The sequence below is a fragment of the Cervus canadensis genome, chromosome X (assembly GCF_019320065.1).
Source record: "Cervus canadensis isolate Bull #8, Minnesota chromosome X, ASM1932006v1, whole genome shotgun sequence".
Lineage (NCBI taxonomy): Eukaryota > Metazoa > Chordata > Mammalia > Artiodactyla > Cervidae > Cervus > Cervus canadensis.
This window is the reverse complement of record NC_057419.1, coordinates 86963182-87035270: the sequence shown is the minus strand read 5'-3', so window position 1 is coordinate 87035270 and position 72089 is coordinate 86963182. Positions and strand designations below refer to the sequence as shown.

Here is a 72089-nt window from a genome sequence, read left to right as displayed (position 1 = left end):
GACTGTTTTCTATAATTTTTATCAAATAGGCTGTAGTTTTGCTGAAGAGAGAGTCTAACTCCATCACTCCAGAAGTTATATTTAAATTCCTGAGCTATATTCTTGCTAAGGTGATAATTATGTTACTGCTGCACATGCAAAATGTTCTCTTAAAAAAACAAGTTTTGGAAGTTCTCAAACCAAAAAAAAAAGTGACTTAATGTCAAAGATAAAACAAAATGAAATTGTTTGAGCTTGTTAAAATTAAATACAAAATGAAGACCAGACTTTGAAATTTCCTGAGCAGATAAAACCATTTACACCACATGAGCAAAACTAAAGGTAGCCTGTTTCATGAATATAAGTGAAGCTTAGGCAGGGAACTTAAGTCATCTTTCTAAGATATTGATTTTTTCCATGGCCAGAATACTGGAGTGGGCACCTTTTCCCTTCCCCAGGGGATCTTTCCAACCCAAGGATTGAACCCAGGTCTCCTGCATTGCAGGTAGATTCTTTACCAGCTGAACCACAAGGGAAGCCCAAGAATACTGGAGTGGGTAACCTATCCCTTCTCAAGTGGATCTTCCCCACCCAGGAATTGAACCAGGGTCTCCTGCACTGCAGGTGGATTCTTTACCAACTTAGCTATGAAGGAAGCCTGATTTTTCAAAAATCATTCATTTATTTGGCTGCACTGGGTCTTAATTGCAGCAAACAGGATCTTTGATCTCTGTTGCAGCATGCAGGATTTTTACTTGGGGTATGCAAACTCTTCCCTGGTGAGTCAAACATAAAGAATCTGCAAGCAATGTGGGATACCTGAATTCAATACCTGGGTTGAGAAGTTCCCCTGGAGAAGGAAATGGCAAGCCACACAGGTATTCTTGCCTGGGAAGTCCCAAGGCAGAAGAGCCTGGTGGGCTACAGTCCATGGGGTTGCAAAGAGTCTGGCATGACTGAGTAGCTAATAACACACACACACACACACACACACACACACACACACACACACACACACACACACACACACACACACACACACACACACACACACAAACTCTTAGTTGTAGCATGTGAGATCTGGTTCCCCAATGAGGGATGGAATCCAAGCTCTCTGCATTGGGTGCAGGGAGTCTTAGCCACTGGACCATGAGGGAAGTTCCAAGATGATGATTTTTAACTAATTCCCTACTGTCTGGAATCCCTCACTGTAAGAACCAATCATAGTAAAGGTTAAACAACGTCCTTATTTTCACTTTATAAGCTATCTGTAATGTCATGGCCCTGAGCTTCATATCAGTTTTAAATTTGAAAGCTAATGGTTGGTGAACTCTTCTTATATGCACAGTAAACTCTTACTATTTATTGGTTTGGTGGTTTTAATTTTGTATTTCTGGATTTCTGACAGGCTAATATATACATTTATGCGTTGTTGCCCTGAGGCAGTAAGAGGGCAAAGGACAGTGGTATACCATGAGACTATTGCTGCATACGCGAATAGTACATGATCCAAAGTGTAGGTAACACTAATATGCACGCTGTACTTTAAAATAGATTCTCCTTATGTAGTCCAAAAGTGCTTTCAACAACTTCAAGAGTTATTTTTAGGATGACACACTTGAAGTTGTTTGCCAGTACACCAAAGGGAAGTGACACTCCTTCCCACAAATAAGAACACATTAGACCTTCTTCCAGAGCTACTGAGATTGAGTGTCATTTGGCAACTCCACTGTATTGTGATGTTTTTGATGAAATAGGGAGACTGTGTTTTTATCCATCCAGAATTTTCTGGATGAAGCACAGTTTCTTTATACATTTACTGATTGAAAGACATCATGATTATTTTCAGGTTTTGGAAATTACAAATAAAGCTTCTGTCAGCATCCATGTGAAGGTTTTTGTGTGGACATATCTTTACAGCTAATTTGGTAAATAGCAAGAAGTGAAATTGTTGGAACATATGGTAAGTGCCCAACTGACTTCTAAAGTAGCTATATCGTCCCATAAGAAATCAATGAGAGTTCCTATCGTTCCACATCCTCCCCAGCATTTGTGGTTTAAAGTGTTCTGGACTTTTTTGCCATTCTAATAGCCATATAGAGGAGAAGGAAATGGCAACCCACTCCAGTATTCTTGCCTGGAGAATCCCATGGACAGAGGAGCCTGGTGGGCTGATGTCCATGGGGTCTCACAGAGTCGGACATGACTGTAGTGACTTAGCATGCATGTATGCATGCATGCATTGGAGAAGGAAATGGCAACCCACTCCAGTATTCTTGCCTGGAGAATCCCATGGACAGAGGAGCCTGGTGGGTTGCGGTTCATGGAGTCACACAGAGTCAGACACGACTGTAGTGACGTAGCAGCAGCAGCAGCAGCTATATAGTCGCATCTCATTGTTGTTTTAACTTTCAATTCCTTAATGACATCTGATGTGGATCTTCTTTATGTAAAGTTATTTGCTCCCTGTATATCTTCTCTTGTCTTTCCTTCATTTTTTTCCCTCCAAATTTTGTCACTTAGTTTATCCCACTCATATTAAAAACATCTCTATTTTACATGTACATATGATAATCTTCTGATGATTGTTAACTTCTGATTCTTAATTGTGTAATTAGGCCTTTACTGTCTGTAAAACTCCTCATTATATACTTGGGAACACTGGTTTCCTAGCAGTACTGGCTCTATTCCTCTAAAAAGTAGAGAAGTCCCCTATTCATGATATTTTCTTAGCTTTCTCAAATTATCGAATTGTATGTTATTGGAGGCCAACATGGATGACTCTTCAGCGTTTTTAACTATTAATTCTATTTGATGATGAAATTTAAGATATACAGGTCTTAAATTTTGTTTTCAAAGAGGATAATAAATTAAATATGAACTATTGAAGTTGTGGAATATTGAAGTTGAATGGTCACAGGACTATTGAAGTTGATATTTTAATCACCCAGCATAGGCTCTTTTTCTTTCCCTCTTCAACAATGGACTCCTAAGCTTCAATCCTCAACATTTTCATGCATATAAGTTTCCCTTCTCCATTTCTGAGCAGTCTCATGTTTCTTGGGAAGAATAAATGGAGATGCCAGGATTATGGTGCCAAAATTGTTCTAAGTAATCATGGATAGTGTTTCAGTAAATGTTTGTTGATGTAATCCTTTTCAGGTATCTAGAAATAAAATATGGTAAAAAATGCAGTCATCAGCAGGTTTGGATGATGAGTGAGAAATCACTATAGATGAGCTCTATATATTCATCAGCAATTTCCAGCAGTTCCTGCAATGAACAGCACTAAAATAAGTATCCTTATATCAACTGCTAACTAGATATCTCTCTTGATAGTTTTATGTGATTTCAGCAGCTATGCAGTGCTGGCGCAGCAAGTGGCAGCTGTGCGGTGCTTGAGTGGTGAGTGGTGGAGAGGAGATACCCCACATCCAAGGTCAGGAGCAGTGGCTGCACTTTGCTGGACCAGCTGTGTGAAGATACACCATGTCCAAGGTCAGAGAAACCCCGGTAAGACAGTAGGCACTGGAGCTGCTGTGAGGAGATACCCCACGTCCAAGGACAAAAGGGAAGCCCCAGAAAGACGGTAGGAGGGGCAAATTCACATTTAGAATCAAACCCCATTACGGCCAGAGACACTCAGAGAGCTCAAACAAACTTTGCGCACACCAGGACCCAGGGATTCCACGGAGACTGAGACAGAACTGTGTTTGAGCATCTCCTGTGGAGGTATTGGTCTACAGTGGTCTGCTGCAGGGACAGGGGCTCTGGGCTTGGATATGGCATAAGTCCTCATGGAGGAGGTCACCGTTAACCCCACCATAGAGCTGCCAGAGCGTGCATAGGACTGGGAAATAGACTGTTCGAGGGAACAACAGAACCTTGTGCACCAGGACCCAAGAGAAAGGAACAGTGACCCCACAGGAGACTTACCTTCAGTGTCTGGGAATCTCCAGCAAACCCGTGGGTTGGTGGTGGCCTTCTGCAGGGTTGGAGGCATGGACTGTAGCAGTAAATGCTTGGGATCTTTTGAAGGAGGTCACTATTATCTTCATTACCTCCACCATAGTTTGGCCTCAGGTAAATAGCAGGGAGGGAACACAGCTCCACCCATTCAAAGAAAATTGGATTAAAGATTTACTGAGCATGGCCCTACCCATCAGAACAAGACCCAGTTTCCCCCTCAGTCTGTCTCTCCCATCAGGAAGCTTTCATAAGTCTCTTATCCTTCTCCATCAGAGGGCAGACAGACTGAAAATCACAATCACAGAAAACTAACCAATCTAATCACATGGACCACAGCCCTGTCTAACTCAATGAAACTAAGAGCCATGCCATGTAGGGCCACCCAAGAAGGATGGGTCATGGTGGAGAGTTCTGACAAAACGTGGTCCACTGGAAAAGGGAATAGCAAACAACGTCAGTATTCCTCCATTGAGAACCCCATGAATAGTATAAAAAGGCAAAAAAGATAGGACACTGAAAGATGAACTAACCAGGTCAGTAGGTGTCCAATACGCTACTGGAGATCAGTGGAGAAATAACTCCAGAAAGAATGAGTAGATGGAGCCAAAGCAAAAACAACACCCAGTTGTGGGTATGACTTGTGATAGAACCAAGGTCTGATACTGTAAAGAGCAATATTGCACAGGAAACTGGAATGTTAGGTGCATGAATCAAGGCAAATTGGAAGTGATCAAACAGGAAATGGCAAGAGTGAACGTCGACAGTTTAGGAATCAGCAAACTAAAATAGGCTGGAATGGGTGAATTTAACTCAGATGACCATTATATCTACTACTGTGGGCAAGAATGCCTTAGAAGAAATGGTGTAGCCATCTTAATCCACAAAAGAGTCCAAAATGTAGTACTTGGATGCAGTCTCAAAAGCGTCAGAATGATCCCAGTTCATTTCCAATGCAAGCCATTCAATATTACAGTATTCCAAGTCTATGTCCCGACCAGTAATGCTGAAGAAGATGAAGTTGAACGGTTCTATGAAGACCTAAAAGATTTTCTAGAATTAACACCCCCAAAAGATGAACCTTTCATTATAGGGGACTGGAATGCAAAAGTAGGAAGTAAAGAAACACCTGGAATAACAGGCAAGTTTGGCCTTGGAGTACAGAATGAAACAGGGCAAAGGCTAATAGAGTTCTGCCAAGAGAATGCACTGGTCATAACAAACACCCTTTTCCAACAACACAAGAGAAGACTCTACACATGGACATCACCAGATGGTCAACACTGAAATCAGATTGATTATATTCTTTGAAGCAAAAGATGGAGAAGCTCTATCAGTCAGCCAAAACAAGACCAGGGGCTGACTGTGGCTAAGATGATGAACTCCTTATTGCCAAATTCATACTTACATTGAAGAAAGCAGGGAAACCGTTAGACCATTCAGGTATGACCTAAATAAAATCCCTTTCAATTATACAGTGGAAGTGGCAAATAAATTAAGGGATTAGATCTGATAGACAGAGAGCCTGAAGAACTATGGAGGGAGGTTCCTGACATTGTACAGGAGACAGTGATCAAGATCATTCCAAGAAAAGGAAAAAGCAAAATGATTGTCTGAGGAGGACTTACAAATAGCTGTGAAAAGAAAAGAAGTGAAAGGCAAAGGAGAAAAGGAAAAATATACCCATTTGAATGCAGAGTTCCAAAGAATAGCAAGGCGAGATAAGAAAGACTTCCTCAGTGATCAATTCAAAGAAATAGAGGAAAACAATAGAATGGGAAAGACTACAGATCACTTCAAGAAAATTAGAGATACCAAGGGAACATTTGATGCAAAAATAAACTCAATAAAGGACAGAAATGGTATGGACCTAACACAGGAAGAAGATGTGGGAAGAATACACAGAAGAACTGTACAAAAAAGAGGTTCACGACCCAGAAAATCATGATGGTGTGATAACATACACTCACCTAGAGCCAGACATCCTGGAATGTGAGTTCAAGTGGGCCTTAGGAAGCATCACTATGAACAAAGCTAGTGGAGGTGATGGAATTCCAGTTGAGTTATTTCAAATCCTAAAAGATGATGCTGTGTAAGTGCTGCATTCAAAATGCCAACAAATTTGGAAAACTCAGCAGTGGCCACAGGACTGGAAATGGTCAGTTTTCATTCCAATCCCAAAGAAAAGCAGTGCCAAAGAATGCTCAAACTACCACACAATTGCACTCATCTCACATGATAGTAAAGTAATGCTCAAAATTCTCCAAGTCAGGCTTCAGCAATACGTGAACCATGAACTTCCAGATGTTCAAGCTGGACTTAGAAAAACGAGAGGAACCACAGATCAACTTGCCAACACCTGATGGATCATCAAAAAAGCAAGAGAGTTCCAGAAAAACATCTATTTCTGCTTTATTGACCATGCCAAAGTCTTTGACTGTGTGGATCACAATAAACTGTGGAAAATTCTGAAAGAGATTGGATTACCAGACCACCTGATCTGCTTCTTGAGAAACCTGTATGCAGGTCAGGAAGCAACAGTTAGAACTGGGCATGGAACAACAGACTGATTCCATATAGGAAAAGGAGTATGTCAAGGCTGTATATTGTCACCCTGCTTATTTAACTTAAATGCAGAGTACATCATGAGAAATGCCGGGCTGGAAGAAGCACAGGCTGGAATCAAATTGCCAGGAGAAATATCAATAACTTCAGATATGCTGATAACACCAGTCTTATGGCAGAAAATGAAGAAGAACTAAAAAGCTTCTTGAGGAAAGTGAAACAGGAGACTGAAAAATTTGGCTTAAAGCTCAACATTCAGAAAACTAAGATCATGGCATCCGGTCCCATCACCTCATGGCAAATAGATAGGGAAACAGTGGAAACAGTGGCTGAGTTTATTTTACTGTGCTTCAGAATCACTGAAGATGAAGAAATGTTTAACAAGGACCCAGAAGAAATTTAAAAAAGAGTCAATTAAAAATGAATAATGCAATAAATGAGATCAAAAACACTCTGGAGGGAACCAACAGTAGAATAATGGAGACAGAAGATAGGATAAGTGAGGTAGAAGAGAAAATGGTGGAAATAAATGAAGCAGAGAAGAAAAAAGAAAAAAAGAATTAAAAGAAATGAGGACAACCTCAGGGATCTCTGGTACAATGTGAAATGTCCCAACATTCGAATCATAGGAGTCCCAGAAGAAGAAGGCAAAAAGAAAGGCCATGAGAAAATCCTTGAGGAGATAATAGCTGAAAACTTCTCCAAAATGGGGAAGGAAATAGTCATACAAGTCCAAGAAACCCAGAGAGTCCAAAACAGGATAAACCCAATACAAAACACCCCAAGACACATATTAATCAAATTAACAAAGATCAAACACAAAGAGCAAATATTAAAAGCAGCAAAGGAGAAACAACAAATAACACACAAGGGGATACCCATATGGATAACAGCTGATCTTTCAATAGAAACTCTTTAGGCCAGAAGGGAATGGCAGGACATACTTAAAGTAATGAAAGAGAATAACCTACAACCCACATTACTGTACCCAGCAAGGATCTCATTCAGATATGAAGGATAATTCAAAAGCTTTACAGACAAGCAAAAGTTGAGAGAATTCAGCATCACCAAACCAGCTCTTCAACAAATGCTAAAGGATATTCTCTAGACAGGAAACACAGAAAGGTTGTATGAACGTGAACCCAAAACAACAAAGCAAATGGCAATGGGACCATACCTATCAATAATTACCTTAAATGTAACTGGGTTGAATGCCCCAACCAAAGACAAAGACTGGCTGAATGGATACAAAAGCAAAAACCCTATATATGCTGTCTTCAAGAGACCCACCTCAAAAAAAAAAAAAGAGACCCACCTCAAAACAAGGGACATATACAGACTGAAAGTGAAGGGCTGGAAAAAAATATTTCACGCAAACAGAGAGCAAAAGAAAGCAGGAGTCGCAATACTCATATCAGACACAATAGACTTTAAATAAAGGCTGCAAAAAGAGACAATGGACACTACATAATGATCAAAGGATCAATCCAAGAAGAAGATATAACAATTAAAAATATATATGCACCCAACATAGGAGCACTGCAATATGTAAGGCAAATGCTAACAAGAATGAAAGGGGAAATTAACAATAACACAATAATAGTGGGAAACTTTAATACCCCACTCACACCTATGGATAGAGCAACTAAACAGAAAATTAACAAGGAAACACAAACTTTAAATGACACAATGGTCCAGCTAGACCTGATTGATATCTATAGGACATTTCACCCCAAAACAATCAATTTCACTTTTTCTCAAGTGCACATGGAACCTTCTCCAGAATAGATCACATCCTGGGCCATAAATCTAGCCTTGGTAAATTCAAAAAAATTGAAACCATTCCAGTCATCTTTTCTGACCACAATGCAGTAAGATTAGATCTCAATTACAGGGGAAAAAAAAATATTAAAAATTCCAGCATATGGAGGATAAATAACACGCTTCTGAATTACCAACAAATCATAGAAGAAATCAAAAAAGAGATCAAAATATGCATAGAAACGAATGAACATGAAAACACAACAACCCAAAACTTATGGGACACTGTAAAAGCAGTGCTAAGGGGAAGGTTCATAGAAATACAGGCTTATCTCAATAAATAAAAAAAAAGTCAAATAAATAACCTAACTCTCCACCTAAAGCAACTAGATAAGGAAGAAATGAAGAACCTCAGGGTTAGTAGAAGGAAAGAAATCTTAAAAATTAGGGAAGAAATAAATGAAAAAGAAACAAAAGAGACCATAGCAAAAATCAACAAAGCTAAAAGCTGGTTTTTTGAAAAGGTAAATAAAATGGACAAACCGTCACCCAAACACATCAAGAAACAAAGGGAGAATAACCAAATCAACAGAATTAGAAACGAAAATGGAGAGATCACAACAGACAACACTGAAATACAAAGGATCATAAGAGACTACTACCAGCAGCTCTATGCCAATAAAATGGACAACTTGGAAGAAATGGACAAATTCTTAGAAAAGTATAACTTTCAAAAACTGAACCAGGAAGAAATAGAAGATCTTAACAGACCCATCACAAGGACAGAAATCGAAACTGTAATCAGAAATATTCCAGCAAACAAAAGGCTTCACAGATGGCTTCACAGCTGAATTCTACCAAAAATTTAGAGAAGAGATAACACCTATCTTACTCAAACTCTTCCAGAAAATTTCAGAAGAAGGCAAACTTCCAAACTCATTCTACTAGGCCACCATCACCCTAATACCAAAACCAGACAAAGAGGCCACAGAAAAAGAAAACTACAGGCCAATAACACTGATGAACATAGATGCAAAAATCCTTAACAAAATTCTAGCAAACAGAATCCAACAACATATAAAAAAGATTATACATCATGACCAAGTGGGCTTTATTCCAGGAATGCAAGGATTCTTCAATATCCGCAAATCAATCAATGTAATACACCACATTGACAACCTGAAAGATAAAAACCATATGATTATCTCAATAGATGCAGAGAAAGCCTTTGACAAAATTCAACACCCATTTATGATTTTAAAAAATCTCCAGAAAGCAGGCATAGAAGGAACACACCTCAACATAATAAAAGCTATATATGACAAACCCACAGCAAACATTATCCTCAATGGTGAAAAATTGAAAGTATTTCCCCTAAAGTCAGGAAGAAGACAAGGTTGCCCACCCTCACCACTACTATTCAACATAGTGTTGGAAGTTTTGGCCACAACAGTGAGAGCAAAAAAAGAAATAAAAGGAATCCAGGTAGGAAAAGAAGAAGTAAAATTCTCACTGTTTGCAGACGGCATGATCCTCTATATAGAAAACCCTAAAGACTCTACCAGAAAATTACTACAGCTAATCAATGAATAGAATAATGTTGCAGGATATAAAATTAACACACAAAAATCCCTTGCATTCCTATACACTAACAATGAGAAAACAGAAAGAGAAATTAAGGAAACAATATCATTACCCATTGAAACAAAAAGAATAAAATATTTAGGAGTATATCTACTTAAAGAAACGAAAGACCTATATATAGAAAACTGTAAAACACTGATGAAAGAAATCAATGAGGACACAAATGGAGAAATATACCGTGTTCATGGATTAGAAGAATCAATATTGTCAAAATGGCTATTCTACCCAAAGCAATCTATAGATTCAATGCAATCCCTATCAAGCTACCAACAGTATTCTTCACAGAACTAGAAAAAATAATTTCATATTTGTATGGAAATACAAATAACCTCGAATAGACAAAGTAATCTTGAGAAAGAAGAAGGGAACTGGAGGAATCAACCTGCCAGACTTCAGACTATACTACAAAGCCACAGTCATCAAGACAGTATGGTGCTGGCACAAAGAGAGAAATATAGATCAATGGAACAAATTAGAAAGCCCAGAGATAAATACACACAACTATGGACACCTTATCTTCAACAAAGGAGGCAAGGATATACAATAGAAAAAAGACAACGTCTTTAACAATTGGTGCTGGGAAAACTGGTCAACCACTTGTAAAAGAATGAAACTAGAACACTTTCTAATACCATACACAAAAATAAACTCAAAATGGATTAAATATCTAAATGTAAGACCAGAAGCTATAAAACTCCTAGAGGAGAACATAGGCAAAACACTCTCCGACATAAATCACAGCAGGATCCTCTATGACCCACCTCTCATAATACTGGAAATAAAAGCAAAAATAAACAGATGGGACCTAATGAAACTTAAAAACTTTTGCACAACAAAGGAAACTATCAGCAAGGTGAAAAGACAGCCTTCAGAATTGGAGAAATTAATAGCAAACAAAGCAACAGACAAAGGATTAATCTCAAAAATATACCTGCAACTCCTGTGGCTCAATTTCAGAAAAATACATGATCCAATCAAAAATTGGGCCAAAGAACTAAACAGACCTTTCTCCAAAGAAGACATACAGATGGCTAACAAACACATGAAAAGATGCTCAACGTCACTCATTATCAGAGAAATGCAAATCAAAACCACAATGAGGTACCATTACACGCCAGTCAGGATGGCTGCTATCCAAAAGTCTACAAGCAATAAATGCTGGAGAGGGTGTGGAGAAAAGGGAATCCTCTTGCACTGTTGGTGGGAATGCAAACTAATACAGCCACTCTGGAGAACAGTGTGGAGATTCCTTAAAAAACTGGAAATATAACTGCCATATGACCCAGCAATACCACTCCTGGGCATACACACTGAGGAAACCAGATGTGAAAGAGACACGTATACTTTAATGTTCATCACAGCACTGTTTACAATAGCCAGGACATGGAAGCAACCTAGATGCCCATCAGCAGACGAATGGATAAGAAAGTTATGGTACATATACACAATGGAATATTACTCAGCCATTAAAAAGAATTCATTTGAATCAGTTCTAATGAGATGGATGAAACTGGAGCCTATTATACAGAGTGAAGTAAGCCAGAAATATAAACATCAATAGAGTATACTAACACATATATATGGAATTTAAAAAGATGGTAACGATAACCTTATATGCAAAACAGAAAAAGAGACACAGATGTACAGAAAAGACTTTGGGACTCTGTGGGAGAAGGCGAGGGTGGGATGTTCTGAGAGAACAGCATTGAAACAAATATACTATCAAGGGTGAAACAGATTACCAGCCCAGGTTGGATGCATGAGACAAGTGCTCAGGGCTGGTGCACTGGCAAGACCCAGAGGGATGGGATGGGGAGGGAGGCAGGAGGAGGGATTGGGATGGGGAACACATGTAAATCCATGGCTGATTCATGTCAATGTATGGCAAAAACCACTACAATATTGTAAAGTAATTAGCCTCCAACTAATAAAAATAAATGGAAAAAAAAATCACTGCAGATGGTGATTGCACCCATGAAATTAAACAATGCTTACTTCTTGGAAGGAAACTTATGACCAACCTAGACAGCATACTAAAAACCAGAGACATTACTTTGCCAACAAAGGTCCATCTAGTCAAGGCTATGGCTTTTCCAATGGTCATGTATGGATGTGAGAGTTAGAGTATAAAGCAATCTGAGTGTCGAGGAATTGAACTGTGGTGAGGGCTTTTGAACTGAGCACTTTTGAACTCTGGTATTGGAGAAGACTCTTGAGAGTCCCTTGGACTGAAAAGAGATCCAACCTGTCCATCCTAAAGGAGGTCAGTCCTGGGTGTTCATTGGAAGGACTGATGTTGAAGCTGAAACTCCAGGACTTTGGCCAGCTGATGCAAAGAGCTGACTCATTTGAAAAGACCCTGATGTTTGGAAAGAGTTAAGGCAGGAGGCAAGGGGGATGACAGAGGATGAGATGGTTAGATGGCATCACTGACTCAATGGACATGGGTTTGTGTCAACTCTGAGAGTTGGTGATGAACAGGGAGGCCTGGTGTGCTGCAGTTCATGGGGTCACAAAGTGTTGTGCACGACTGAGCAACGACCTGTAACTGAACTGTATGACACATAAGCTGGAATCAAGATTTCTGGGAGAAATATCAATAACCTCAGATATGCAGATGACACCACCCTTGTGGCAGAAAGTGAGGAAGAACTAAAGAGCCTCCTGATGAACGTGAAAGAGGATAGTGAAAAAGTTGGCTTAAGGCTCAACATTCAGAAAACAAAGAGCTGTCCCATCATTTCATGGCAAATAGATGGGGAAACAGTGGAAATAATGTTAGACTAGTTTTTTTTTGTTTTTTTTTTTTTTTACTCCATGATCACTGCAGATGGTGATTGCAGCCATGAAATTAAAAGACTCTTGCTCCTTGGAATAAAAGTTATGACCAACCTAGATAGAATGTTAAAAATCAGAGATATTACTTTGCCAACAAAATTCCACCTAGTCAAGGCTATGATTTTTCCAGTGTCATGTATAGATGTGAGAGTTGGACTATAAAGAAATCTGAGCACAGAAGAATTGATGCTTTTGAACTGTGGTGTTGGAGAAGACTCTTGAGAGTCCCTTGGACTGCAAGGAGATCCAACCAGTCCATCCTAAAAGAGATCAGTCCCGAATGTTCATTTGAAGGACTGATGTTGAAGCTGAAACTTCAACATCATACTTTGGCCACCTGATGTGAAGAGTTGACTCATTTGAAAAGACGGTGATGCTGGGAAAGATTGAAGGCAGTAAGAAAAGGATACAGAAGAGGATAAGATCGTTGGATGGCATCACTGACTCATTGGACATGAGTTCGGGTAAACTCTGGGGTTTTGTGATGGACTGGGAAGCCTGACTTGCTGCATTCCATGGGGTCACAAAGAGTCGGACATGACTGAGCAACTGAACTGAACTGAGAGCATGATTTGGTCCTATATCTATCCTGTGATGGAAGAATATCTTCAAGAACTAGCTTTCAAACTTAGTTAACCTAAATTCTCAGTGAAAAATGTATCTTACATGTCAAGCCATATACATACACGTATGCAAAAAAAATTACCAAAAATTTTTTACTCTTGCTATGAACAAGGCACTCTGATATATTCTAGTCTATTCAATTTCCTTTGAAAAAAGTGTTGATCACAACAAACTCACTTCTTTTAATGACTCACCATCGGATTTCCAATAGTGATTTTGTATTTTAAGAGATTCTTAAGAATACATATATGGCAGAATATCAACATAAAAAATTATAATTCTTCTATGTGTGATACATCTTTTCTCTTTCATTTGTTAATACTATTTTTAAAAATTTGGCCTTTCTTATTAGTATTTCATTATATCTAATTGTGAATTTATTTGCATTTTCCTAGTGGGTGATGATATTTACCATCTTCTAATGTGTTTATTTGCAATCATTATATCCACCTAGAAGGAATGTCAGTTTTTTTAATGAGATCCAGTTTATATTTTTTTTTCTTTTTATACATTGTGTTTTGGTGTCCAGTCTAAGAATTCCTCATTACCCCTAGATCCTGAAGATGTTTTGCATACTTCTTTTCCTAAAATGTTTATAGGTTTATATTTTCTATTTGAGTTCATGATCTATTTTTTAAAATTTCATCTTTTATAAGATGTGAAGTTTAGGTAGATGTTCATTTTTTCCCTGGTGATGTCCAGTTTCTATGCACCATCTGTTGACAAGGCTACCCTTCTTCCATGGAACTGCTCTTGCAACATTTTTTTTTTTTTTTTAAGAACATTGGGTTGAGCATATTTGTGTGAATCTACTTCTGGTTATTCCATTATTTTCTATTGATCTATGAATCTGTCCCTTCATTATGCCACACTATTTCAATTATTGTAGCTATATAATAGAATTTAATGTCAAGTTCAATGCTTTTAGCCACTTTCTTCTTCCTTGTCAATATAATTTCAGCAATTTTCTGTACAAATATAATAATAAGGTTGTGTATAACTATAAAAAACTTCTTATTGTGATAGGAATCACATAAATGCAGAGATAGATATGTGTAGAATTGGCATCTTTGCAATGTTAAAGCTTCCAACACATGGCTCTCAATTTATTTAGGCCATCTTTGATTTGTTTCATCATTATCTATCATTTTCAGTATACAAATCCATATATATTTAAGAATTTCATTGTCTTTGGAATGATAATAAAAGTTAGTATGTGGTGACTTTTTGAATATCAGTTTATAGTTTTCCTTTTTATATTGTATTTGTTTAATTTTGCAATCAGGATAATTGTAGCCTCATAAAATATGTTGAATAGCATTCCCTTTTCTTTCATTTTTCTGGAAGAGATTGTGTGTACTATATGATACTTCTTTAAATGTTTGATAGAATTCCCCAGTGAAATCATCTCAACTTAGAAATTTATTTTTGAGAAAATTTAAATTATATTTTCAATTTTATTAATAGCTAAAAGCTATTTATGTTGATTATTTTATCTTTGTGAAATTTGTTATTTTGTGGTTTTTGAGGAATTCATTGTCAAATTTATGAAAATAATGTTGCCTGTGGCATTCTGTAATTATTTTTTCCATTAAACTATGTTACCTGTTTATTCAGAAAATAGGTAGAGTGATAATGAAAAGAAAATGAGTAAAGTGGTGCAGTACAGCTTTTAAAAATTGAACTATAGCAGATTTATAATATTGTGTTAGTTTCAGGTATAAAGCAAAGTGATTCAGTCATATTTTTTCAGATCATATTCCACTATGGATCATTACAAGATACTGAATATAATTCCCTGTGCTATACAGTAAACCCTACTTATTTGTCTGTTATATGTATAGTGCTAAGTTAATCCCATATTCTGAATCTGTCCCTCTTTTCCTCCCTCTCCCCATTGATAAGAATGTTTGTTTTCTAAGGCAGTCAGTGAGTCTGTTTCTGGTTCTTGTATATAGATTCATTTGCATTATTTGTTAAATACCACATAAAGTAATATCACATCTGTAGTGCTTTATCATGGACATATTTTTAATGATAAATTAGAGAAACATGTGGTGAAATTTTTATTGAGATATAATTGATATGTTGTTTTTCAGTCATTAAGTTGAGTCTGACTTTTTATGACCCTGTGAACTGCAGCACACCAGTCTCCTTTATCTTCCACTATCTCTCAGAGTTTATTCAAATTCATATCCATTTCTGATGCTATGTAACCATTAAATTCTCTATGAATCCTTTCTCCTTTTTCCTTCAATATGTCCCGGTATCCAGGTCTTTTCCAATGAGTTGACTCTTGGCATCAGGTGACCAAAACATTCGAGATTCAGCCTCAGCATCAATCCTTCCAATGAATATGCAGGGTTGATTTCCTTTAGGATTGACTGTTTTGATCTCCTTGCTGTCCAAGAGACTCTCAACGGCCTTCTCCCGCACCATAGTCCTAAAGCATCAATTCTTCAGTGCTCAGTGTCTTCTATGGTTCAAGTCTTATATCCATACATGACTATTGGAAAACCAATATCTTTAACCATACGGACCTTTGTCAGCAAAATGATGTCTCTGCTTTTTAAATACACTGTCTAGGTTTGTCATAGCTTTCATTCCAAGGAGCTAGTGTCTTTTCATTTACTGGCTGAAGTCATCATCAGAAGTGATTTTGGAGCCTGAGAAAATAAAATCTGTCACTGTTTCCACTTTTTCCCCTTCTATTTGCCATGAAGTGATGGGATGGGGTGCCTTGATCTTAGTTGGTTTAGTGTTGAGTTTATAATTGATATACAACACTATAATAGTTACAGATATACAACATAATGATTCAATATTTGTATATATTGCACCACAGTAAGTCGAGTTGACATCTGTTACTGTGCATAATTACAGAATTTTTTTCTTGTACTGACAATTTTAAGATTTATTCTTATAGCAACTTTCAAATAGGCAGTACAGTATCACTAACTATAGTTGCCATCCTGTGCATTACATCACCATGATTTATTTATTTTATAACTAGAAATTCATGCTTTTTACCCCCTTCAACCATTTCGGCCATCCACCTATCCTCTCACTTCTGACAACCACCAGTTTGTTTTCCTTAAATATGAGCTTATTGTTCTGTTTTGTTTTGATTCCACATATAGTTGAGATCATATGGTTCTTGTTTTGACTTTTCACTTAGCGTAACACTCTCAAGGTCCTTCTATGTTGTTGCAAATGGCAAGATTTCATCTTTTTAAAAGCTGAATAATATTCCTCTGTTTGTGTGTGTGTATCACATTTTCTTCATCCATTCATCTATCAATGGACACTTACCTTGGCTGTTGTAAATAATGTTGCATTGAATTTGGGAGTGCATGTTTCTGTTCAAGTCGGTATTCTTGTTATCTTCATATATATATAAACACCCAGAAATGGAATTGCCAGAGAATATAGTGTCTCTATTTTAATTTTTTGAGGCATCTCCATACTGTTTTCCACAATGACTGTACTAATTACCTTTGTACCAAGAGTGTACAAGGCTTTCCTTTTTACTACATTCTCATCAACACATTATTCCCTGTCCTTTTGATAATCACCATTCTGACAAGTATAAGGTTATATCTCATTGTGATTTTGATTTGTATTTCCTTGATGATTAGTGATGTTGAGTATCTTTTCAGGTACCACTTGTTGTTAGAGGTTTGTCGATTTTTTTAAGAGTCAATTTTTGTTGCATTAATTTCCTCTACTATTTTACTGTTTTTAATTTAACTGATATCTCCTTGTTGTCTCTATGGTTTCCTTAATTCTTCAAGAATTTTCCAACATATATTTAGGAAATACAGTGTATTTTCATGTATTGTTTAGGATTATGTTGTTTTGGGAAAATTTCCTTTTTTTTTTTTCCTGCTATTAATTTCTAACTTGATACCATTATGGAGAAAGAAATAATATATAAATGTGTATTCTGCTGTTGTTGAGGAGACTGTTCTCTAAACATTAATAAGATTCTATCATTTGATGTGTTTCTGAGTCATTTTATATTTTTGCTGATTTTTCTCTTTAGTAGTTCTATTAATTGCAGAGAATGGGGTGTTGAAGTCATCATCTATAACTGTGAATGTCTATTTCTGCTTTCAGTTCTATCAGTTTTTACTGATCTATTTTGAACCTTCATTGTTTGCTGCACAGACATTTAAGATCATTGTATCTCTTTGGTATATTGACCATTTTATCATTATGTAATGTTCTTCTTTGACTGTAATATTTGTTGTTGTTGTTCTAATGTCTACTTTAAGGGGGATTCCCTGGTGGCTCAGATGGTAAAGCGTCTGCCTACAATGCGGGAGACCGGGGTTCAATCCCTGGGTCGGGAAGATCCCCTGGAGAAGGAAATGGTAACCCACTCCAGTATTCTTGCCTGGAAAATCCCATGCACTGAGGAGCCTGGTAGGCTACAGTCCATGGGGTCGCAAAGAGTTGGACATGACTGATACTTTATCTGATACTAATATAGTGATTCCTGCTTTATTTTGATTAATGTTTACATGGTACAGGAATGCCTCATTTTACTCTACTTCTTTTTATTGAACTTCATAGATATCATGGTTTTTACAACTTGAAGACTTGTGGCAAGCCTGCATTAAACAATCCTATCAATACCATTTTTCTAACAAGATTTACTCACTTTGTGTCTCTGTGGTAATTTTTGCAACATATACATTTATATATATACATTATTTCACATATACATTTTTCAACATATACATTATTATATTTTAATGATATTCTATGATCAGTGATCTTTGATGTTACTATTTTAATTATATTAGGGTGTCAGAAAGTGTGCCCACATAAGATAGCTAACTTAATAAATATATGTGTTCTGACTACTCCACCAACTATCTTTTCTCCCATCTCTCTCATTTTCCTCGGCCTCCATATTCCCTGAGACACAGCAATATTGAAAATAGACCAATTAATAACCCAATGTTGTTGTTGTTCAGTCACTAAGTCCTGTCCAACTCTTTGCAATCCCATGGACTATAGCACTTCAGGTTTTGCTGTCCTTCACTAACTCCCTAAGTTGGCTCAGACTAATGTCCATTGAGTCAATGATGCCATCACATCCTCTGTTACCTTTGAACCCTCCTACCCTCAATCTTTCCCAGCATCAGGGTCTTTTTTAATGAGTCAGTTCTTTGCATCAGGTGGTCAAAGTATTGGTGTTTCAGCTTCAGCATCAGTCCTTCCAATGAATATTCAGGGTTGATTTCCTTTAGGATTGACTGGTTGGATCTCCTTGCAGTGCAAGGGACTCTCAAGAGTCTTCTCCAATACCACAGTTCAAAAGCATCAATTATTTGGTGTTCATCTTTGTTTATGATCCAACTCTCACATCCATACCTGACTACTGGAAAAACCATACCTTTGACTAGACAGAACTTTGTTGGCAGAGTGATGTCTCTGCTTTTTAATACACTATCTAGGTTTGTCATAGCCTTTCTTCCAAGGAGCAAGGGTCTTTTAATTTCATAGCTTCAGTCACCATCCACAGTTATTTTGGAGCCCAAGAAAATAAAATCAGCCATTGTTTTCACATTTTCCCCATCTATTTGCCGTGTAGTGATGGGCCCAAATGCTTTGATCTTAGTTTTTTGAATGCTGAATTTTAAACCAGCTTTTTCACTCCTGTCTTTCACCCTCATCAAGAGGCTCTTCAGTCCCTCTTCACTTTCTGCCATTACAGTGGTATCATCTGCATATTTGAGGTTGTTATTTCTCCCAGCTATCTTAATTCCAGCTTTAGATTCATCCATCTTGGCAGCATTTCTCATGATGTACTCTACATATGGGGGTTTCCCAGGTGGCTCAGTAGGTAAAGAATCCTCCTGCAATGCAGGAGTTCCAGGGGATGCTGGTTTGACCCTTGGGTCTGGAAGATGCCTTGGAGGAGGGCATGGCAACCCTCTCCAGTATTCTTGCCTGGAGAATCCCATGGATAGAGGAACCTGGCAGGCTACAGTCAATAGGGTTGCAAAGAGTCAGACACAACTGAAGTGACTGAGCACACATGCACTCTACATATAGGTTATATAAGCAGAGTTGCAATATACAAACTTGCTGTACTCATTTCCCAATTTTGAACCAGTCCATTGTTTCATGTCTGGTTCTAGCTGTTGCTTCTTGATCTGCATACAGGTTTCTCAATAGAAAGGTAAGGTGGTCTGGTATTCTCATCTCTAAGAATTTTTCACTGTTTGTTTTGATCCACAGTCAACAGCCTTCATGTAGTCAATGAAGCAGAAGTAGATTTTTTGGAATTTGCTTGTCTTTTCTATGATCCAATTGATGTTGGCAATTTGATCTCTGGTTCTTCTGCCTTTTCTAAACCCAGCTTGCACAACTGGAAGTTCTTGGTTCACATACTCTTGAAACCTAGCTTGAAGATTTTTGAGCATTACCTAGATAGAGTGTGAAATGACCACAATTGTCTGGTAGTTTGAACATTCTTTGACATTGCCTTTCTTTGAAACTGTAAGCAAAACATGACTTTTTCAGTCCTGTAACTATCACGGAGTTTTCCAAATTTGCTGGTATATTGAATGCAGCACTTTAACAACATCATCTTTTGGGATTTGAAATAGTTCAGTTGGAGTTCTATCACTGGCACTAGCTTTGTTGGTAGTAAAGCTTCCTAAAACCCACTTGATTTCACCCTCCAGGATGTCTGGCTCTAGGTGAGTGATCACACTATTGTGGTTATCTGGGTCATTAAGACCTTTTTTGTACAGTTCTTCTGTGTATTCTTGCCACTTCCTCTTAATCTCTTATCCTTCTGTGAGGTCTTTGTCATTTCTGTCTTTATTGTGCCCATTTCTGAATGTAACATTCCATTGGTATCTCCAATTTTCTTAAAGAGATCTCTAGTCTTTCCCATTCTATTGTTTCCATCTTTTTTTTTTTTTTTTTTTTTTTTTTTTGCATTGCTCACTTAAGAAGACTTTCTTAGCTCTCCTTGCTATTCTATAGAACTCTGCATTCAGTTTGGTATATATTTCACTTTCTCTTTTGCCTTTCACTTTTCTTTTCTCAGTTATTTGTAAGACTTCCTCAGACAACCATTTTGCCTTATCATATTTCTTTTTCTTTGAGATGGTTTTGGTCACCACTTCCTTTACAATGTTGCAAACCTCTATCCATAGTTCTTCAAGCACACTGTCTTTTAGATGTAGTCCGTTGACTGTATTTGTCACCTCTTCTGTATAATTCTAAGAGATTTAATTTAGGTGATACCTTAATGGTCTAGTGTTTACCCCTTCTTTCTTCAATTTAAGCCTGAATTTTGCAGTAAAGAGCTCATGATCTGAACCACAATCAGCTTGCGATCTTGTTTTTGCTGACTGTATAGAGCTTCTCAATGACCTCAAAATATTCATAATAAAAAGAAGAGTTGTACAGCTCTCACTTTAAATCAAGAACTAGAAATATGTTTGGTGAAAAAGGTATGTAAAAAGCCAGGGTAAAAAAAAAAAAAAAAAAAGCCAGGGTAGGTTGTTGGGGTCCTTTAATGGACCGGAACCTTGTGGTGCGGAGTCGACGATAAGAAAGTGAAAGAGAGAAAGAGAGAGAGAGAAAGAGAGAGAGAGAGAGACAAAAAAGACCCGGGGATCTAAGCTCTGATGGAGCAAAGGTGCTTTAATGATTTTTCTATGAGTATATATAGGCTGCAATACAAGAAACTTCTTTCGGGAATGATAGAGATCAGAAAACCAAATGTATAGCAACTGTTACCACAAGGTCAAGAGACAATCCATATCTCAAGAAAGGGGAAGGAGATTAAGCTGTTTGGTCCTAAGGAGAATGTTTACTAAAGGAGACTCATGCTTGCCTCACATAATGACCTCAGTTCCTGGGAGCAGCGTGCTGTTCTGCTTGAAGAGGGACAAAGGACTCATGAGAGACAGCATGTAGGAATCCTCCCGTCAAACATTCCCTGACAATTCCCCCTTATTTATTTATAATATTTGTAAGAAGAGTTCTGACCATCAGAGTTTATTTAGTTTTGACAATCTTTGCATGAAGGCAACGGTAGACAACAAATATAATTTTTAAGACAATCACCAAAATTATGGTTCCAGATCCAATGCTATGAGTAAGACTTTGAAACCATCCACGTGGGTCTAGCCCAGATAATTGATCAGCCAATTGTTTAGCTAAAGTTTCCATATCAATGGAAGAGGGCAGATTATTAGAAAAGGTTTCAAATTTTTCTTTTTGTAATAATTGTACATTCAGAGAGGCGTTATCATGTATGTTTTGTAAATGAAACTTGATTTGTTCCCAGTTGTAGGCACTATTATTAAAATGAACAGGAGTAACACAAAATTGAGTAGAATTCCAGTCACATTTTAGCATCACCTGTTTTTGTACATCTGTTAATTGATCTCCAACCCATTCGATGGCTGTTTTCAGTTCCTGTATTTCTTTTTGAATATCCTCATCTATTTGAGACTGAGTGGCCCACAAAGTATGAGCATTTTTAGTCCAAATTTGGATAAAATTATGTGTTTGAATTGAGGTTTGTAAAGTAACGCTGGTGATGACAGCAATGATGCAAATAGTTATTAATCTTATAATGCCAAAAATCAGCCATCCAATGAATCGTTTACATCACTAGAGCAATTTAGTAAGCAACCGGGAAGCAAGTCCAGCCATGGGACCTTCTTCCCAGGGCTGTTGGAGATTTATTGGTAACCATAGACTACGTCGAGATCGAAGAATTAAAAGAGAATCATATCTTAAGGAAATAGAGGAGTTAAGACAAGTATATAACCTGCAATTTATGCAAGTTACAAAACGTATAGTCTTATTGAGTTGTAAGTTTCCTATAGCTATAACAAAAGGAAATGGAACATAGGCTTGTATAAAATATGATCGATTATAGTGAAAGAAATAATTGCTATAGCTATAATTGGTCCCTGTGGAATGTCTGGTCCAAGTTCCAAGTTCTTCGGTGTTTGCAGCAAGTTTTCAGATGTCCCATTGTTTAGGCCCAATCTGTTTATCAAAGATGATTCGAGGATGAGGTGGGGGCCATTCCATCATCAAGCTAGCCAAGAAGTCCTCTGTCATGGTAATGTTCCATTGTAGTATTAGTAACCTTCCATGTTACTTGAGTAATATAATCATACATAGTATTGTTAATATCATCTGAGCAGTTCAATAACCACATACTATGGGTTCCCCAATTGACAATTGTATGATTAGCTATAAACATTAATTTTCCTGATTTGGCCTGACATTTGTCCCAATGATCAGGAATATATTTAAAGTTCTTATTAGTAAACCCTTGGCATGTTGTTCTTTGTTCTTTCCCTAATTCTTTCCCTAAAGTTTCAGTAGTATAAACATGGTTTACTGACAAAGAAAGGGCAGTAAATAATCCAAGTAGTGTCCGAAAATCCTTTTCTGGAGGCAGGATGAAAGCCCAAGTTTGTCGACTAACGTTTATACATAATTCTGGGCCCATACATAAAGGAAGGACTTCATAACCTAGAACGATATTAATTAGTTATTCTTTTTCTTCAGGATGAGAGGGCCCCTCCAATTCCAAGGAGGGGGCATATGTGTTGACTCATTAGTGGATGTGATTGGTTCTATATCTGTCCATTTTACAACCTACAATAAAAAAGGGGGGTTAGGTATATAAGCCCAGTAAGTGTGATCAATCAGCTCAGCCTGAGCGGGGGAAGCAAAAGCAAGCAAAGCAAGCATAGCGAAGAAAAATATTTTTAGGATTCCGAGGCATTCCCTGTTGAGAAATCAGGTTTTCAGTTTAGTTAGTAAGGGTTTTTATCTGTCCCCAAGTAGGGAGATCATAAGGTCGATGACGTCGAGTGCAGCTTTTTTTTGGAAATTTTTAATGTCGCCATGGCTTATATTGGAATTCTTTCTTCCTGGGTTTTTTTGCTGTTTCATCTCTAGTCTGAATACTGGGGGCCCCCTTAGGTTGAATCTTCTGAAGAGGAAGTCATGTGAGTTCGTTGGATCCATCTGGAGAAATAGAAGCATATCCTTTCCCTGTAAGATTAGTTTCTTAGATTTCTATTGATTAGTTAACCCGTCTTGATATCAAATGGGCAAAGGAAAGGAAGTGTCCTATAATGTTTCAAAACTTCTTTTTTTGTTTGTTTGTTTTTTGCTTTTGTCAAAACATCTCTTTGTGGTAAGTTTAAAACAAATAAGGCTATATTAACAATAGTTATAAAAAGAGAGGAAAGCGATAATGATGAAAACATTCTTAGGAAATATTTCAGTCTAAAAGAAAAAAAATCATTCAGAAATCTGTTTGGGACTGGTATTTGGCTGTGGTTTGTGTTATTTGGGGCAAAGGATTAGGAGTAACCATTCAAATATTTTTTCCTAAGTGAAATTATTGAAAATGTGATGCAGAACAACTTGACAAATGAAATGTTGCTCACATCCAAATATATTTGACCTTGTCCTTGAAAAAGAAATGCAGCTTAGCAACTGTTGAATCTCACTGTTCAGTGTGTTAAAGAGGATGACTACACTTCCAAGACAGACTTGAAAAGAAGGCAAACATTCCACATTTCTGATATTTTTAGGAACAAATAATCCATTTGGGAAATGGTGTCTTTTTTTTTTTTTAATGCCATTTTCGCCGTGCTTTAAGAATCCTACACATTGGGAACAGAAATAGTCATACCAACAATAGTTATAGGCTTAAAGACTACATTACACCAGAATCTAGCAAAGTTTGCTCTGGACAAGGAAGACAAAAGTGTTCCTGTGTATTTTCTCTTATTTAATTTTTTATTTGCAGCTACAGTGTGTAATGTGTTTGTCCAATCATGTCTTGTGTTTGTGGACTATAAGGAATGTCTGCAATCTGTTTAATAGAGAATGAATGTAAAAATTGTTTGAACTGCTTAGAAATATAGGCAGAGTCATTGTCTGTTTTTATAGAATTAGGTGTTCTCATTATTGTGAAGTAAGTTGATAGGTGGGTTATAACATGTTGTGTAGTCTTACCTTAGAGAGGTGTTGTCCCTAGAAAAGAAGAATTTGTATTGATCGAGACATGTAAGAAGGAAGAGGAAGAAAGTTCAGGACAATGAGTTACATCAATTTGCCATAAAATTTTCTTTCATTTGTCATAAGCCTTTTTAAAATTCTAGCACTAAATATCTTTAAAAGTTAAAAGGCCAAAACAAAGTATGATAGCATAATAAACAAATCCAATGTTTATTTTAAATAAACATACCATACTTTGTGGTTTTCATTGTGATCCACCCAAGCATGTCAACTGCATTTTCTAATATAGTTGCAGTCTGAATGTATCTGCTGACCAAAGTTAATTCTGTTAAATATTGTTTTTTTAGAATTTTTCTCTTGTTTCCAATTTGGTTTAATTTGGAGAAAGAACATTTGCTGTAGCTAGAACGACAATGAAAAACTAGTCTAGTAAAGTTTATGTAAATACCACTTTATTCTATAATAAATGTTTCAACAATTAAAAAAATATTTTTGTATTCATCATTTTATTTGCCATTTCTTATATCTTTCTATTAAAAGCATATATTTTACTTTTCTATAGCAACCATGAAATGTCTTGTATGTTAGCATTTTATAGACCGTTGAACATATTTCTCAAATCATATTATATTATATATATATCCATTCATATATAAATATATATTTATATTCATTAACAGCTCAAAATCTCTTTAGCTCTTCTGCAAGAAAAACCCCTTTTAAGAGTAAGCCAATGTTCAGCAATTAACGCTTCAAAATCCTACTTCATTTGGAAATGACCCAGCCATTCAACAAACTTCTACTACTTAGTTTAGCACAACTCTAGAAACCTAAGTCACTCCAATCCCAAGAGACGGCTCCAGATTATAGATATTAGATCATTCTATCAAAAATACAATTATTTCTAAGAGCTTATCCAAAAGTTTTTATCTCATCTATATATCTGTGTGTGTATATATATATATATATATATATATATATAAAGAGTTACCTTTTTGTTGACAAACTTAGTTTACCTTAAACCAAGGCATAATAAAAGTATTATATAATGTTGATGACTCAAGACATGTCCCAACTAGATTAACGAATAATTATATTTAAATCACATTCACATTTAAATAAACATTATACCCAACATTGAACACCCTTCAGTTCATGTAAAGCTGAATCCAAATAGAGCTCATTAATTCCACACTATCCAAAAACAAAGACATACATTGAGACATAGATAATTTTAGATACATAAGCATAGTTCTCTGTTTGAAATTTAAAATATCCTTTTGTTTTATTTATTTTGAGCTCCACCAATTTGTTAATGGCTGGAGTCCTAGATAGAGTGGGCCATGTATCCCAAGGACATGATAAGAGTTAACTTAAGGTTTTTTCTTAGGCCTATTTTTGTTTCCCAGGCAGAACTTTAGCTCAAAAAAAAAAAAAAAATATTTTAACAAGTTAACCTTTTCCTAACTGCACATGCAAGAAGAACCGGTTTTGCAATTTCAAAAAATATTTTATTTTCATCAGTTTCCTCCGGAGTCTAAAGAATATCATAGCCATTCAGTGTCAAAAATATCATTTTTCTTTTTTGTAGCTATAGTATATTATTAATGATATATGCATGAGGGAATTGTTGTCACATAGGAAGTAAAGCCTTGGCTACAAAATTTTGACAAATACTAGGACTGTTATGGAGACAGCAATGGCATCCTATTTCAGTATTCTTGTCTGGAGAATCCTAGGGACGGGGGAGCCTGGCGGGCTGACATCCATGGGGTCGCATGGAGTAGGACATGACCGAAGTGCCTTAGCAGCAGCAGTAGCAGGACTTTTAAGCATACCTTGAGGTAACATAGTCTATTGAAATCTTTTATGAGGCCCAATATGATTAGGATAAGGGAGAAAGAAAGTGAATCTCTGCTGGTCTAAAGGGTGTAAAGGTATATTTAAAAAGCAATCTTGTGAATCAGTAATAATAATGTGCCAATTTTGAGGAACAGTAATAGGTGATGGGATCTCTGGTTGCAAAAAAGAGCAAGATTCTTCAATATGTTTCAATTTTAATTGTGTGTTTATAAGTTCTTTAGTAGCTTGTAATTTTTCTTTCATAAGGGGCCATTGCTTTGTCCAAATAGGCTCATAATTTTTCTTAGTTATATTAATAATTGTTTTGTTTGTTAAATGAGCAGTGGCCCCTAGGAAAAATGTGGAATGCATATCTGAGTTTGCCATTGTATAAGTAAGTCCCTTCCTATTAGATTAAAGGGTACATTTATCACATAAGGTTTTAATGCTGCAGGTTGGCCTTCTGGTCCCTCACATGAGTATATTTGAACAATTTGATAAACTTCTTGTACTTTAGTTTGAGAAATTCTTGCAATTTGGCGAGAGACCTTTAGTACAGGCCAGGATTTGGGCCATAAATGTTTGGAAATAATAGTAATATCAGATCCAGTGTCGAGGAGACCAGAAAATCTTTTACCATTAATTTTGATATTTATATTTGGTCAGGCATACTCAGATACTAATGATGTCCACAAAGATTGTTTTTGATATGTACTTTCAAACCCATCTGTCCATGCATTATTAGAGGAATTAATAGAAATGTAAGGTAAAAGAAGTAATTGAGCAATTTTGTCCCCCTTTTTGAATTGCCATAGAATCTGAGATGACATCAGAATTCGAATCTCTCCTTTATAATCTGAATCAATTATTTCAGGGTGAACAGTAATTCCTTTAGAAGTCAGACTAGATCGGCCAAGCAAAAGACCAAAAGTTTGTGGGGGCAGGGGTCCAAAAAGTCTGGTAGGCACTCTAGTAGGGACTGCTTGAGGGTAAAGGAAAAAATCATTTAGGGCTGGTATATCGACGGTAGCTCTGCTGGATGTTGAGGGTTTGAGGGAAAAGATAGAACTTGCCCCTTTTTAAATGATTTTTATCTCCATAGTTAAAGCATCTTTCATTTTCCTTTCTAAAGGTAGTAGCCATTGCCTCAATCAGCATTTGTATCTTTTGAGTTTCTGATCCTAGATTGCAATAAGCTTTCAAATAATCAATAATAATCTTAGTCTCACAAATTGCAGCTATAGCTCTTTGACATTTTTTTATTTGCATTCTCATAAGCAAGTAATTTCTCTAGCTGTTTTTTGGTTTCTTCTCCGATTACAGTACGGGAAATAGCAGCTTCTAATCTAGTTTAAAAATTAGCATAACTTTTCATTAGGTTCCAACAAATGAGAGACTTTTGGAGTTGTGACTGTTGGCAGAGGAGAAGCATTTGGAGCAGCTGGGGCAGGGCTAGTAAGAAAATTTTGAGATATTTTGTATTGTTTTAATTGGGCCTTTTGTAAAGTTTAATCATTTAATTTATATTTATGTAATAAGTGTTCTGTCTGTTGCTGAATATTGGAAGGGCTAGAATGTACCTTGAAATGGCACAGAATTATAGCTTTAATAAGAGTCCATAGGGGCTAGAGATCAATTGGAATATTTTTTCCTTGTTTGGCTGCTCATTTAACATTTTCTTTGACCTGGAGCCAAATTTCTAAATCAAAACTACATTTATCAGGAAACTAAGGATTATGTTCTCTATTCATTGCCGTGAAGCCAGAAGTCCCTGAAATTTAAACAAATGGTGAAGTAAAGTAGAAAAATAATGGGGCTGGCCAGCCGTTTAGCCCATGCCTTAGTACTTACCGACCTCAATAGGTCCCTGAGTCACTCCGCCCGATATGCCGCGTGTACCAGGGTCCCTGTTCTTGGCGCCATTTGTTGGGGTCCTTTAATGGAGCGGAACCATGTGGTGTGGAGTCGACGATAAGAAAGTGAAAGAGAGAAAGAGAGAGAGAGAAAGAGAGAGAGAGAGAGACAAAAAAGACCCGGGGACCTAAGCTCTGATGGAGCAAAGGTGCTTTAATGATTTTTCTATGAGTATATATAGGCTGCAGTACAAGAAACTTCTTTCAGGAATGATAGAGATCAGAACACCAAATGTACAGCAACTGTTACCACAAGGTCAGGAGACAATCCATATCTCAAGAAAGGGGAAGGAGATTAAGCTGTTTGGTCCTAAGGAGAATGTTTACTAAAGGAGACTCATGCTTGCCTCACATAATGACCTCAGTCCCTGGGAGCAGCGTGCTGTTCCGCTTGAAGAGGGACAAAGGACTCATGAGAGACAGCATGTAGGAATCCTCCCGTCAAACATTCCCTGACAGTAGGTTGAAACCTAAACCTCTTGAACCAAACAGCTAGCCAGTTCAGCTAGTTGTGAATGCAAAGGGAAAGTTCTTGAAGCTAACTAAAAATGACATTCCAGTGAATACATGAAGGATAAGAAAGCAGAATATCCTTATTCTTGACATGGAGAAAGTTTTAGTAGTCCAGTTAGAAGAACAAATCAGTCACAACATTCCTTTGAGCCAAAGTCTAATCCCGAGCAAGCACCTAACTCTATTCCACAAAGAGGTTCAAAAGTCTACATTCAAAGGAGTTTGGAAATTGATTTTAACCCTCATGGATGACTTTGAGGGATTCAAGACCTCAGTGGAGGAAGTAATGGCAGATGTGGTGGAAATAGCAAGAAAACTAGTGTGAATAAGTGATAGTCACTCAGTCATGTCCGACTCTTTGTGATCCCATGGACTATAGCCCACCAGGCTCCTCTCTCCATGGAATTCTCCAGGCAAGAATCCTGGAGTGGTGCCAAAAAATATCCTCAGTCATAGAAATGAAGGAAGTCATCTTTTGTCTTCAGACAGTCTCTAGAATTGTCTGAATATGAGGAAGATAACATTTGCTACAGTCCTACACTTATACCACTTACATACACTCATGTCTCACTTAATGTACATTCTGTCTTATCACTGATCCTTTACAGTAGTTCCCAGTTGTAATTCATTGAGGAAAAAAAGGAATGCAACAGAAGGGTAAATGGGATAACCATTAGTACTTGATGCTATAATTTTCCTTTTGCTTTACCATAAATTCTAGATTTTCTTTCCATATCTTCAGAATACAATCCTGGTCTGAGTTGTCTGCCAAGTTGAGAGACCTAGACCTTCATCTCTAAAATATTTAAGCATTCTGGATACCTTGTTCTTATCAGTCTGTCATTGCTACAATTTTTCTCTTCCTATTAATATCTAGTATGGAAGCACAAAATGGAATATGAATGACTATCCCCATTATGGGGCAGTAATCATAGCTCTTTATGAAATTGCTTTCAATTACCACTACTGGTATGTAAGACTTTCTTTTGCTACTGTTCTACTTGTGGAAGAAACCCAAAGAGACCTATTTCAGCCATAGATTTTGGTTTTATAGGCCTCTTCTTGTGTTCACTAATGGAAGCTGCTTCTGTGGGAAGCGGGAACCGTGGAACCTAAAGTTGCTGGAAAAGAAATCATAAATTCCTCAATGCTGGTGAGTGTGCCATTTCTACTCCTACCACTTTGCTCCTAAATCATTGTGTTCTATCTTTAGGGGAATAGTGCAATAAAATTTACATTAGCTTAAGGGATAAATTATATCCTGAAGAAGAGTATAACATCTGAGATTATTTCCAAGCCAGTACCTTATTCCATAAGGCTGGCAGCTTCTGGGTGATATAATGTATGGTATAAGCAATGAATTCTGTGATCATGTGTTAGTTGCAGCAGCATTTTTGCTAAAAACAAATAAACAAACACGCAAACAACAACGAAACTGGCCCCTTATTCCAAGGTTGTATTATGTGGGGCTCAGGGTGGGTAAATTTGACACTCTGTGAGTCCCTGAGTAGTAATGCTAACAGAAACAGTGTGAACAGATGAAACACATCCATACTAAGAATTCATGCCACTCTTAATAAGGACCATCCTCTCCTATGGAAAGAGTTGTATGTAATCAACTTCCTACCATGGTGTCTGGTTGTTCTCTTTGAAGGGCTTACTATACTAAAAGCCCAGTCTCAGTCTTTGCTGTTTACAGATCAGATATTTAGCAGTGGAAATAGGTAGACTAGCCTTGATGAGATTAAATCCATGCTTTTGAGCCTATGCATAATTGTCACTTTAGTTACTATGTGTCATGGTTGTATAGCACTCCCTCCCCAAAATATATGCCCACATCAAATTCCTAGCACCTGTAAATGTTACATTATTTGGAAAAATTATCTTTGCATATGCAATTAAGATAAGGAACTTAAGATCAGTGTGAACTATCTGGGTGGGTTCTGAATTCATTGACAAGTGTGTTATAAGAGACACACAGTAGAGACATAGACAGGAGAGGAGGAGGCAATGTGAAGGAGGCAGAGATGGAAGTAATGCAGCAACACACCAATGAAGGCCAAAGATTGCCAGCAGTCACCAAAGGCCATGAGAGAGGTATAAAATCAATTCTTCTCCAAAGCTTTGGGAGAGAGTACAACCTGGTTGATATCTTGATTTTGGACTGCTGATCTCCTTAATTGTGAGAAAATAAGTTTCCATTGTTTTTAGCCACAAAATTTGCGGTGATTTTTTTAAGGCTGGCCAAAAAAACCTATACTATGATTACCATATTCATAATTTCATTCTCTAAGCAATGGGGTGGCAGAGAAGATAACCTAGAAGAAATCCATAAAAACAGTCATTCAATCCACTCAGTTGCTCAATGCCTCCTGTACAGTGGTCTCAGGTGAGCATTGACTTGAGACAATGATCTGCACACTTTGTTCCTACTCCTGTAGTCTCAGCCACATTTATTTCTCTCTGACTTCATGATCTTCAGTCTTCAAATCTTGCTCACTCCAGACTTCCAGTGATCAGCCAAATTATTCCTCCCTACTTTGGTGGAGAGAGTGCCCTCTGGAGCCTGCTGAGGAAGATGTTCAGATGATAAGTTTTATGGTCTCCCATAGTTAATCCCTTCTAGCACGTCCATCAGTTTTTGGCTTCTAACTCCTTCACTGATGCCTTGGCAAGGCAGTTTAGACATATATACCTCATTTTCAGTGGAGAATATTTTCTTTCTTCACATTGACCATAATCCACATAATTGAAAAATGTGGTATGACTGCTGCCCCCTGAATGGCTCTCATGGTTAGAAAACACCTCAAACAGAGAGTTACAGGAAGACCTTAATGTGTCTAGAAATTGTTTTCAAGGATTTGGGTCAGGGCACTAGCAGCACCTGCTACAAATGTCAAAGATTAAATTACAAGTAATAGACTCAAATACATCTTGATTAGAATCCTGGCTTTATTGTTTTTTGTTTTTGTTGTCATTGTTTGTTCATTCGTTTTTCAGCCATGCTGTGGCTGTGTGATCTTAATTCCTGACCAGGACAAGGATTGAACCTAGGCATTCAGCAGTGAAAGCACAGAGCCCTAACAACTGGACAGTCAGGGAATTCCTGTGGCTTTATTTGTTAACAGCTCTATGATCTTGGGCCATTCCTTTATCCATCTGAGCCTTTATTTCCACATTGAACATAAGTAATTCAAAATAATTTACTTTATACTTTGATAGGAAAATTAAAGTAGATGAATTGCTTAACATAATGCCCAGCACAAAGCTTAAAAAAAAAAAAAAAAAAAAAAAACATTGCAAATGAAACCAAAAAACCCTAACTTATTTGACTCCAAGGTCTATCCTTTGAAGAGGGTTAGCAGAAGTCATGTTACACAGCACCATGCTTCCATATTCTGTTATTTCAAGATAAGCTTGTAGGATTTTAGTTCCCTAAACAGGGATTGAACCCTGGCCTCAGCAATGAAAGCATAGAGTCCTAAATACTGGATGGCAAAGGAATTGCCAAGTTTAAAGTCAGTTTAAATGTAACACTGAAACTTGGTAGTAATTTCTGATGGATTAATACACAAATAGCATTCAGTTTCTGAAAAACTATATATTCTCTCAAGCATTTAGAAATGGGATTTCTATACATTTCTTACTGAAAACATCTTTCAAGTGTCCTAACAAATATTTAATTGATTACACTTAGACATCATCTGATTAATATGCTATGCTTTGCACTTTAAAATGCATTTGAAAAAGTGACTATTTACAATTCTTAATTCTGAATTCCACAATATCTTTCTAATTGACATATCTTATGTCCTCCATTAACTTAAATAGTTCAAAGGACTGTTTATGTTGCAAGAGATTTAGAAATGCTTTACGTTGGGCTTGGTTTTTCTGTCACTTTAAGGTAGGAAGCAATTAACAAATGGCATCTATTATGTTGTTTCCTTTCTCTTCCAGGCAGTTCACATTAGAGTTCACTACTGGGTTGCCGGTGACTGTTGTCACCTTGAGAAACTATTAAACCAATCAATTTCCTCCCCAAGGTTGGTATTAACTACTGACATTTTAAGAGCCCAACAGTATTAACAATCCTTGTAATGCTTAAAAATTTTGTCTAAAGCCATTCATGGCCTGCTTTTGTGTGTTTAGAATGGGATTAGATGAAGTTTGCTCATCAGTGGTGTTATTCTCTTCCACACCTTGCTGATTTGGGGCATACTTTTGTAAAATGCTGCTTTTTCTTATGTACCTCTCATGTCTTGGAAAAAAATAAGGGTAAGTATAGGTCTCCACAAGCTTGATTACTGCATTACCTGAAACAAGTTACTCAAGCTCTCTGAGCTGCAATTTCATTTTTTTTTTTTTAAGTAGAGATAATCATGAGCTTATGTGAAGACTAAATTAAATAGCACATGTGAAGAAAAAACATATTTTGCATTTAAACAAGAACCAAAGTGAAACATTGGCTATACTGTTCCAGGAGGTCTGTTGACCAGAAATAGCATAAGATTTAATGCTGATAGTCTCTGCAGTCTGATCCCTGATGGTAGCACATGAAGTAATTAGTCTGACTTTTTAAACTCCTTCTTTTAAGCAAATAGTTTAGTGTTAACTGTATCCCTTTCTGTTGGACAAGAAGACTTGAAAATATGAGGTAAAAATTGCTAGGAGACTCAATGTGCTTTTCTACTCACTTCTGTGACCTCTTCCTATGGAAACAAACATAGGTTTCCTGATATAACAAAAAAATTGAAATCATCACATGGACTGGGAAAATTTTTCCCTGTAAAGGCCAGGGCCTGAAATTCCTATTGTTCTTCAGTTGCCAAGTTGTGTCCAACTCTCCATGACCCCATGGACTGTAGCACACCAGGCTTCCCTGTCCGTCACCATCTCCCAGAGTATGCCCTTGTTCATGTCCATTGCATCAGTGATGCCATCCAACCATATCATACTCTGTTGCCTCTTTTCCTTCTGCCTTTAATCTTTCCCAGCATCAGGGTCTTTTCCAGTGAGTCAGCTGTTCCCGTCAGGTGGCCAAAGTATTGGAGCTTCAGCTTCAGTGTCAGTCCTTCCAATGAGTATTCAGGGTTGATTTCCTTTAGGATTAACTGGTTTAAAATTCCCATAGGGGCCATCTATTTGGGTTTTATTTAAATAAGACAGACAAATTATATTTGACACAAATAAAAATGTATATGTCTGTGTATAACTTTTCTTCCTGTAGAAGATTCTTTAGATGTTAGAGAGTGTGCAGTTCTTTGTACATATATTAATTCGCACATAAAATATTAAGATTCACAACCAACACATACATTAGTTAAGAGTGTTTTGCACTCTTTTTGTGCTCAGTGCCATGTCCGGGCTTTGGAGTGTGCAAAAGAAATACGACATGGTTTTCTACCAAAGAGAATGAAAACTCGTCGCAGAGATCAGACTAGCATACACAAAGAAATCAACACATAAAAATGTAAACTAGCTCATAATTATGGGCTCAACCATGCACAGAGCAGATTATAAATTCTTGACAAAAGGGATATGATTGAAAGTGTGGTTAGTTAGGAACTTATACATGGAAGATATGTGTCTTAAGGTCAAAACTTTGGGAGACATTTACTTTAGACTTTTGTTGCATCTTTAGAAATATAGGGGTGCAGTTCTCTTTAATGACTATTTAATATTAGTCTTTCCATAGGCAACCCTTATGGCCCATAACATCCGAAGAAATTTTAATCACATGGAACAAGTTATTTCTGGAAACTTCATGGATACCATAATGATTGTATGTACAAAAATAGTTTTTAAGAGACTACTGATTCATTTTTTCTGTTTGTTGAAGTCATACTCTGTATTTTTCAGCATGTATGAAAAATATTTATGTACTTAAAATAGTTTTGCACTATATCAGCATAAATTTGGGATTTAAGCTCATAAACCATTTATAAAAACTGTGTATATTTTGTTTTGTTTTTTGTTTGTTTTTTAAACTATGTGTATTTTGAAGTAGGTATTTTTTTTTTTAATTTTGAATTGGGTTCCTGAATAAGGTGATGAAATGATATCAGTCTAAAATTTTTTCATAGGGAGGAAAAATATCATAATGAAGGGCTACATCCCCAATCATGGGTTTTCATTCATTCAATCATTCATTCATTTACTTATTAAACAATCTCTTCCATGCCAGTGCCATGCTAAGTGCTAAATATACAGTAATGAATGAAACAGACCTTGCTCCTGCCCACATGGAGCTTAGTCTAGTGGGGCAGACAGACATTAAGCAAACAATTAAATGTAGAATTGTCAATTGCTATTTGTTATTTAACAAAAGGAGCTGAAAGAGACAATAACAATGGAGACAAGCTAGACTTCCCCAGAGAAGGCTTCTTATAGGAGATGATTTCTAAAAGAAAGTAACCATATTAAACCATATTAAAAGCATATGAGTGAACATTCTATCCAGAAGGACCAACATGTATATATTCCAGAAGCAGAAAAGCTGCTGTGGCTCAGGCATGTAAACATAAAAAAAGAAAGTGACATCAGATGAGGTTGAAAAGGCAGCAGTGGCTAAAAGCTTAGGGGGGTCCTGTAGGCCACTAGAATTTATTCTAAGTGCACTGAATGATGTGTTGAGTTTGAAGAGGATGAATGATATGATTTTATTTACATGGTATAAAGATTACTTTTGCTTATTTGCAGAGAAAAACTAGAGGTGTGTGAAGAAGAAAATTCATAAACCCAGTGCTTGTTTGCATATTAAATAAACTAAAAATGATGTGCCTTTATTTCACATGACATAAAACTTTCAGAATTATGTATGTTAATAATGGGACAGGACAGTGATAATTGGAATGTAAAGCTGATAAAAGCAGAGGCTTCATTTATCTTATCTTTCATAAGTAGTACTTAGTACTAAGAGTATAGTAATTGGTAAAAAATATTGTCAAATTAATTAATACATGGATGAATGAATAAAATAATTTTTATTTAATGTAAATTATATAACTTATTTCTGAAAAAATGACTATCACTTAGACAAGAACTGGGTCTTCCCAGTATAGCAGAATTTGCTAAAATTCTATGCCAGAGTCTGAGATCCAGAAGTAACCACACAATTACTCTTCTCTAAATGGAAAAAGATAGTATATAATAGCTCAATGAATAATATAATGTGCATGCTGCTTTTTATAAACAAAATAAATAGCAAAATGAGTATAATAGGCAAGGCATTATGAACAGTGTATTATTATGAAGTGGATTACGACTCTGAAATAAGAACTGCTTGTAATGAGGTCAGAAGATTACAGCAACGAAAAGATTAAAAGCTTAAGAGGTTCCTTGGAAACATATAATAAAAACATTTATTAAATATGCTACAGAATTTCTAAAACAGAAAGAAACCAAACAAAATTTAAGCATTAACTAAGTGACATGTCTATTCTAACATTCTTATCTAATGAGTATTTAGCTATAAAAAGGATAACACTTTTCTCCATGGATTGTTTTTCTTTAAAATATATGTTTACTAACTTTTCCACATGTATCATGACTTTGAAATCAGAGGTACCATAATTTAGAGATAACCAACCCCCAGGCCATGGACCAGGATCAGTCCATGGCCTGCTATGAACCGGGACGCACAGCAGGAGGTGAGTGGTTGTCTTTCATGAAACAGGTTTCTGGTGCCAAAAAGATTGAGGATTGCTATAATTACTGGCATGACTGACATTGTAAGTTTTGTAATACATATTTTAATTGATAAATAAGTACAAGAATTTAGTTCACATATTTATACAAGATACACTTTCTGGTACAATTACAGTTAGGTAACTAATAGTAAATACTAACGATGTTCAGTTCAGTTGCTCAGTCGTGTCCAACTTACCCCATGAACCAAAGCATGCCAGGCCTCCCTGTCCATCACCAACTCCCGGAGTCCACCCAAACCCATGTCCATTGAGTAGGTGGTGATGCCATTCAACCATCTCATCCTCTGTTGTCTCTTCTCCTCCTGCCCTCATTCTTTCCCAGCATCAGGGTCTTTTCAAATGAGTCAGCTCTTCACATCAGGTGGCCAAAGTATTGGAGTTTCAGCTTCAACATCAGTCTTTCCAATGAACACCCAGGACTAATCTCCTTTAGGATGGGCTGGTTGGATCTCCTTTCTGTCCAAGGGACTCTCAAGAATCTTCTCCAGGAACACAGTTCAAAAGCAACAATTCACTGGTGCTCAGCTTTCTTTATAGCCCAACTCTCACATCCACACATGACCACGAGAAAAACCATAGCCTTGACTAGATGGACCTTTGTTGACAAAGTAAAGTCTCTGATTTTTAATATGCTGTGTTGTTTGGTCATAACTTTCCTCCCAAGGAGTAAGTGTGTTTTCATTTCATGGCTGCAATCACCATTTGCAGTGATTTTGGAGCCCAGAAAAATAAACTCAGCCACTGTTTCCCCATCTATTTGCCATGAAGTGATGGGACCAGATGCCATGATCTTAGTTTTCTGAATGTTGAGCTTTCAGCCAACTTTTTCACTCTCCTCTTTCACTTTCATCAAGAGGCTCTTTAGTTCTTCACTTTCCGCTATAAGAGTGGTGTCACCTGCATATCTGAGGTTATTAATACTTTCCCCAGTAATCTTGATTCTAGCTTGTGCGTCCTCCAGCCCAGCATTTCTCATGATGTACTCTGCATATAAGTTGAATAAGCAGGGTGACAATATAGAGTCTTGATGTACTCCTTTCCCACTTTGGGAGCAGTCCATTGTTCCATGGCCGATTCTAACTGTTGCTTCTTGACCTGCATGCAGATTGCTCAGGCGGCAGGTAAGGCGGTCTGGTATTTCCATCTCATGAAGAATTCTCCGTTTCTTGTGATCCACACAGACAATGGCTTTGAAAGCAAAGTGAAAGTGAAAGTAGCTCAGTCATATCCGACTCTTTGCGACCCCATACAGTCCATGGAATTCTCCAGGGCAGAACACTGGAGTGGGTAGCCTTTCCCTTCTCCAGGGGATCTCCCCAACCCAGGATCAAACCCAGGTCTCCCACACTGCAGGTGGATTCTTTACTAGCTAAGCCAAAAGGGAAGCCCAAGAACACTGGAGTGGGCAGCCTGTCCGTCATCCAGCAGATCTTCCTGACCCAGGAATCTAACCAGGGTCTCCTGCAATACAGGCGGGTTCTTTAACAACTGAGCTATCTGGAGTAGTCAATAAAGCAGAAGGAGATGTTTTTCTGGAACTCTCTGGCTTTTTCGATGATCCAACAGATGTTGGCAATTTAATCTCTGGTTCCTCTGCCTTTTCTAAAGCCAGCTTGAACATTTGGAAATTTTTGGTTCATGTACTGTTGAAGACTTGCTTGGAGAATTTTGAGCATTACTTGGTTAGTGTGTGAGATGAATGTAGTGGTTTGAACATAGTTTGGCATGGCCTTTCTTTGGGATTGAAATGAAAACTGACCTTTTCCTGTCCTGTGGCCACTGCTGAGTTTTCCAAATTTGCTGGCATATTGAGTGCAACACTTTAATAGCATCATCTTTTTAGGACTCAAATAACTTAGCTGGAATTAGAAATGTAGTTAACTTAGAAGATCAAGTTAATGAGGATAATCTAAAAGGATACATAGCAGAGTTACATATAAAACTGAAAAATACTGAAGGTGAGGATTAAAGAATATCAGTATATATAAGGTGCATGTATGCATGCTTAGTCACTCAGTGGTGTCTGAGTCTTTGCAACCCCATGGACTGTAGCCCACCAGGCTCCTCTATCCATGGGATTATCCTGGCAAGAATACTGGAGTGGGTTGCCATTTCTTCCTCCAGTGTATCTTCCCAAACCCGGTGTCTCCTGCATTGCAGGTGGATTCTTTACCACTGAGCCACTTGGGAAGGCCATTGAATATAAGGTAACCTATCACAAATAAAAATTTAAAATTGGTTCTATTCTTCTGCATACAACAAAGATTGAGCTATGAAGAATAAAATTATTAGAAAGGAACAAATAATTTCCAAGATGATTTTGCAAATGCTTTTGTAAAAATTCACCACACTTTTGCTGGTAGGATACGTTTTAACCTCTCCAGCCATATAGCTCAGTGTTACCCAAAGGATGGAATATGGAAAGCATGTCAAATCTCTTGATTTAAAATTTCTTGATAAGGGTCCAGGGATATGCATTTCAACAATTCTCAGGATTCTGACACATACTAAAGTTTAAGAAACAACACTTACCTACATTTCCTTAATGTACTTAATTTAGATTTCAATAGTGATGACCATCAATCAACAAGGTTTGAGCAGAGGAATGACATAAAAAGTTTTGTGGTCTCCATGTTGAAAATAGTCTGTAGGGGCAAGTGTAGAAACAAAGAGACCAATGTGGAACCTACTGTAGTAATCAAAGTGAGAAATGATGGTGGATTGGACAAAAGAAGCAAAAGTAATGGTATTGTCCTTCTTGGTTTCAAGTCAAACTGGTCATCCAATTCAATTTGCTAAGAGAAACACACCCAATGGTACTAGTGTGTAATTACCCAATGTGTAATCTCTTGGTTACACATTGCAGATCTGTAAGAGCAACAAAAAGTAACTCATTGGCTCATGCAACTGAGAAGTCAAAGAATAAAATTTTCAGGTCTAAAACCATGCTGTCAAGTTTCTCAGTCTACCATTGCTCATTTTTTATTTCTATCTCATAGCTCTACATTTTTTGTTGACCCACTTCTTTTATTAAAACAAGGTTTCTCTGTGTGGTAATGGAAGTTGGGAGATAATATATCTGAACATAGATCCAGGACTATGTGTTTCTAGCCTGCAATCCCAGAGAAAGTAGAAAATATTCTTTTCCTGTATTTACATATAAAATTTGAGGAAAATATTTGATTGCCCTGGGTGCCTTTCTTTGGGAAAATCATTGAAGCCAAGGAAATAGGTTATTATAAATTATCAGGACTGAGTAAGTCAGATGGTCATCATTACAATCAGGATATTAAGTTCTATTTTGTCAACACAATTAAAACCACAGCATGGGTAAGGGATAGTTCCCCACAGAATGAGGTTTAGGTTACTAGAAAAAGTGGAAGAAATGCTGAACATGTTAAAAATTATGAGACGTTCACTATACCTTGTTTTAAGATTGAGAATTATGCTTGTGTATTAGCAAAAGTATCCTTCAGTTTCCTTTGTAGAAGACATTTTCCACTTTAGAAAATTGTTACACCTATAATAAAAATTTTATTATTATTATTATTATTTTAATAGAAGGAATAAGTCACAACTGCAATACTATATCCAAAAATGATACTGGTAATTTAAAAAATTATAAAAAAATACTGTGGTCTGGCAAATGATCATAGAAACAGCATTTGGGTGCTTGATTAACACTGATGTTACTTCTTTTATTACAATAATTAATTCATTAGTCATTCTACTGGAGCAGTTAAACTCATGACTTTAAATTTTCATGCCTACAAATGAATGAAATGCATTGTGGCTATTATTGAAATCATTTTTCCTTACAGTAATGCAAATAATATGCCACTTCATTTTCTTTGAAATGAGAAAGAAAAGAAAACATGATTATTAAAAATAACAAACTGATAATCTCTTTAGAAATCTATTTATAATAAAAGAGCAAGACTCTGAGAGAAAATGTTGATTACAATCCTTCTTCAGATTAAACATGCAAATTTTAAGTATAACATAAACTATAATTTAATTAAATGAATCAAATATTTGTAAAAATCCATTTACTGATTTCAAACAGGATAAGAGAAAATAGTGGATTCAGAGTAAAGAGATTTTGGTTCTAGTTTTAGCTCTAGATAGGCAGGGTTCTAAAATGGCCTAATTTTTCCTCTCCCTAATTCCTGAACCATTTCAATATTATGAGATCTCAACCTTGTAATTATTTTGCTATATGGCACAGTTGGGCTTTCCAGGTGGTGCTAGTGGTAAAGAAACTGCCTGCCAATGCAGGAGACATAAGAGATATGGGTTCATTCCCTGTATCAGGAAGATCCCCTGGAGGAGGGCACAGCCACCCACTCCAGTATTCTTGCTTGGAGAATCCCATGGACAGGGGAGCTTGGCGGGCTGTAGTCTATAGGGTTACAAAGAGTCGGACTTGACTGAAGCAACTTAACAGGCATGAACTCATGGCATAGTTGACCTGAAAATATGAGGAATATCTTTAATGTTTAGGTAGACCCAGTGTAACCACATGCATCCTTAAAAACAGTTTTCTCTAACAGAAGAAGAGGTTGAAGAAACAGAACTTGATGTTCTGCTTCTGCTTTGAAGATGGAGAAGATGTTAGAAAAAAGGTGTGTAGCCTGTTGAGTGGAGAGCCAGTCTCGGCAATCAGGAAGGAAACAAGGACCTCAGTTCTACAACCACAGAGAATGAATTCTACTATTGACCTGAATAAACTTGGAAGTGTATTTTTCCCCTGCTTTATATAGGAGACTGGACCTGCCTGCATATTGATTTCAGTCTTGTAAGACCCTAAGGAGAGACTCCAATTGAACCCACCTGGATTTCTGATATACAGAAACTGTGATATAATAAATGGGTGCTATTTTAAGTTTATACATTTGTTATAGTTACAGAAGAAAGCTAATATAGCTGCTGAGAGGTGAAGTGAGTTAAGGTCTGTGGATCTCCATTTCCATTTCCATTTTCACTCCTGTTAGGTGAAATACTTGGACTGTATTTTTATCAGCTAATAAGGCGTTTCATGAAATAATATTCTGGGAGATGTTAATGACTTAAATTTGAAAATATATATGTTTGTGCATGCTTGCTCAGTCACTTCAGTCATGTCCTTTGTGACTCTATGAACTGTGTCCGCCAGGCTACTCTGTCCATGAGATTCTCCAGGCAAGAATACTGGAAAGGGTTGCCATGCCTCCTCTAGGGGATCTGTCTGACCCAGGGATCAAACCAGCATCTCTTATATCTCCTGAATTGCAGGCATATTCTTTACCACTGAGTCACCAAGGAAGACCCATATGTGTCTAATGGTCAAATAAATTTAGCAAAACTCTATCATAACAAAAAATTCTGAACAGTCCTCCATTTTTTAAAACAACTTCATTTTTATCCATGAGTATTTTAATATCTTTAGCACACATATAAACCAATATGAATTCAATATGGAGAAATTCAGGACAAGAAAATTGCATTTTCTCTTTCTATAATTATTTCCCATTATAAAATTAATGAGTATTGTATAGGAATATGTATAGTAAATATGTTAAAACTTTTTCTGAAAATACTAAGTCCCAGTTTCAAATAATCTCTCTTGCTTCCACTAAATGTTATTTCATATATTATAATTTTTTAGTCAAAAAGGCATGTTGACCAATGATGACACTTTACAAATATTCATCAGTTGACTCATTATATTACACTCTGCTTGAAGAGAAAGAGCATATTATTAGTGTATATCAGGGTTTATATTTGCAGCCATATTGCACTATTTGTATTCATTTTCTATTTGAAGCCTATCAAGAAGACTCCTAAAACTATATCCTCTAACTTTGCTAATTATTTTTTCTTTATTTTTTGCCAATATATATCCTTCTTGTCATTAAAAACTCAATGCATATAGTACTCTTAAAGAAAAATTTCTGACCATCTAGAGTAACATACCCACACTCTTAATCAACCTGTTTTAATTCTATGTATACACAAAGAAAATAGATCTTAGCTATTTTGATAACTACTTCTGAGTAATCTAGTCACAAGAGCATCTTCTTTTGCAAATCTGATCTTTGACATGATATTTTCTTCTGCTTTACTAGGCAACAGCTAATCTTATTTAGAAACTATGAATGTCTAGATTTTAAAATCAAAATATATATTTTTTAAATTGCAGAGATAATATGAAGATAAATGAATTTAAAGGTGTGGATTCCTTTTAAAGTTTTTCAGAACTCAAGTTCTATACACCTTCTTCACCTGACCAACTCTGACAGGTTAATCAGAAAGCTGCCAGCACATTACAAAATGCTACTAAATTTTTTTCAAAAATGGTTTCTAACAAACAAGTTGTCATAAGAACATCCAGATGATATTTTGATACTGTCTAGGAGTTTCAGTGTTGAGCTCCACAAACCTTATTATGAGTTAAATGTTGACAATTCATTTATATAAAATAATTTTTTTTAATTTTAAAATTGATTTTTAACATTAACTGTGAAATATGGTTCATTAACCAAACTTGCTTTCCTCATGTTAAACAGTTGGTGGACAGCACTCACATGTGAATACTAAATCTAATTCTTGCCAAATAAACCATTGTGAGACTTTCACTAAATCAGTACACCTCTCTGGGTCTCAGTTTCTCATATAATAATGACCTCTGAGTGTCCTTCAAAGTCTAATTTTCTAGACATATGAATATTACTGTTTGAAATGACAGCATGCTTGAATTTCTATGATAAAAAAAATTTGTTGCTCTTATCTAGTATTTTACAATTGGGATCAAGCATTATTTTATACTTTTTCACACAGAGATATACACAAGTATTACAGATAATGTAAAACATTTATAACATATATGTAGCAACTACATATGAAAAAATAATTTGCAAGAGTGTTAATTTTATCTCCAGCTTGAAATATTTTATTCTTATTGTTTTATTAGGAATATTTATATTGCTTACAAGTAACATTATTAGTCCCTGCTGATTTCAGTCAGAGCTAGCTAATTTCAATCAGAACTGGTTTTTTCTTTCCACCATACTCCCATGGCATTTTGTATCCCTATTGTTGTATTCATTTTAACCTTTCATGACTTATAGACATTTCTGTATAAAGAGCCTCTTAATGAAGGTGAAAGAGGAGAGTGTAAAAGCTGGCTTAAAACTCAGCATTCAGAAAATGAAGATCCTGGTATCCGATTCCATCACTTCATGGCAAATAGACTGGGAAACAATGCAAACAGTGACTTTATTTTCTTGGGTTCCGAAATCACTGCAGATGGTGACTGCACCCATAAAATTAAAATATGCTTGCTCCTTGGAAGAAAAGCTATGACAAACCTAGACACCATATTAAAAATCAGAGGCATCACTTTGCTGACAAATGTCCGTCTAGTCAAAGCTCTGGTTTTTCCAATAGTCATGTATGGATGAGAGAGCTGGACCATAAAGAAGGCTAAACACCAAAGGATTGATTCTTTTGAACTGTGGTGTTGGAGAAGACTCTTGAGAGTCCCTTGGACTACAAGGAAATCAAACCAATCAATCCTAAAGGAAATCAGTTGTGAATATTCATTGGAAGGACGGATGGTGAAGCAGAAGCTCCAATACTTTGCCCACCTGATGCGAAGAGCTGACTCATTAGAAAAGACCCTGATGCTGGGAAATATTGACGTCAGGAGGAGAGGGGGACGGTGGAGGATGCAATGGCTGGATGATATCAATGACTCAAAGAACATGAGTCTGAGCAAGCTCTGGGAGATGGTGAAGGACAGGGAAGCCTAGTGTGCTGCTGTCTGCTAAGATTAGTTTCCACTTTTTCACAAAAGAAAAGTAAAGCACAGTGGTTATGTTGCTTACTCAAGATCACATAGCTAATTAATATGAGAAGTTTAATGAAGCAATGTGAGAATTTTAAAATACATATTCTTTTAAAGAGTTATTCATCCCTTTGTATAGATTTGATAATATAGGCAAACCAAATTAACTGTCACTAAGGATGATAGCAAGAAAGCATGAAGAATTGGAGAGCTAGTATCAGGAAGCATTTAACAGGAGGCTTCCTGTGTGCTGTTTTGGATCTGTCAGGAATCCTTTGTTCCTTATTAATCCCTGAATATTCAGGAATTAAGAGGAGGGGCAAGCCTTCCCAGGGGCTGAGGAATCCAGGCATCTCCTTCATTAGTTTTTCAATATGGTGATAAGTACCCTCTTCCTTCTTATGAACCATATGGTAAAAGTGATTATTTACGACTCTCTCTCTTTGATAAGGATTGCCTTATGTATTGTAAGTCTGGAATTTTAATCTTTATGTTTGCTGAGAATAACTATCTTGTAAGACAGTGTATATGCCCACACCATGTTGATTAAAACACCTTTGCTCCATCAGAGCTTGGGTCCCCATGTCTGTCTGTCTGTCTGTCTGTCTCTCTCTCTCTATTTCTGGCTGATTCCCTGGAGCGCAAAAGCTGGCTGGGTAACCCAGGGAATATTAGCCTCTTTCCTTCTTTCACTCTCTCATTGTCAACTCTGGACCACCAGATTCTGGTCCAATAAAGGACCAACAAGTGGCACCCAGAAACAGGGACTTGGTACATGTGATAGATTCGGAGAGAGTGACCCCAGAGGGCCTATTGAGGCCAGTAAGTACTAAGACATGGGTCAATCTGCTGGAAAGCCCCCTCACTTTTCTACTTTACTTTATCACTTATTTAAAGTTCAGGGATTTTTGGTTTTACGCCAGTGAATAGAGGCTTGCCTTCAGACAGTGGTTGAATATAACCCTTGTTTCCCTGATGAAGGTAGTTTTGATTTAGAAATTTGACATCAGGTCAAAGAGAATGTTGAACGAGCCATCAGACAGGGAAAAAATATTCTGATAGATTTCTGGCCCCTATGGGCTCTCACTGAAGCCATGATTCTGCCATTACAAGGTAATTCTAGCCCTCCTGATATTCGGCAACAGGCAGAACAATTATTACATTAATATGAATTAGATGATGGTAAGTTACAAAAGTCCCAATTAGAACAACATAAGATATTTCAGAATTTTCCTACTAACCCTGTCCCAGTTGCTCCAAGCACTCCTCCCCTGCTGGAAGGCACATATCCCAAAGTCTCTCCCTCAATAGAACCTAATCATTCTGACAATGACTCCCTTAAGACACCTTTTAACATTAAAACCAACAACACCTTTCTGAATAACAATAATCTACCCGCCCCCCCTCCTTCGCGACAGAGGCTCTCTGAATTGCTGGCTTTACAATCACAAGTCTCTGAAGCCGATGGTTTTTCCTCCTTTCCAGTTTTAAGAAATGCTGATGCTCAAGGGCAGATAATACCTCAATATGAAGGTATTAACTTTTTTTCACATGCAACAAATGAAAAAGGCTGTAACTATGTATGGCCCACATTTGCCTTTTACTAGAGAGATTCTAAATGCTATGGCATCTTCTATGGGTACCCTTATTCCCTATGATTGGTGAATTTTAATAAAAGCTCTCCTTAAACCAGGAGAGTACCTTCAATGGACAATGTGGTTTCAAGATATAGCTAGAGATCATGCTAATAAAAACGCTCTAGCTGACACTCCCCCAAACCAATTACTTTTGAAATGTTAACTGACAGTGGACAATTTGACACTATAGAAGCTCAAATACAATACACTCCTTTGTTGCATGAACAATTAAAAACAGTGGCCCTTAAAGCTTGAGATAAAATTACTCCTCAAGAAAAACCTACAGGTAGCTACACTAGAATATTGCAAAGACCTAATGAAAAATTATGCTATTTTTTTAGCTAGATTAGAAACTGCTATTCCCCATACTGTAATCAAAAAAAAGAAAAAACCTAAAAGACAACTTAAAAAACTACTTGTTTATGAAAATGCAAATCAGGAATGTCAAAAGGCTGTAGCCCTAATTCGGGGAATATTTTTGATTATTTGAAGCCTTGTCGCCATATAAGATCAGAAACTCAAAAGATGTAAATGGTAGCTGAAACAATGGTCGCTGCCTTAAGAAAAGAAAATGAAGGATATTTTACCTGTGGAGATAAAAAACATTTAAAAAGGGACTGTCCTAAGAAAGCTATTAAAAAACCTCCGAAAACCTGCCCTCGCTGCCTTAGAGAAATGCACTGGGCCAAAGATTGTAAATCTAAATTTGATTTATTATTTTCTCCTCTATACAAATTTAAAAGGAGGTTTCTCTTAAAATACTGTGGTGCCATAATGCCACCAGGTTTCACTTGAAGTTAACTATTCTCAAACCCTGAGTTAACCAATGCATTTTTTAAAAATGGAAATGGTTGTCTTAAGCTATGTTAATGAACTATGTATTTACCCTAGATTCTTTCTTCAAGTCGGTTCTGCCTAAGACTCAGAACCTACTTGATAAACCTGTATGTTTTACTCATGCAAATGTTCACTTAAGCTATGTTAATGAAACTGTATTTGCTTAGAAACCTGCCTTTCTTCAAGATTTATGTCAATCATTTTCTGGCCCAGGACAACTCCCCTGGTGCCAAGGTTATCTCAAAATGCATGCTGTGGGTGAGGGGTCTGGTGCTATTCTCTTCAGGTTTGAGACATTTCCTTTCTCTAATTAAAAGACTGCTAGTAGTTATATGACATCTGGCTAAAGACTGTCAGGGGGGAATTCTTTCTGCCCCCTTCTGAAGTCTGTCAGAAGCTTTCTCTATCTCCTTTATACTTTAATAAAGCTTTATTACAAATAAATGTCAATATGAAAACACATTAAAAACTTCTACTGATTTCCAAATAGCTTTTCTAAAATACTTTGGAAAATTTTCTTCTCATTATCCTTCTGGTAAGGTGTGAAATTTCTTCAAAAATACTGGATTTATTATTTCCCACATTATCACCTCACAGCCTATACCACAAGCCGAGGTTTTTTATATCAGTTCAGTTCAGTTCAGTTCAGTTGCTCAGTCGTGTCTGACTCTTTGAAACCCCATGAATCACAGCACACCAGGCCTCCCTATCCATCACCAACTCCCAGGGTTTACTCAAAGTCAAGTCCATCGAGTCGGTGATGCCATCCAGCCATCTCATCCTCTGTCGTCCCCTTCTCCTCCTGCCCCCAATCCCTCCCAGCATCAGGATCTTTTCCAATGAGTCAACTCTTCACATGAGGTGGCCAAATGATTGGAGTTTCAGCTTCAGTATCAGTCCTTCCAACGAACATCCAGGACTGATCTCCTTTAGGATGGATGGGTTGGATCTCCCTGCAGTCCAAGGGACTCTCAGAGACTTCTCCAACACCACAGTTCAAAAGCATCAATTTTTCGGCCCTCAGCTTTCTTCACAGTCCAACTCTCACATCCATACATGACCACTGGAAAAACCATAGCCTTGACTAGACGGACATTTGTTGGCAAAGTAATGTCTCTGCTTTTTACTATGCTATCTAGGTTGGTCATAATTTTCCTTCCAAGGAGTAAGCATCTTTTAATTTCATGGCTGCAATCACCATCTGCAGTGAGTTTGGAGCCCAAAAAAATAAAGTCTGACACTGCTTCCACTGTTTCCCCATCTATTCCCCATGAAGTGATGGGACCAGATGCCATGATCTTAGTTTTCTGAATGTTAAGCTTTAAGCCAACTTTTTCACTCTCCTCTTTCACTTTCATCAAGAGGCTTTTAGTTCCTCTTCACTTTCTGTCATAAGGGTGGTGTCATCTGCATATCTGAGGTTATTGATATTTCTCCCGGCAATCTTGATTCCAGCTTGTGCTTCTTCCAGCCCAGCGTTTCTCATGATGTACTCTGCATATAAGTTAAATAAGCAGGAAGAGAATATATAGACTTGACGTACTCCTTTTCCTATTTGGAACCAGTCTGTTGTTCCATGCCCAGTTCTAACTGTTGCTTCCTGACCTGTTTATAGGTTTCTCAAGAGGTGGGTCAGGTGGTCTGGTGATCCCATCTCTTTCAGAATTGTCCACAGTTTATTGAGATCCACACAGTCAAAGGTTTTGGCATAGTCAATAAAGCAGAAGTAGATGTTTTTCTGGAACTCTCTTGCTTTTTTGATGATCCAGCAGATGTTGGCAATATGATCTCTGGTTCCTCTGCCTTTTCTAAAACCAGCTTGAATATCTGGAAGTTCACGTTTCACGTATTGCTGAAGCCTGGCTTGCAGAATTCTGAGCATTTCTTTACTAGCGTGTGAGATGAGTGCAATTGTGCGGTAGTTTGAGCATTCTTTGGGATTGCCTTTCTTTGGGATTGGAATGAAAACTGACTTTTTCCAGTCCTGTGGCCACTGCTGAGTTTTCCAAATCTGCTGGCATATTGAGTGCAGCACTTTCACAGCATCATCTTTAAGGATTTGATATAGCTCTACTGGAATTCCATCACCTCCACTAGCTTTGTTCGTAGTGTTGTTTTCTAAGGCCCACCTGTCTTCACATTCCAGGACGTCTGGCTCTAGGTGAGTGATCACACCATCGTGATTATCTGGGTCGTGAAGATCTTTTTTGTACATTTCTGTGTTTTCTTGCCACCTCTTCTTAATATCTTCTGCTTCTGTTAGGTTCATACCATCTCTGTCCTTTATCGAACCCATCTTTGCATGAAATATTCCCTTGGTATCTCTAATTTTCTGGTCTTTTAAGGAATATAAAGTCTTTTATACTATATTTCTTTCTGCTCAACAAAATGAATATATGCTCTTATTCAAGTTATTTGCCTACATCCTTACCCCATTAATATAGTCTCTGGCTCTATATATTCAGTTTTTGTATTAAAAAATATAGAAACCTCCATCATAAACTCCTAGTTCTATTAAAACAGACAATGGCCCTGCCTATATTTCTAGACACTTTAAACAATTTTTACAATCTTTTCCTATTAAACATATTACAGGTATTCCTTATAATCCACAGACACAAGACATAGTCAAATAAACACATCACACACTAAAGTTACAAATAAAAAAAATATAGACGGGGGAATACACATGTACACTACTGTCTTCCTTATCTAAAGCAGACTTTACTAGACTCCAACGTAAGATATTTTCTAAACCTATAACTATTGTTAACATAGCTTTATTCATCTTATCTTTTTTTATTATTATTTTTTAAACTTACTACAGGGAGATAACAAGAACAGAAATATATTTCGAAGAATTGAAGGACACTTCTCTTCCTCTGCCCATTTGGTATCAAGATGGGTTCAATAAACAATGGAAATCTGGGAATTAATCTTACAGGGGAAGGGATATGCTTGTATTTCTCCAGATGGATCCAACAAACTTTTTCCTCGGAAAATTCAACACAAGTATGCCTCCAACATTCAATATGGAAACAAAACAACAAGAACCCCAGGAGGAAGAAATTCCAATACCGCCATGGCGGCTCTAAAGATCTCCAGAAAGCACCACCCTCGGCGACATCAACCTTATGATCTCCCCACTAGGGGACAAATAAAAACCCTTACTAATCAAGTTAAAAATCTGGTTTCTCAACAGGAAATGCCTCAGAGTCCTGAAAACCTTCATATTGCTATGCTGACCTGTGTGACCCCCCGCTTGAGCTGGATTAACAAATAAGACTTAACTGGGCTTACTTACCCAACCTCCGTTTATTACAGGTCATAAAATGAACAGAGAAAAGACCAATTGTATCAACCAATGAGTCCACCCATATGACCCCTCCCTGGAACCCTCACACCCTGGGGAAGAGGGTAAACTAATTAACATTTTTTTAGGCCTTCCACTGTGCCTGGGCCCAGGAAAATTATGCATAAACGTTGGCCAACAAACTTGGGCTTCCGTCCTGCCTCCAAAAGAAGACTTTCAGACATTGTTGTCCTTTCTCTGTCTGTGAACCATGTTTATACTACTGAAACTTCAGGGAAAGAGTTAGGGAAAGAACAAAAAACATTATATATTATGCTGCTTAAATGGCTTTAAAAGTTACTAACACTATGTTGAAACATTACCATGACAAAGGACTTCTTGGCTGGCTTGACGGTAGAATGGCACCCCTCCTCCTTGAATTGTCCTTGATAAACAGAGTAGGCCTAAACAATGGGACATCAGGAAACTTGCTGCCAGCACCGAAGAACTTGAAACTTGGACTAGACATTTCACAGAGACAACCCATGGTCATAGTAACTATTTCTTTTGCTATAATCAGTCATATTTTATACAGGCCTGTGTCCCACTTCCTTTTGTTATGGCCATAGGAAATTTACAATTTAATAAGACTTTACATTCTGTAACTTGTATTAATTGCTAATTTTGTGTTACTCCTGTTCAATTCAATCATAATGCCTACAACTGGGAAAAAATCAACTTTAATTTACATGATAATGCCTCTCTGAATGTACAATTACTGCAAAAGGAAATCTTTAAAAGTTTTTCTGAACGTCTGCCCTCTTCCACTAATTTGGAAACTTTAGCTGAATAAATTATCTGGGCTAGACCCACGAGGATGTTTTCAAAGTATTACCCACAGCATCGGGTCTGGAACTGTAACTTTGGTGACTGTCTTAGTGATTGTACTTGTTGTTTATCATCACCTTTCTATAACATTGGTTAATACTAACCAAACTCATTTGGTCAGGACCTTTTTTTAACAAATATAACAAATAGGGGAATTTGTCAGGAAGCATTTAACAGGAGGCTTCCTGTGTGATGTTTTGGATTTATCAGGGATCCTCTGTTCCTTATTAATTCCTGAATATTCAGGAATTAAGAGGAGGGGCAAGCCTTTCCTGGGGCTGAGGAATCCAAGCATCTCCTTTGTTAGTTTTTCAATATGGTGATAAGTACCCTCTTCCTTCTTATGAACCATACGGTAAAGGTAATTGTTTATGACTCTCTCTCTTTGATAAGGATTGCCTTATGTTTTGTAAGTCTGGAATTTTAATCTTTATGTTTGCTGAGAATAACTGCCTTGTAAGACATTATATATGCCCACACCATGTTGATTAAAACACCTTTGCTCCATCAGAGCTTGGGTCCCCATGTCTTTCTCTCTCTCTCTCTCTTTCTATTTCTGGCTGATTCCCTGGAGTGCAAAAGCCAGCTTCATAACCCAGGGAATATTAGCCTCTTTCCTTCTTTCACTCTCTCATCGTTGACTCCAGACCACCAGGTTCTGGTCCAATAAAGGACCAACAAGCTAGGTTTTGCACCAGTATGATATTAAAAGCCATCACCAAAGGGGGAAAATATATATATATATATATATGATTCAGCATTAAAACAGATACATTATTGACGCAGCAAGGCACAAAAATAGAGCAGTAGGGAGCAAATTGACATAGTGAAGTGTCTTTTTTTTTTCCCAGTAGGATAATACACTTTAACATTTTTCTTGCAAAGCACTATACAAAACCCTGTAGATAAAGTTTTGTGACATTTTGTATCCAAGATTCCTATTAAATGCCAAGCCAGGAACCAAGAGCAGAAGAAAATGTCAATACCTTGGAAAAAAATAAAAGGCATTCAAAGCCAAAGCTGGTATGCAAGACCACCATTCACCATTCACTATTCATTTTGAACATGCATGCAATCTGATCTAACTTTCTTTGAAAATAACTTAATAGACTAGATGAAATACACTTATAATAAAACCTAAAATTATCCATAAGCTGATAAGAAACCAGGACTATTCAAATTCTAGAAAATAATTAAAATCAGAGAAATAAGCCTGCTATCAGGATATTTGCCATACCAGAGTAACTTGTACTTCTGTTTTTACCAACTTATAAGGAAAAAAACAGTACAGGAATAAATCCTGGAACCACCAGAATTTGAAGTCTGACACAGCAATTCTTCCCACTCTAAATAAAATGGGATTCCCAAAAGTTCCAGCCTTAGTGTAAAATATATACTAGAAAACCTCTATCTGCCAGGGACTACAAAGGAAACTTGCAGGTCTTGAACCAGCATGCTAATTGAAATGAAAAATTATCCTTCTTCTAATGATTTATAACAGCAAGCACATCATCATGTGGCCTTGCAACCTAAATTTTGAGCTACCTGGATGGTTCAAAAAATATCAAGTTTGGAATTTAACTTTTTTTTTTTTTTCCTGACTGGGTAATGTTTTCATTCTGGTGCCCGTCAGAATCAAGTCCAAATCTTCGTTGGAAGAATGAGAGGCTAAAAGACAAAGATTAGTACAAAAATATCAGCGTTTTGGAAGGTGAGAAAAGGGAGGCTGTGACAAAGGAAATACTTAAAAGGAATATGACTGAAATAGTCACTAAACTGATGAAAGACAATCATCTACAGATTCAGAAAGCCTAATGAGTCCCAAAGATGATAATTAAAGGACATATACAATTCAGGCTATATGTGTGTGTGTGTATATATATATATATATATATATAATATATATATATATATATAAAATGTAAGTACCAAGAACCTGGTTAATTCAACAAGCAAACTGTAGGAAGAAGGATAGAAGGACATACATATTAAAATGGACTTAAGAAACATTATCAACCAGGTATATATGTGGTTGTTGTTTGATGCTGATTCAAATTGTTTAAGAGAAGAAAAACACATTTCAGAGACAACCTGAGAACTCCAAACTATTGCACTCACTGAGAAAATACTGAGAAAATATTATTAAAATTTGCATGTGTGGAAAAGTTACTATGATTTTATAAAAGAGCACTTATCTACATATGCTAACTTTATTTTATAAAATGATAATTCAAACTTGCTTCAAAATAATAAGGTTGAATGGTGATGGTGGTTGTTACAGGTCTAGGTGAAGCAAAGTTAGACACAAGTTGAGATATATTGAAGGAGGATGATGTTTATACATAGAGGTTAATTAAACCATTTCCTCTGCTTTGTATATGTTAGGAAATTATGCAAAATAAAAAATTTTAAGCATAAATGTAAAACTGGACATAGGAGAATGAAACTGAAGAAAAACCACTTCTCCCATGCAAAAAAGGATCTTAAAAGCAGTCAGAAAAAAGCATAGAATATCATTTGTTTAAAGAAAGGATGTATAGCTGACTTCTCAAGAGCAAATATGAAAGCCAGAATATTGAAGAGTAATATCATCAAAATGCTGAGAGAAAATAATTATAAACTAAATTTACATGTTCAGTGAAAATCTTTCAGAAACAAGGGGCCAATAAAGATACTTGCAGAAGTTTTTTCAAAAAAGAGACTCTATAGGAAACTCTAAGGGATTCAATTAGGCAAAAAAAAGAAATGACCCCAAATACAGTATGACAATATGAAGGTAATTTATGTGAATCTGAAAACTGATGGCATAAAACGAAAATGTCATCTATGATTTTTAAAAAGAGAAGAGAGAGAGCAATATATAATTGAAGTGCAAGAGATCAAATCATATAAGTTAGGGTATTATCATAATTAAAGTTCTCTAAGAGTCTAGTACTGATGTGGAGGAAAGTTTTAAAATGAAATATTTTTCACAGGGCCAACTGAGTCTGTGCCTTTGTGGAGTACCTGAGACTCTGAACCTGAGCGGCATAGATCTGGGAAGTACTCGAAACCCAGGGCCCGACTTAGACAATTCCCCAGCATAGCAACCTGGAGTCTGAGCAATGTAGAAAGAGAAAGCACACACACCATGAGCGGGGCAAATCCAGTGTGACCCAGACACAGTGAACACTCCCCACACACACCAGTGACATTTGTTTGCAGTGTTCATCCCTCTCCTCAGCACAATTGAACAAGTGAGCCTAAATAAATGATCACTTTCACCGTCTTGTGTCAGGCTGGAACTTGCAAACAGAGGAAGTCAAAATAAACAAAGAAGAGGGAACGGCTTTGGAAGTGACAGGTGCAACAGATTAAAACCCTGTAGTTAGCACTGGCTACATTGGAATGGACCTATAGACCTTGAGAAGAAGTATAAGGTGGAACAAAGAACTATCTGAAACTGAACTGAATATACACTTCCCTCAACAGCTCCAGAGAAATTCCTAAATATATTTAACTATTATAATTCTTTAATTTTTATTTTTTTAATTTTTAAATTATTATTACACCTTTAGTTTTCATTTTTAAAATCTACTATTTCCTTGAAAAAAAAATGTTATTTTTAAAGCAAATTTCATATTTTGTATATAATTTTAGCAATTTTGTTTTTTTAATATTGAATTTTTCAGAGTATAGCCTCTACTCTAGATTTCTATTCTTTGCTTTTTGGTATTTGTTATCAATTTGGTACCTTTAAGAATCCAATCTTCAGTACCCATTTTTACTTAGGAGTGTGATTAGTTGTTTGATTACTCTCTCCCCTTTTGATTCCCTGTCTTCTCTTCCTGGTCACCTCTATCTCCCTCCTCCTTCTTCTTTTCTTCATGTAACTCTGTGAACCTCTCTGTGTGTCCCTCACTGTGGAAAAAATTTTCACCATTAACCTAGATGTTTTATCATTGGTCCTGTATGGATGGAGAAGTCTTGAGGCTACTATAAGAATAAGACTGAAAGCCAGAGGCAGGAGGCCTAAATCTAAAACTTGAGAACACCAGAAAACTCCTGAATCCAGGGACCATTACTCGACAAAAGCTCATCCAAAAACCTCCATACGTACACTGAAACCAAGCTCCACCCAAGGGCCAAAAAGTTTAAGAGCAAGAAATACCAAGCTAATTCTCCAACAACACAGAAACATAACCCTAAGCACAAAAATACATGCAGCCAAAAGTCACACGGAACCCATAGACACCTCAGAACTCATTACTGGACACTTCATTGCACTCCAGAGAGAAGCGATCCAGCTCCGCCCACCAGAACACCGATGCAAGCTTCCCTAATCAGGAAATCTTGACAAGCCACTTGTCCAACCCCACCCACAAGGAGGAACCTCCACAATAAAGAGGGATCACAAACCTCCAGCATACAGAAAGGACACTCCAAACACAACAATCTAAACAAGACGAAAAGGCAGAGAAACATTCAGCAGGTAAAGGAACATGATAAAAGCCCACCAAATCAAACACAAGAGAAGATAGGGAGTCGAACTGAAAAAGAATTCAGAATAATGATAATAAAAATGATCCAAAATTTTGAAAACAAAATGGAGTTATAGATAAATAGTCTGGAGACAAGGATTGAGAAGATGTAAGAAAAGTTTAATGAGGACCTAGAAGAAATAAAAAAGAGTCAATCAATAATGGATAATGCAATAAGTGAGATCAAAAGCACTCTGGAGGGACCCAATAGAAGAATAACTGAGGTGGAAGATAGGATAAGTGAGGTGGAAGAGAGTTGTTGAAATGAATGAAACAGAGAGGAAAAAATAATTAAAATAAATGAGGACAACCTCAGAGACATGTGAGACAATGCTAAATGCCCCAACATTCAAATCATAGGAGTCCCAGAGGAAGACAAAGAAAGTCCATGAGAAAATATTTGAGGAGGTAATAGTTGAAAAATCCCCTAAAATGGGGAAGGAAATAGCCACCCAAGTCCAAGAAACCCAGAGAGTCCCAAACAGCATGAACCCAAGGCGAAACACCCCAAGACACATAGTGATCAAATTAACGAAGATTAACCACAAAAAACAAACATTAAAAGCAGCAAGGGAAAAACAACAAATAACCCACAAGGGGACCACCATAAGGATAACAGCTGATCTTTCAATAGAAACTCTTCAAGCCAGAAGAGAATGGCAGGGCACACTTAAAAGTGACGAAAGAGAAAAACCTACAACACAGATTAATGTATCCAGTAAGGATCTCATTCAAATATAAAGGAGAGATCAAAAGCTTTACAGACAAGCAAAAGTTGAGGGAATTCAGCACCACCAAACCAACTCTCCAACAAATGATAAAGGATCTTCTCCAGACAGGAAACACAGAAAGGGTGTATAAACTCGAACCCAAAACAACAAAGTAAATGGCAACAGGATAATACTCATCAACAATTACCTTAAATGTAAATGGGTTGAATGCCCCAACTGAAAGACAAAAACTGGCTGAATGAATACAAAAACAAGACCCCTATATATGCTGTCTACAAGAGACCCACCTCAAAACTAGGGACACATACAGACTGAAAGTGAAGGGCTGGAAAAAGATATTTTACACAAATGGAGCCCAAGAGAAAGCAGGAGTAGCAATACTCATATCAGATAAAATATACATTGAAATAAAGTCAGTGAAAAGAGACAATGAAGGACACTACATATTGATCAAAGGATCAATCCAAGAAGAAGTTATAACAATTATAAATATATATGCACTCATCATAAGAGCACCATGCTATGTAAGGCAACTGCTGACAAATATGAAAGGGGAAATTAACAGTAATGCAATAATAGTGAGAGACTTTAATACCCCACTCACATCTATGGATAGATAAACTAAACAGAAAATTAGCAAGCAAACACAAACTTTAAATGATACAATGGACCAGTTGGACCTGATTGATATCTATAGGACATATCACCCCAAAGCAATGATTTTCACCTTTTTCTCAAGTGCACAGGGAAACTTCTCCAGGATAAATCACACCCTGTGCCATAAATCTAGCCTTGATAAATTCAAAAAAATTGAAATCATCTCAAACATCTTTTTCTGATCACAATGAGGTAAGATTAGATGTAAACTATAGGAAAAAAAACTATTAAAGTACAAGCATATGGAGGCTAAACAACACACTTTCAAATAACCAAAAAATCACAGAAAAAATAAAAACAGAAATCAAAATATGCATAGAAACGAATGAAAATGAAAAGACAACAACTCAAAACCTATGGGACTCAGTAAAAGCAGTGCTAAGGGGAAGTTTCATAGCAATACAAGCTTACCTCAAGAAACAGCAGAGAAATCAAATAAATAACCTAACTCTACACATAAGGCAACTAAAAAAGGAAGAAATGAAGAACCCCAGGGTTAATAGAAGGAAAGAAATCACAAAAATTAGGGAAGAAATAAATGCAAAAGAAACAAAAGAGACCATAGCAAAAAATCAACAAAACTAAAAGCTTCAAGAAGATAAATAAAAGACGAATCATTAGCCAGACTCATCAAGAAGCAAAGGGAGAAAAATCAAATCAACAAAATTAGAAATGAAAATGGAGAAATCACAACAGACAACACACAAATACAAAGGATTATAAGAGACTACTATTAGCAACTATATGCCAATAAAATGGACAACTTGGAAGAAATGGACAAATTCTCATAAAAGTATAATTTTACAAAACTGAACCAGGAAGAAATGGAAAATCTTAACAGAACAAACACAAGAACAGAAATCAAAACCATAATCAGAATTCTTCCAACAAACAAAAGCCCAGGACCAGATGGCGTCACAGCTGAATTCTACAAAAAATTTAGAGAAGAGCTAACAACTATCCTACTCAAACTTGTCCAGAAAATTACACAGGAAGGTAAACTTCCAAATTCATTCTATGAGGCCACGATTACCCTAATACCTAATGCCAGACAAAGATGCCAGAAGAAAAGAAAACTACAGGCCAATATCACAGATGAACATAGATGCAAAAATATTTAACAAAATTCTAGCAAACAGAATACAACGTATTAAAAAGATCATACATCATGACCAAGTGGGCTTTATCCCAGGGATGCAAGGATTCTTCAACATCCTCAAATCAAACATAATACACCATATTAACTAATTAAAAGGTAAAAAACACATGTATCTCAAAGAAGTAAGTAAAGTAAAGTCGCTCAGTCGTGTCCGACTTTTTGGGACCCCATGGACTGTAGCCTACCAGGTTTCTCCCATAGTATTTTCCAGGCAAGTGTACTGGAGTGGGTTGCCATTTCCTTCTCCAGAATAGATGCAGAGAAAGCCTTTGACAAAATTCAACATCTATTTATGATAAAAACCCTCCAGAAAGCAGGAATATAAGGAACATACCTCAACATAATAAAAGCTATATGTGGTAAACCCACAGCAAACATTATCCTCAATGCTGAAAAACTGAAAGCATTTCCTCTAAAGTCAGGAACAAAACCAGGATGCCCACTCTCACCACTGCTATTCAACATAGTCTTGGAAGTTTTGGCCACAGCAATCAGAGTCGAAAAATAAATAAAAAGAATTCAAATTGGAAAAGAAGAAGTAAAACTCTCACTGTTTGCAGGTGACATGATCCTCTACATAGAAAACCCTAAAGACTCCAACAGTAAATACCAGAACTAATCAATGAATACAGTAAATGTAAGGATGTAAAATTAACACACAGAAATCTCATTCATTCCTATACACTCACATAGAGAAAACAGAAAGAGAAATTAAGGAAAAAAATTCCATTCACCATTACAACAAAAAGAATAAAAAAAAAAAAAAAAAAAAAACTTAGGAATAAATCCCACCTATAGAAAAAAAGACCTATATATAGAAAACTATAAAACACTGATGAAAGCAATGAAAGAGGACACAAATAGATGAAGAAATGTACCATGTTCATGGATCAGAAGAATCAATATAGTGAAAATGAGTATACTACCCAAAGCGATCTATAGATTCAATGCAATCCCTATAAAGCTACCAATGGTAGAACTAGAACAAATAACTTCACAATTTGAATGGAATTACAAAAAAACCTCGAATAGCCAATGCAATCTTGAGAAAGAAGAATGGAACTGGAGGAATCAACCTGCCTGATTTCAGGCTATACTACAAAGCAATATTCATCAAGACAGTATGGTACTGGCACAAAGAAAGAAACATAGATCAATGGGGGGGGGGGGGGGAAAGTAAGCCTGGAGATAAATCCACGCACCTATGGAAACCTTATCTTCAACAAAGGAGGCAAAAATATACAATGGAGAAAAGACAATCTCTTTAACAAGTGGTACTGGGAAAACTGGCCAAACACTTGTAAAAGAATGAAACTAGAACACTTTCTAACACCATAAACAATTATAAACTCAAAATGGATTAAATATCTAAACATAAGACCAGAAACTATAAAATTTCTAGAGGAAAACATAGGCAAAACACTCTCACATTAATCACAGCAGGAAACCAGCTCTTCAACAAATGCTAAAGGATCTTCTCTACCCAGGAAACACAGAAAGGTTGTATGAACGTGAACACAAAAAACAAAGCAAATGGCAACGGGACCATACTTATCAATAACTACCTTAAATGTAAATGGGTTGAATGCCCCAGTCAGAAGACAAAGACCAGCTGAATGGATACAAAAGCAAGACCCCTATATATGCTGTCTACAAGAGACCCAATTCAAAACAAGGGACACATACAGACTGAAACAGAGACCAAAAGAAAGCAGGAGAAGAGAATGCTCATATCAGATAAAATAGACCTTGAAATGAAGGCTGTGAAATGAGACAAAGAAGGACACTACATAATGATCAAAGGTTCAATCCAAGAAGAAGATATAACAATTATAAATATATATGCACCCAACATAGGAGCACCGCAATATGTAAGGCAAATGCTAACAAGTATGAAAGGGGAAATTAACAATAGCACAATAATAGTGGGTGACTTTGATACCCCACTCAAACCTATGGATAGATCAACTAAACAGAAAATTAACAAGGAAACACAAACTTTAAATGACACAATGGACCAGCTAGACCTAATTGATATCTATAGGATATTTAACCCCAAAACAATCAATTTCAACCTTTTTCTCAAGTGCACATGGAACCTTCTCCAGAATAGATCACATCTTGGGTCATAAATCTAGACTTGGTAAATTCAAAACAATTGAAATCATTCCAGTCATCTTTTCTGACCACAATGCAGTAAGATTAGATCTCAATTACAGGGGGAAAAAAAAAACTATTAAAAATTCCAACATACAAAGGATAAATAACACGCTTCTGAATAATCAACAAATCATAGAGGAAATAAAAAAAGAAATCAAAAAATGTGTAGAAATGAATGAAAATGAAAACACAACAACCCAAAACCTATGGGACACTGTAAAAGCGGTGCTAAAGGGAAGGGTCATAACATTACAGGCTTACCTCACGAAATAAGAAAAAACTCAAATAAATAACCTAACTCTACACCTAAAGCAACTAGAGAAGGAAGAAATGAAGAACCCCAGGGTTAGCAGAAGGAAAGAAATCACAAAAATTAGGGAAGAAATAAATGCAAAAGAAACAGAAGAGACCATAGCAAAAATCAACAAAGCTAAAAGCTGGTTTTTTGAAAAGATAAACAAAATTGACAAATCGTTAGCAGACTCATAAAGAAACAAAGGGAGAAAAATCAAATTAACAAAATTAGAAATGAAAATGGACAGACCACAACAGACAAAACTGAAATACAAAGGACCATAAGAGACTACTACCAGCACCTCTATGCCAATAAAATGGACAACTTGGAAGAAATGGACAAATTCTTAGAAAAAATATAACTTTTGAAAACTGAACCAGGAAGAAATAGAAGATCTTAACAGACCCATCACAAGCACGAAAATCAAAACTGTAATCAGGAATCTTCCAGAAAACAAAAGCCCAGGACCAGATGGCTTCACAGCTGAATTCTACCAAAAATTTAGAGAAGAGCTAACACCTATCTTACTCAAAATCTTCCAGAAAATTGCAGAAGAAGGCAAACTTCCAAACTTCCAAATTTCATGAGGCCACCATCACCCTAAAACCAAAACCAGACAAAGATGCCACAAAAAAATAAAACTACAGGCCAATATCACTGATGAACATAGATGCAAAAATCCTTAACAAAATTCTAGCAAACAGAATCCAACAATATATTAAAAAGATCATACAACATGAACAAGTGGTCTTATCCCAGGAATGCAAGGATTCTTTAATATCTGCAAATCAATCAATGTAATATACCATATTCACAAATTGAAAGATAGAAACCACATGATTATCTCAATACATGCAGAGAAAGTCTTTGACAAAATTCAACAGCCATTTATGATAAACACTCTCCAGAAAGCAAGTATAGAAGGAATACAGCTCAACATGATAAAAGCTATATATGACAAACCCACAGCAAACATAATCCTCAATGGTGAAAAATTGAAAGCATTTCCCTTAAAGTCAGTAACAAGACAAGGGTGCCCACTCTCACTACAACTATTCAACATAGTTTTGGTAGTGTTGGCCACAGCAATGAGAGCAGAAAAGAAATAAAAAGGAATCCAGATTGGAAAATAAGAAGTAAAATTCTCACTGTTTGCAGACGACATGATCCTCTACATAAAAAACCCTAAAGACTCTACCAGAAAATTACTAGAGCTAGTCAATGAATATATTCAAGTTGCAGGATATAGAATTAACACAGAGAAGTCCCTTGCATTCCTATACACTAACATTGAAAAAACAGAAAGAGAAATTAATGAAACAATAGCATTCACCATTGCAACAAAAAGAATAAAATACTTAAGAGTATATCTTTCTAAAGAAACAAAAGACCTATATATAGAAAAGTATAAAACACTGATGAAAGAAATCAAAGAGGACACAAATAGATGGAGAAATATACCATGTTCATGGATTGGAAGAATCAATATTGTGAAAATTAGTATACTACCCAAAGCAAACTATAGATTCAATGCAATCCCTATCAAGCTACCAACGGTATTGTTCACAGAACTAGAACAAATAATTTCACAATTTGTATGGAAATACAAAAAACCTCGAATAGCCAAAGCAGTCTTGAGAAAGAAGAATGGAACTGAAGGAATCAACTTGCCTGACTTCAGGCTCTACTACAAAGCCACAGTCATCAAGACAGTATGGTACTGGCACAGAGACAGAAATATACATAACTGGAACAAATTAGAAAGCCCACAGATAAACCCACTACCTATGGACACCTTATCTTTGACAAAGGAGGCGAAAGTACACAATGAAGAAGAGAATCTCTTTAACAAGCAGTGCTGGGAAAACTGGTCAACCACTTGTGAAAGAATGAAACTAGAACACTCTCCAACACTATACACAAAAATAAACTCAAAATGATTTAAAATATAAACATAAGACCAGAAGCTATAAAACTCCTAGAGGAGAACATAGGCAAAACACTCTGCAACATAAATCACAGCAAGATCCTCTATGACCCACCTCCCAGAATATTGGAAATAAAAGCAAAAAGAAACAAATGAGACCTTATTAAACTTAAAAGCTTTGCACAACAAAAGAAACTATAAGCAACGTGAAAAATCAGCCTTCATAATGGGATAAAATAATAGCAAATGAAGAAACAGGCAAAGGATTAATCTCAAAAATATACAAGCAACTCCTGAAGCTCAACTATAGAGAAATAAATAACCCAATCAAAAAATGGGCCAAAGAACTAAACAGATATTTCTCCAAAGAAGAAATGCAGATGGCTAACAAACACATGAAAAGGTGCTCAACATCAGTCATTATCAGAGAATTGCAAATCAAAACCACAATGAGGTACCATTACACGCCAGTCAGAATGGCTTCTATCCAAAAGTCTACAAGCAATAAATGCTGGAGAGGGTATGGAGGAAAGGGTACCCTCTTTAACTGTTGATGGGAATGCAAACTAGTACAGCCACTATGGAAAACAGTGTGGAAATTCCTTTAAAAAACTGGACATAGAACTGCCATGTGACCCAGCAATCCCACTCCTGGGCATACACATGGAGGAACCAGATCTGAAAGAGACACGTGCACCCCAATATTCATTGCAGCACTGTTTATAATAGCCAGGACATGGAAGCAACCTAGATGCCCATCAGCAGACAAATGGATAAGAAAGCAATGGTACATATACAACATGGGATATTACTCAGCCATTAAAAAGAATTCATTTGAATCAGTTCTAATGAGATGGATGAAACTGGAGCCCATTATATACAGTGAAGTAAGCCAGAAAGATAAACACCAATACAGTATACTAACACATATATATGGAATATAAAAAGATGGTAACAATAACCCTATATGCAGGACAGAAAAAGAGACACAAATGTATAGAACAGATTTTTGGACTCTGTGGGAGAAGGCGAGGGTGGGATGTTCTGAGAGAATAGCATTGAAACATGTATATTATCAAGTGTGAAACAGATCGCCAGTCCAGGTTGGATGCATGAGACAAATGCTCAAGGCTCGTGCACTTGAAAGACCCAGAGGGATGGGGTGGGGAGGGAGGTGGGAAGGGGGGATCAGGATTGGGAACACATGTAAATCCATGGCTGATCCATGTCAATGTATGGCAAAACTCACTACAATATTGTAAAGTAATTAGCCTCCAACTAATAAAATTAAATGAAAAAAAAAAAATCACAGCAGGATTCTCTATGACCCACCTCCCAAAGTAAAGGAAATAAAAGAAAAAAATAAACAAATTGGTCCTAATTAAACTTAAAAGCTTTTGCACAATGAAGGAAACTATAAGCAAGGTGAAAAGACAGCCTTCACAATGAGAGAAAATAATAGCAAATGAAAGAAAGAAAGAAAATAATTGATGTTGCTCCATCATGTCCAACTCTTTGCAACCCTGTGGACTGTAGCCTACCAGACTCCTCTGTCCATGGGATTCTCCAGGAAAGAATACTGGAATGGGCAACTTACAGAGAATTAATCTCAAAAACATGCAAGCAACTCCTGCAGCTCAATTCCAGAAAAATAAGTGATCTAATAAAAAAATGGGCCAAAGAACTAACAGACATTTCTCCAAAGAAGATATACAAATGGCTAACAGACACATGAAAAAAAAAAAAAAAAAACGCTCAACATCACCCGTTATCAGAGAAATGCAAATCAAAATCACAATGAGGTACCATTTCATGCCTGTCAGAATGGCTGCTATCAAAAATTCTACAAACAATAAATTCTGCAGAGGGTGTGGAAAAAAAGGAATCCTCTTACACTGCTGGTGGGAATGCAAACGTGTAGCCACTGTGGAGAACAGTGTGGAGATTCCTTAAAAAACTGGAAATAGAACTGCCATACGACCCAGCAATCCCACTGCTGGGCATACACACCAAGGAAACCAGAATTGAAGGAGACACGTGTACCCCAATGTTCATCGCAGCACTGTTTACAATAGCCAGGACATGGAAGCAACCTAGATGTCCATTGGCAGATGAATGGATAAGAAAGCCGTGGTACATATACACCACTCAGTCATGTCTGACTCTTTGTGACCCCATGGACTGTAGTCTACCAGGTTTGTCCGTCCACGGGATTTTCTTAGTGGGTTGCCATTTCCTTCTCCAGCAATGGAATATTACTCCATTAAAATCCATAAAAAGTATGCATTTGAATTAGTTCTATTGAGGTGGATGAAACTGGAGCCTATTATACTGGGTGAAGTAAGTCAGAAAGAAAACACCAATACAGTATATTAACGCATATATTTGAAATTTAGAAAGATGGTAACAATGACCCTATATGCAAGATAGCAAAAGAGACACGGATGTAAAAAACAGATTGTTGGACTCTGTGGGAGAAGGCGAGGGTGGGATGATTTGAAAGAATAGCATTGAAACATATATATTATCATATGTGAAACAGATTGCCAGTCCAGGTTTGATGCATGAGGCCAGGTGCTCAGGGCTGGTGCACTGGGATGACCCTGACAGATGGGATGGGGAGGGAAGTGGGAGGGAGGGTCAGGATGGGGAACACATGTACACCCATGGCTGATTCATGTGAATGTATGGCAAAAACCACCACAGTGTTGTAAAGTAATTAGCCTCCAATTAAAATAAAAATAAATAGATAAATAAAAAGAAAAAATGAAATATTTTATATTAATAATTTAAATATGATACTCCTAGGGTAACTATTAAAGAATAGAATTAGTACAGTTTTCAAAGTAAAAGGAGGAAAACAGAAATATAATAAAATTATTAAAAACTGTAAAGAAGAGAAACTAAACATAAAATATAGTGGTAGGTATAAATCTAAATATATATGTCATTACAAAAACTAAAAAAAATAACTACTCTAGCTCGAAGAAAGAAATATTTAGATCAGAATATATACTCAATTTACATAGGACACTTTTAAAATGAGGATTTTGAAAGTTTTAAAGTAAATTTAAAGTAAATTTAAAAAGAAAACATTAATCTAGGGGGAAGTGGATCAAGACGGCAGAGTACAAGGATGTTAAATCTACCTCTTCCCATGAACACATCAAAAATATATCTACAAGTGGAACAATTCTCACTGAAAACTGACTGTAAACTGACATAAAGACTCATGGACAACCAAGGCTGTAAGAAAGTTCAGTTTAGTTCATTTACTCAGTGGTGTCCAACTCTTCGAGACCTCAAAGACTATAGCAAGCCAGGATTCCCTGTCCATCACCAACTCCTGGACCTTGCTCAAACTCATGTCCATCGAGTCGGTGACACTGTGTCCAATCACCTCATCCTCTGTCCTCCCCTTCTCCGTCTGCCTTCAGTCTTGCCCAGCATCAGGGTCTTTTCCAATGAGTCAGTTCTTCACATCAGGTGGCCAAAGTATTGAAGCTTCAGCTTCAGCATCAGTCCTTCCAGGGAATATTCAGGATTGATTTCCTTTAGGATTGACTGGTTTGATCTCCTTGCTGTCCAAGGGACTCTCAAGAGTCTTCTCCAACACCACAGTTCAAAAGCATCAATTCTTTGGTGCTTAGCCTTCTTTAAGGTCCAATTTTCACATCAATACATGACTACTGGAAAAATCATAGCTTTGACTAGACAGATCTTTGTCAGCAAAGTAATGTCTCTACTTTTGAATATGGTGTCTATTGTTACAGCTTTTCTTCCAAGTAGCAATCATGTCTTAATTTCATGGCTGCAGTCACCATCTGCAGTGATTTTGGAGCCCAGGAAAATAAAGTGTGTCACAGTATGCTTTCTTTCCCCATCTATTTGCATGAAGTGATGGGACAGGATGCCATGATCTTAGTTTTCTGAATGTTGAGTTTTAAGCCAGCTTTTTCATTCTCCTCTTTCACTTTCATCAAAAGGTTCTGTGAAATAGGATACCTAAACAAAGAAGGCACACAATAACAATTGTCAACAAGTATGTGGAGAAGTTTGAAACAACATATCCTTCTGGTAGTAATGTAAAATAATGCAGCTGCTTTGGAAAACAGATATTATATATATATAAAACCTTATAATATATTACCTTATAACACATATATGTGTATACCTGCACACACATTACCTTATACCTGAACAATTCTACTCCTAGATATATACCCAACAAAATTGAAAACACATGATAACACAAAATATAGAAATGGATGACCATAGTAGCATTATTCAAAATATCCACCCCCACAATGGAAACAAATCAAATGGCCATCAGCTGCTGAAAAGGTAAACAAAATATGGTATATACATACAATAGAATGTTTTTCAGCCTTCAAAATAAATAAAATTCTGATACATGCTACATATCATGCTAAGTTAAAGAAGCTAGACACAGAAGGTTAATGAATAATTCTATTCATATGAAATATCCAGATTAGGTTAAGCAAATTTATAGATACACAATCTGTTTATAGTGGTTTCAAGGGGCAGAGGAGAGAGGAATTTGGAATGACTGCTAATGTGTATGAGAATTTTTTGTGGGGGGTGATGCATTTATTCTAAAATTAGAGAATAATTTTATTCTATTGTGTGATGGTTACATAATTTTGTGAATATACTACAAAAATCACTTTATTGCACACTTTGAAAGGGTAAATTTTAGAATACATAGATTATGTTTCAATTAAAAAAAAGAAAACTGTAAACACGAAGTAAACTTTTGAATACGAAATGTTTAAGTTTCCTACTAATAGAACATGAAGCTCATTTTGTTTCACTTATGAAATCTGTAAAACTTTGAAGAACAAATGAATGCAATCTTTTGCAAATTCTGGCAAGGTGTAGGAACAGAAGGAACAATCTCCAATTCATTTTATAAAGCTAGAATTACATAGATAAAAAATATAAAAAGGACAGTATTAAGAAGATTGTCCAATCTCACTTATGAAAACAGAAAATATTATGCAAAAAACACACAGGAAATCTCTAGTGGTCCAGTAGTTAGGACTCAGAAATTTCGCTGCCATAACCTGGGTTCAATCTCTGGTCAGGGAACTAAGATTCTCCAAGCTACATTGTGTGGACAAAAAGAAAAATTTGTGTATATATATATATATTTGTGTATATATATATATATATATTCTATAATGCATAAAAAAGGGAATATATCATTATAGCTTAACCCAAGAATTCAAACTTTAATATATTCAAAAACAATATAATTCACCATATTATCAAGCAAAAGGGAAAAGATCACATGATCAATTCAATAGATGAAGAAACACAATTTAAAAAAATTAGATATTCAACAGTACAAAGAGTAAAATAACATTTGAAAATTAAAAATCATTTAGGAGATCAGGGAATTCCAGTGTGGAATGTAGTGTTTTATAAAACAATCTATACCCACACACACGGATTTCCTTGGCCATCCAGTTGTTAGGACCCCATGTTTCCACTACTAGAGGCCTGGGTTCAATTCCTGGTTAGGGAAATAAGACCTTGCAAGCTGTGTGACACAGACAACACACACACACACACACACACACACACCCTACAATCAAATAATTTTGGCAAGAATATAAAATAGACAAAAAGTCAGTCTCTTTAACAAGTGATGTTGGGAAAGTTGGACAGCTGCATATAAACTAATAAAATTAGAACATACCCTCACACCATACACAAAAATAAACTCAAAAGGGTTTAAAGACTTAAATATAAGACATGACACTGCAAAACTCCTAGAATAAAGAACAGATAAAACATTCTCTGACATAAATCATGGCACTGTTTTTTAGATCAGTATCCTGAGTCAAAAAGAGAGAGAGAGAGAGAAAATAAGCAAATGGGACCTAATCAAACTTACAGACTCTGTAAGAAATCTGTATAGAAAAGGAAACCATAAACACTACAAAAAGACAAGCTACAGACTGGGAGAAAATATTTGCAAATGAAGCAACTGACAAAGGCTTAATTTACTAAATATATAAACAAACTCATACAACTCAGCAACAACAACAGGAATCAAATAATGCACAGAAGACCTACACAGACATTTCTCTAAAGAAGACATATAGATGGTGAACACACAAATGGAATGAGACTTAACATTGCTAATTATTAGAGAAATGTAAATCAAAACTGCAATGAGGTACCAGCTCATACCCATCAGAATGGCCATCATTAAAAAGGAAAATACTGGAGAAGATTTGGAGAAAAGAGAACCCTGCTATGCTATTGGTGGAGATACAAGTTGGTGCTGCTGCAATGGAAAACAGTATGGAGGTTCCTCAGGAAACTAGAGTTATCACATGATCCAGCAATCCCACTCCTGGGCATGTATCTGGACAAAAATGTAATTCAAAAAGGTACATGCACCACTATGTTGATAGCAACACTATTCACAATACTCAAGACATGGAAACATCCTAAATATTCATCAACAGATGAATGGATAAAAAAAGATGTGATATATATATGTGTGTGTGTGTGTGTGTGTGTGTATGTATATATGTATACAATGAAATATTATATATATATATGTACATACATTATGCATACTTATATATATATATAGTTTGAAGAGCAGAAATGAAGACCCATAGAGAACAGACTTATGAACAAGAGTTGGAGAGAAGAGGGTGAGGGTGAGATAAATGAATAGTGTAGCATGGATGCATACACACCAACATATGTAAATAGATAGCCAATGGGAATTTGGTGTATGACTCAGGGAAATCATATCGGGGCTCTGTAATAGCCTAGAGGGGTGGGGATGGGTGGGAGGTGGGAGGAAGATTCAAGAGGGAGGGGACATATGTACACCTATGGTTAATTCATGTTGATGTATGACAGAAATCAAATCAATATTGTAAACCAATCATCAATCAATTAAAAATAAATCAATAAATATTTTTTAAAATATGGTACATATATACAATGGAATATTATTCAGCCATAAAAAATAATGAAATCATGCTGTTTGCAGCAATATAGATGGACTTAGAGATCATTATACTAAGTGAAGTAAAAGACAAATACTGTATGATATCACTCATATGTGGAATCTAAAATATGACACAAATAAACATATCTATTATGCAAAATGAAAACAGATTCATAGACATAGAGAATAGACCTGTGGTTGCCATGGGGGAGAGGGTGTGGCAGAGAGATGGTCTGAGAATTTAGAACTAGCAAATGAAAATTGCTATACATAGAATGGATAAACAGCAAAATCCTACTGTATAGCACAGGGAGCTATATTCAATATTCTGTGATAATATATAATGGAACAGAATATTTTAAAAAGTATACTAGAATCACTTTGCTGTGCAGAAGGAAACTAACACAATATCGTAAATTAACTATACATCAATAAACAGAAAATATTCAAAAAACAACGTTGCATACAAAAGCATGAAATAACCTCATTGAAGCAAGTAGGGGGGAAAGTTCTAATCTAACTTTGGGAATGAGTGGATTCTGTAAGACTAACCATAAAAGAACTGGATATTGGCACCATACTCATGTAGATAAAATTGTTTCCCACTAGAGAATGGGTTATCAATTCTGATACTGATATACCTGTATACTGGAATTGAATGAGTACATAATTGCAATGCAAATGCCAGGAGCCAGGTTTCTCACTATTGGAGTGGAAGGTTACAGACAAGCAAAAGAAAGGAAAAGGCTAGAATTCTCTATGTGGTAATGAATTAGATTTTGAAACATAAGTTATGAACTCATAGGTTTAATATAGCTATGTGTGGTTACATACAAAAGTATACATATGTGTGTGTGTGTTAGTATGTGCACACAAATTTCCTTGCTATGTCAGGTGAGACAGCCAGAAAGTAGTAGTACTATGATAGTAACACCTAGTGCCACATCTTGGTTTCTAATACAATTCTCCAAGAACATTTGTATGAATATTTGATTAGTGTCCCTTGTGGAATATACATTTTATGAAAGCAAGAACTGTGTTTTACATATCATTATATCTTTAACAACTAGTACAGTTTCTGACCCTTAATAAGTATTTGAAAATATTTATTGAATGTATGGATGATTGAAATGTTTATAGAAATTTTAACTATCCTAAAGCATGATCAAAGTATGTTTCTTAAGAGCAGGAATAATGCATTTATTTGTATGTATAAATCCTTTGGTTTGAATTTTGTTTGGTATATACGACTACTTGGGAAATACTTGCTGTTTTTAGAAAAATTAGTCCATTGCCTAGCTCATAAGAACTTTGAATTTTAGTAAGTCATTAAATAGAAAATAAAGAGTAAGAAGAATTGAGAAGAAAGAAGAGAGTATTAGCAAAGAAGGAAGTATCAATTAATTCACAGAGCATACAACAGTAATGTGGAAGGCAGAGATATTACTTAAAGGACTCAGATTTCTATAGAGGAGAACATAGAACATGCTCTATACACATGGAAATTATATTTTCACAAAATCTACAAAAACTTATCCTCATAAGTGTCAACTGGAAAAAAATGCATAACCTATAAGTTGAGAAGTATATTTTATTTGATGGAATTTCTGAGAACTTAAGCCCAGAAGGCAGCCTCTCAGCTCTGAGGGACTACTCCGAAGAGGTAGGAGAGGAGCCAAGATACATAAGAGTTTTACAACAAAAATCAGGTAGTTGGAACATGAAAGATTACTGTTAATTAAGGGAAGCTGGATATCTCAAGCTAATGAATTTAACACTTTTCTAAATATGGGAAGATGCAAGAGTCTGGGCTCATTGAAATCATTCCTTTGATAGCCACCTCAGCTATCTGGGGCCAGTATTTTGTGTTTCCTCATCTTGAATCCCTAAGGGTGCCCCATGGGGTGAGCTGTGGTGACTGATGGCTTGGTAGCCACAACATCATTTATTTACTGACACAGCAGGTGACATTCTTTGTCCACATAAGCATCACAGATGTTTCCTGTAATAGGATATTTAAAAGAGATCAATTGATAATTATTTTTGATTCAAAAGAAGCAACCCTAAAAACTGCTGCATACCCTCTCAATGCCCAGTCACAGCACTTACCATTTATGTGCACACCAGCCAGATTTCTAATAACTAGGAACTGTGACTCACTACTGAGGGTTTTCTCTGGCTTCTCCAAATCACTTTGCCAAAATGTAGAGTAAGAAATAAATTCTAGAGTTATCAATAAAAACTCCAACGTGTAGTTCTCAACCAATGACTGGCTTATGAATAAAACCCTACCTTCCTCTCTCCTTGGATAGAGTAATCCTGAAATTCTACACTGATTCTCAGAGTTCTAATTGTGATCATTGATCATGTTGACTGAAAATTTTAAAAAAGCACAAGCTAAAAGTTGAGAGTTGTATTTTATTCAGGGGACAAAAGTGAGGGGTAAGCTTGGGACACAGTGCTCCAAAGAGGCAAGGGAAAGAGCTAGGATATTCATGGATTTTTGCAACAAAGTTCAGGTGGTCCAAAACATCAAAAGATTACTGTTAATTAAAGAAAATCAGATATCTCAAGTTAAGGAATTTACTGTTTTTCTGTGTATGGGAAGATGTAATAGTCTGGGCTCATTTAAATCATTCCTTTGATATCACTTCAGCTATCTGGGGGCAGTAACCCATCTTTTCTCATCCTGAATTCCCTCAGGGCAAACCAGTGGGTTGGCTGCAGCAGCTGACTCCTAGATGAGGGAGAGGGAGATCTT

At 36.5% G+C, this 72089-nt stretch overlaps 1 long non-coding RNA gene across 1 annotated transcript; it reads left to right on the top strand.

Annotated features, from left to right (window-relative positions):
• Positions 1-38142: 38142 nt before the first annotated feature.
• On the top strand, positions 38143-48807 carry LOC122434381. The gene is made up of 3 exons (XR_006267357.1): positions 38143-38206; positions 38384-38389; positions 48729-48807. It is a non-coding gene; the product is annotated as an uncharacterized LOC122434381 (long non-coding RNA).
• The last annotated feature ends 23282 nt before the right edge of the window (positions 48808-72089 follow it).